The sequence below is a fragment of the Phacochoerus africanus genome, chromosome 7, assembly GCF_016906955.1.
Source record: "Phacochoerus africanus isolate WHEZ1 chromosome 7, ROS_Pafr_v1, whole genome shotgun sequence".
Taxonomy (NCBI): Eukaryota; Metazoa; Chordata; class Mammalia; order Artiodactyla; family Suidae; genus Phacochoerus; species Phacochoerus africanus.
The window spans coordinates 67,137,565-67,209,653 of record NC_062550.1 but is presented as its reverse complement, the minus strand read 5'-3'; the positions used below and the strand labels follow the sequence as shown (position 1 = coordinate 67,209,653).

Here is a 72,089-nt window from a genome sequence, read left to right as displayed (position 1 = left end):
TTCCTGTTGAGATAGGGAACAAGACAAGGATGTCCGCTCTTGCTGTTACTCTTCAACATAGTTTTGGCAGCCCCAGCCACAGCAATCAGAGAAGAAAAAGAGACAATTGGAATCCAAATTGGGAAGGAAGAAGTAAAACTATCACTATTTGCAGAGGACATGATACCATACCTAGAGAATCCTAAAGACTCTACCAGAAAACTGTTAGAGCTCCTCCATGAACTTGGCAAAGTCACAGGAAACAAAATTAATACAGAGAAATCGACTGTATTTCTACATACTAACAACGAAAGATCAGAATGAGAAATTAGGGAAACAACCCCATTTACCATCACATCAACAAGAATAAAATGCTTAGGAATAAACCTACCTAAAGAGACAAAAGACCTGTACGCTGAAGTCGGTAAGATACTGATGAAGTCAGTCAAAGATGACACAAACAGATGGAAAGATATACCATGCTCTTGGATTGGAAGAGTCAATATTATCAAAATGACTCTACTACCCAAGGCCATCTACAGATTCAATGCAATCCCTATCAAAGTACCAAGGACATATTTCACAGAACTAGGACAAAATATCTTAAAGTTTGTTTGAAAGCACGAAGGACCCAGAATAGCCACAGCCATCCTGAGAAAGAAAACTGGAGCTGGAGGAATCAGGCTCCCTGACTTCAGATTATACTACAAAGCTACAGTCATCAAAACCATGTGGTACTGGCACAAAGACAGAAATGTAGATCAGTGGAACAGGATAGAAAGCCCAGAATTAAACCCACGCACCTACAGTCAACTAATCTACCACAAAGGAGGCAGGAATATCCAATGGAGAAAGGACAGTCCCTTCAACAAGTGGTGCTTGGAAGACTGGACAGCCACATGGAAAAGAATGAAGTTAGAACCCTTCCTAACACCATGCCCAAAAATGAACTCAAAATGGCTTCAAGACCTAAATATAAAACGCTTAGTGGAAAACATAGGCAAAATGCTGTCCGACATAAACACAGCAATATTTTCTCAGAACTACCTCCTAGAGTAATGACAATAAAAGCAAAAATAAACAAATGGGACTTAATTAAATTTAAAAGTTTCTGCACAGAAAAGGAAACCCTCAACAAAACAAAAAGACAACTCACAGAATGGGAGAAAATCTTTGCAAATGAAGCAACTGACAAGGGATTAAACTCCAAAATTTGAAACACCTTCTGCAGCTCAATAAGAACAACAACAAAACAACCCAACCCCATCCAAAAATAGGCAGAAGATCTAAACAGACAATTTTCCAAAGAAGACATATAGATGGCCAAAAAACACATGAAAAGATGTTCAACATCACCCATAACTAGAGAAATGCAAATCCAACCCTCTATGAGGTACCACCGGCCAGAATGGCCATCATCAAAAAGTCTACAAACAATAAATGCTGCAGAGGGTGTGGAGAAAAGGAAACGCTATTACACTGTTGGTGGGAATGTAAACTGGTGTAACCAGTGTTGACAACAGTATGAAGATTCCTCAGAAAACTAAAAATAGAATTACCCTTTGATCCAGAGAAAACCATGACTTGAAAAGGTACATGTGCTGCAATGTTCATTGCAGCACTATATACAACAGCCAAGACATGGAAACAACCTAAATGTCCATTGACAGAGGAGTGGATAAAGAAGACATGGTACATATACACAATGAGATATTACTCAGCCATCAAATGGAGAGAAATAACAGCATTTGCAGCAACATGGATGGACCTAGAAATTATCATGCTAAGTGAAGTCAGTCAGACAATGAGACAGCACCATCAAATGCTATCACTTACATGTGGACTCTTCAAAAAAGGACACAATGAACCTTACTGCAGAACAGACGCTGACTCACAGTCTTTGAAAAACTTATGGTTTCCAAGGGAGACCGGTTGGGGGGAGTGGGGGGATGCGCTGGGGGTTTGGGATGGATATGCTATAAAATCAGGTTGTGATGATCATTGTACAACTATAAATGTAATAAAATTCATTGAGTAATTAAAAAAGTAAATCACAACAAGTTGAAGATACTTCACAGGAACTTAATTTAGGTAGAAGCTAGAGGAGACTCAGGACATAATGGTGTATGTTACAATGCCTAGAAAAACTGCTAAAAAATATGCTAGGGTATGCATCTAAAAGGCTAACAGAGGAATTAAAGCAGAATGTTGCATGTATTCAATTACTTAAAAGAAAGTAGAACAAGAGGACCAAAAGAAACAGGAGGGAAAGAGTAAAATGGTAGAACTCCATCCACTTATATTATCATTACATGAGGTGTAAGTGGACCAAACCCTCTAATTAAAAGGCATAGACTGAGTCAATGCACCCATTAGAGCTGCTTTACTAAACAGTAGTGGTCATACCAAATCCTGATGAAGATGCAGAGAAACTAGATCTCTCCTAGATTGCTGGTGGGACTAGAGCCACTCTGGAAAAGAGACGGTTCCTTCAAAACAAAACGTACTTACCTTATAGTGTGGCCATTACACTCTTGGAGTTCTTTCCAGGTGACTGACTAGTTATGTCTCTTGATTCAGATAATTGTTATAAATGGTTGATTTTGGTAAACTTGAGTCTGATAATGGTTTGGGGAAGGAGAATAGCACTGTTTGGCGTCTTCGTCCCTGGCTCCCCAGCTGTCTCTCAGCCTTGATACAACTCTAGGAAATATGTGAGGATAGTTTGGGGTGGGAAGAGTTCAAAGTAAGCACAACCACTTCAAATTTTTACACGAATGGGGGTTTAGAGGTGTTGAGTAGCTCCACAAAAAGAGCCAGAGAAGGGAATGGAAAATACATACTAATGGAAAAGGATGGGAAATGACGGAAGTTACAAAGAATAGAAGGTGCAATTTGATAGAAAGGGCAGAGATGTAGGATATTGTCGAAAAACTAGAAAAGACAGAAGGCAGTTAGAGTAAAAGATATTGTTAGGTAGCAGCAGGTTTTTGGTGTTATTATTATTATACAAAAATTTGATAAAATTAGAAGGGCAACGACCATTTCCCTCTATCTGATCAACCCAATTCACTTTGAACCTCACTCCCAGGTTTCAGTGGAGGATAGGTGTGATATGTTGAAATATTGTTAGGTTTTTTTTGCGTTTCTTGCTCTAAGAGTAAACACCTAGTTCAGGACCAGATTTCAGAGTTTAATGTTACTTTAGAAAGCACGAATTTCTCTGTACCTAAGGGAAGGCAAGACTGGAGTCTGTGGGGGAGGTGAATAACACTGATTCTCAACTGAGGTTTCACTTGGAGAAAGGGGTATATTTGAAGATGATTTTCCAAGGTCAGCGGTGGTGAATACCCCAAGATTCTTAAGAGAACAACTTTTGTCTGTGAAGCTCAAGAGTGTTCATTACGAACAACTTCTTTACTCAGTGCCGTATGTAAAAACTCTAGAGTCAGGACGAAAACAAAACTCTCATTTATTTGAGAAACAATATTGTGGACGTTTCTTCAAAGAGCTTCTTGCTTCAAAAAGTGGCACGACATGATGCTAAGATCAACATCATCATACCCAGGATCTTCTCGTCTCAGGACCAGTGAGGATTCTTTCTCTTCCATGCTAGAGTTGACAGCTTCTCCAGGAGACTGCAGAGAGATGCCTGAAACAATAAGGAGAATCCCAGTTTGAGTGGTGACAAGAAGACTGGATGTAGTCCTATGGTGGAAGGAGACTAGTCAAACTGACTACAGAATATCTGTGGAAACACAGCCCTTTTCTGAAAGGCTAGATGAAGCTACTTCATACACTCTCAGCTACTCATGCAAAGTCTTGTCTTGACCTTGCCAGTTGGAAAGGAGACAGGCATGCCTGTTCCACACCAGTCTGCTCTGATTTCATAAGGAATGGAGGCAGGAGATGACCAAATAGAGTGCCTCAGATGCCCCCTGCTCAGCACCTTGATAAAAGATCAAGCCTGACCTGTAAGTATTGATGAGAGCAACTTGCTTCCTGTGTCAGATGCCAAAAGGGGGACAGCTCAACCAAATTCCAAAACCCCTGCTCCCCAAGGACCACATGTTCACCCAGAAGCAGAAAGCCTTGTCCTGGGGGATGAGGGTCTTCTTTTGTCAATTGAAAGAGTGAGAGAAAATTGTGTCTTGGTTTCCCTGGAGGGCTGAGATTTTATGTCTCTTTCATTGCCAATTCTGCTCAAAGAGTGAGAAATATCATCATTAAACATTTGGTTTAATGTTTCCAAAACAAATTTTTACAGATCTTACATTTTACTTACACTTCTATTTACAAACTTTCCAGAGAAAGTATACTTCAATTAAAAAAATTGCCATCAAAACAAGAACTTTCCAGAGTACTTCTCACAATACGAAAGAACCGCAAAACTTGCTGTCAGAACATTCATCAATCTGGGGTATGAAAATAGGAGAAAAGCCTCTGCAACCATACAGACCTGTCCACATCCAACTGATGGTGGACACAGACACAGAGAACACACTTCTCAGAAGATGAGATGAGCTACAATGTAACAAGGGTGAGGCAGAGCTGATCTTATCTGGGAATAGGTGTGTACTGAGATCCTGACAGTAAGTAAAAACAGACTATTGATGAGCCAAAAGTAATCTCCTCCATGATAAGGAAGTCAGCCTACTGAGCTGTCCACTCACCTGTCTGGGAATACCTGTCACCACCTCCATCCTCTGTGGGAAAATAATTCTCACTCCTCCCAGGAGAGAAAGGAATTTCAGGAACAGGTAACTCTTCAACATCATCATAACCACTTCCTGTGGCATTGACATGCTCTCCCCGAGGCTCTAAAGACAGAGAAGGACTTAGGTGGAGTAGCAAAGTATGGGCTGGACTAAGGGATGTCCTAAGTCCCTTCTGATGCAGAGACTCTAATGGATGATAAATATAGCCACCATATTCCAGGGTTGTGCCAAAGGCATGTATTTGATCTCCATGTTCTCAGAAATCATTTAAATCTTCAAAATATTTCAATGTATCATGGCCAATCATAGTTTTCTAACATGGCATCTCATACTGTAAAGCATCAACAAAAGCTATTGTGCCATGAGTTTCAGGTACTGTTTTCAAGCATGTGATACTGAGCTGTCACATATATTATGCACATATCAGTGACTGGGGAGGATGAATCTGGACCAAGAGAAGGAGGGGTCCATGTGCCTTCTGAAGCTTTGGGAGTCACAGGGCTGGTAGGAAGAGGAAGCCTGGACATCAGTCACTCAGAGACAGGATATCCCGCCAGTCCCAATCTCTGGATGCCTGGGTTTCAAAGCCTTCTGGTCCTTGGTTGAATCTAATCTCCATGAGTTACCCATCTTTACACTCTGGAGAAGATCCAGGTGGGGACATTCTCTTTTCTCAGGTTCCTTGTGAGGAAGAGGTTCTAGTAGTGGATAACTACAGGCATCAATCACTCCATGTATTCCAGGTCTTATCAATATTAATAGTTTTGTCTCAAATAAGTGAGAATTATTTGGTTTGGCTTAAAAAATAGTTTTGTCTCAATATGCACAAACTCCATGAAATAATTCAGATCGCATAGTACTGCTCTGTCCAAGCGTAGCTCACAAATGTTCCCTTTAGCTAGAGAAATTTGAGCTTATCCATGTGGAGTGTTATTTTCAAAAAAACATGGACTTTGGATCTTTCATAATACATTAGATGATGGCTGTATCTGAGGAGAAGAAGTTGTGGCTGCAGAGAACTGAGGTCCCACAGTGGGCAATCCTGGACTGGTGAGAAGAGATCCTTCCTATTCTAATCACAGGAGGGTTCCCTCACATAAGATTACCCCTCCTCATCCCCTCCATCCAAGGGAAGGCCTATCTCTACTACCTGGAGCATATTCAGGGTCTCCATCCTCCTCAGTGTCCCCTGTGTAATATGGCAGCCGAGTCACTGAGTCATCAGACAGGTTTGCTGGTAGGGAGAAAAACATCACAGACAAACAGAAACATTGCCCATAGCAGGAAGCCCGGCGTCATCGGTTTAGAGGAAATACTGAGGCTTTGTACTTGTAGAGAAGGGCTTGCAACTTGTGTGAGTTTGAGCTAGTGTCTGGGTTCGTGCTTGCTACAGGTAACACACAGCTAGCTCATGGAGAGAGCAGAGGGCATGGGACACACCTGGGCTGTCCAGTAGGTCCTCCTTCTCTGGTTTTATGAGGTCATCAATCTCCTGGTACAAGCCTTCATCGACAGCATCTTCAAAAGCAGATAAGGCTGGGAAGCAGCAAGAGTTTAGAGGCTGTCCCTGGAGATGTTCCCTTCACCAACAGACCCAATGCACTTGGGGAAACTCTTCTGGGATGCCGGGGCTCTTTTATCAGCCTTCTAAAACAGAACTGGGTTTCCCGACCCTGACCTTCATCCCACACATTCCACACTCAATTTCTACTGAAATTTCTCCTTCCTGTTCACGCAGGAAGTTATAATTGTTGAGAGATTTGACATTCAGTCCAGGGCCAGGGCTGGATTCATCCTTTCAAAGCTTTTCTGTCTATTTTAGAAAAGTTGGAATTTTGAGAGATAATGAGGTTGGAGACCAATACTTGTGTATTTTCTTGATGTCACACCTGGATCAATACCCTTCCCACTACTTTCCAGATCATTTAGCATCCCTACAGCCTACCTTGGTGCTCTGCTCTCCATCTGTGTAGCTGAATCCCCAGGATAACGAGGACCAGGAAGAGAAGGGCCCCCAGTATGATACAGAGGATCCCAGGAAGGGAGAAGAGGCCAAGGACAGGAGCCGAGCCTGCAGTGGTGCCTGAGGACAGAGGGCCATGAGGTTTCAGGAGGATTATAAGACCAGAAGAACACCCAAATTCCTCCTTATCCCAGTCATCTTCTGAATCCTCAAGACCATGAAGTCACCATTCAGATACAATGGGTCTGTGTGATCCCCAAGGTGAGACTGATCCAGGTCCTTCCCTGAGCTGTGCCAACTGTCTTCTGGATCTGCTTCTGAAGGGTTTTTGCTCAATTAAAGCTGGTGAAGCTCTGGACATTACAGCTGCCACTACTTAGGAGGAGTATAAACTTCTGATCATTAGGCTTTTCTGACTGATACGGAAATTTGCTCAAAAATACATGTACAGTGGAGTTCCTTGAAAATATGGGAGTCTCCTCTAACACATGGCTCGGAGCCACAGAACCACTTACTTCCACGAGCCGGGGGAACTGTTGTCCTCTCGCCTGGAGAGAAGTGAAAAAGAATAGATCACTATATTGAGTTGGCCTGAGAAAGCCATAGGGTTACTCTTACCATCCCTGGCACATTGAACTGTTTCAGGTTCCAGGAGATCAGGCAGTAACCTCTCCTGGAGCCAGAGCGCCAAACAACTGATTATTCCAGAGAAGGTTTCGGGACACAAACTTTCATGTCCTTCAGTCCTAGCCCCTCACCTGGTCCTCCACTCACCAGAGCACCTCACTCCAGCGTCCTCCTCGTGCTTGCAGTCGCTCTGCCCCCAGGGCCCCGCAGCACAGTCCCACAGGGAGGACTCCCTGCCCCTGCACTGCACCTCGTCCAGCCAGATGCTCCCACTTCCGGGGCCAAATGCCGCATCCCGCAGGGCTTCCAGGGCATGGCCACAGCCCAGCTGCTGACACACCACCTCGGCCTCTGCCAGGCTCCAGGAGTCATCACACACTGTGCCCCAGGAGCCGCTGTGCCACACCTCCACTCGCCCTGAGCACACGCTGTCTCCTCCCCTGAGTCGCAGCTTCTCTTTGTCTGAAAAGGCAAAGCAGCCCCACCTGTGACTGCCCCTGGTGGGAAGGAGGGAGCCCCTGGGAGCCACAGGGGAGGCTGGAGGGCCTGACATACCTGTGCAGGGGGCAGCAGTTGGGCAGCTCTTGGGTCTCCTTCCTGCAGAAGCGAAGGAGAGGGACGTCCTGAGTCAGGGACAGCTGGGGTTGTCTTGTCCCCCAAACAAAGTTATCTGTGATCTTTGGCTCAGTGCAAATGACAAGTGAAAACACAGGCTTCATAATCTAATGGGCTCAGACTTTCACTTGATCCTTCATAAGCTGAAATATTTTTTTATTTACTCGTTTATCAGTCTCCATATCCCAGAACAAATGCACGTATAGACACCTACAAATATATCTACACACACACTTACACCCCCCATGAAAGCTCTAATAGTGGAAAGACTTTTCAAATCTTATTCACTTTGTTTTTCAAGGACTGTGCACATTGGATGCCCACATTCAATATGTGTGGAGAACTCCTTTAAATACAGTGGTGTGGGTTTGATAAATATTTATGTATTTTTCATTTATTTATTTATTTGCTTATTAGGACTGAACCTGCAGCATATGGAAGTTCCCAGGCTAGGGGTCAAATCAGAGCTACAGCTGCTAGCCTACACCACAGCTGACGGTAACGCCGGCTGCCTAACCAACAGAGCAAGTCCGGGGATCGAACCTGCATCCTCATGGATACTAGTCAGATTTGTTTCCACTGTGCCACAATGGGAACCCCGATAAATATTTACTGAATGAATGTATAGTAGTTGAACAAAATCCAGTGAATATAATTCCTTTAAATTCATCCTAATCTGGAGTTCCCGTCGTGGCACAGTGGAAACAAATCCGACTAGGAACAATGAAGTTGCGGGTTCAATCCCTGGCCTCGATCAGTGGGTTGTGGATCCGGCGTTGCTGTGAGCTGTGGTGTAGGTTGCAGATGTGGCTTGGATCTGGCCTTGCTGTGGCTCTGGTGTAGGCTAGCAGCTGTAACTCCGATTAGACCCCTAGCCTGGGAACCTCCATAAGCCGCTGCTGTGGCCCTAAAAAGACAAAATAAATAAAGAAAGAAAGAAAGAAAAGAAAATCTTATTTGCAACAACATGGAAGGAATTCAAGGGCAATACGCTAAGTGAAATAAGCCAGTCAGAGAAAGACAAATACCACATGAGCTCACTTGCATGGGCATTCTCAAAAACATAAACAAACAAATTCAGAGATGCAGAGAAAATTTTGGTGGTTGCCAAAGGTGGGTAGGTCCTGTGGGATAAATGGGTAAAGGCAGTCAAAAGATACACAGTTACAGCTATAAGATAAATAAGTTATGGGCATGTGATGTCTAGCATGGTGACTAAGCTAGTACTATATTGTGTGTTTCAAAGCGGGTAAGAAAATACATCTTAACGGTCTCATCTTAAAAAAATTGTAACTATGGTGATGGATATCATTTCCCAATACATCCAGATATACAAGTGTTAGGAAGTACAGCTGAAACCAATGTTATGTGAATTATATATTAATTATAATGAATTTGTGGATTAAACGAGCTCCATCCAAACTTCATTTTGTAGACTTGATTTATCACTTACATTTAAAAATATGAAATCTGGAGTTCCCGTTGTGGCGCAGTGGTTAGCGAATCCGACTAGGAACCATGAGGTTGCGGGTTCGGTCCCTGCCCTTGCTCAGTGGGTTGACAATCCGGCGTTGCTGTGAGTTGTGGTGTAGGTTGCAGACGCGGCTCGGATCCCACGTTGCTGTGGCTCTGGCGTAGGCCGGTGGCTACAGCTCCGATTCGACCCCTGGCCTGGGAACCTCCATATGCCGTGGGAGCGGCCCAAGAAATAGCAACAACAACAACAGTAACAACAACAACAACAACAACAAAAAGACAAAAAAAAATGAAATCTCACTAACAACATACTACAGGGTTCAGACGGACACACAGAAACGGACAGTAAGTCACCTGCACAGGAGACATAGGCTTCCTCCTTTGGATAGCACGAATTGGAATTCCAAGGGTCAGAAGGACACTCCCAGAGAGAGCGATCAGTTTTCCGACACTGGATTAAATCTACCCACCGGGGTCTAGAACCTTCCCTAAAAGCCACCGAAGAGTTGAGGGTTCCACTGTCCCCACAGCCAAGCTGCCTGCAGATCATGGACAAGGTGATGTCTTCCATGGGGCTGTGGCAGACACCGCCCCAGGTCCCGTTGTAGAAAACTTCCAGCCACCCTGCACACTCCTGGTCCTCGCTCACCACCCTGAGGGCCAGGGACTCTGCAACGGAAAGGGGGGACCACGACACAGTGAGCCCTCCACTCAAAGCTCTGGGGTTTCTTCTCTCCCAGAAATTGTGAACACTCATCCCCAACCAGCTGAGGAGATGCCCACTGGGAGACAAGACTGAAATCTGTCTCTCTTTTATGTGACTTTGTCCATATCTGTCTGTCTTTCTACTTCTACCACAGTGATGTAGTGAAAGATGAACCAAGAGGAAGACCAACATGGGCACCTGCAGGAGGGGGCAGTGAATCCTGCTTCCTGACAAAACCTCCAAAATCTATGTGAAAGGGTTGTGGATAGTGGTGCGATAGCTGGAATCATCCCTGGAACCTGTGAATGTATGACTTTACTTGGCAAAAGGGATTGTAACAATGTGACTAAAATAGAACCTTGAGATGTGAGATTAAGCTGGAATACTGTGGATTGACCACGTGAGCCCAGTCTAATCACATTCTCAGACCCACTGTCATAAAAGTGGATTACTCTTCCCAGCTGTGGTCAGAGGGAGCGGTGACTATGCATAATGATTAGAAACATGCAACATTTCTGGTGATGAATGAAGGAGGCAGTGAAGCAAGAATTTCAGGCAGTTTCTAGAGGCTTGAAAAGATAAGAAACAGAATTCTCCCCACAGCCTCAGAAGGGAAGCAGCTCTGTTGAAATCTGGATTTTAGCCCAGACCAAGTCTGTTGGAATCTAATCTACAGAACTGGAAGGCAATAAAAACCTGTTGTTCTAAACCACTGAGTAGTAATTTGTTACAGAAGCAAATGGAAACTAGTAAAGTGGGTGTAAGATTTTGTACCAGACATAACTGAAGAGGGAGCCCTGCTTTCAAGTGGAAACTGTAAGAAATGGCTCTGCCAGGAGATACTGCTGAGAGGAAAGCTCCAGAACCTCAGCTGCTACAGGAGCAAGCGAAACAGCTACTTCACATTTGCTACAAAGACCAGCTCCCTGTGAGGAAGCGTCCTTCTCTGGCCCTTTCAGCAACTCTCTCTCAGGGCTCAGATCCCACCTCCAGGGCCCCCACCCCTCCCCAACCTGTGGACAATGTTGAGCGGACCTGAGCAGATGACCCCTGCGTCCTCTTTGTGTCTGCAGTTGTGCTGCCCCCAGCCCCAGGAAGGGCACTGCCACACGTGGGACTCCTTTCCTGTACAGTTCACGTCATCCAGCCAGATGTGGCCTGAGCCCGCCCCGAAGTGAGCAGACCCCAGTGCACTGATGGCATCTCCACAGCCCAGCTTGCCTGCACACCACGTGCGCATCGTCCAGGTCCCAGCTGTCATCACAGACGGTGCCCCAGGAGCCCTGGTGAAGGATCTCCACTCTCCCTGAGCAGTAACTCCCTCCATCCACCAGGCGCAGCTGTCTGCTGTCTGAGGAGAGAGAGTCAGAAAAAGAGGTGGGAGATTTACACAGGGAAGGAGGAGGGTTTTCTGGTCCTATGCGACCCCTACCTGAGCAGTTGGCGGTGCTCTCCTCTGAGGCTGCAGAGCCTGCTGGTTCAGACAGGGAGTCATTGCACTGAGGCAGCCCCTGGGTCTGGTTTCCTACAGAAACAGCAATGAACAGAGGGTTGGTGGGGTTGGAGTACAGGACCCTGAATTAAACTAAGTAATAACTTGGGGATGGGGTCTGAGATGAAAGCAGTAACATAGCCATGAAATTATCATAATTTTAGAGTTCACTTTCTCCAAGGAGAGTTCTGCTTCTGACAACGTCACATGTTTTTTAAAAGCAGCTTTTGCACTAAGAATGAGTTGAATAAGGGACCAACACAGCTGGCATTGTTTCTACATTGTTTTCTGTGATTATACACAAATAATAATATTTTAAAAATACATTAAACTCAGAACACACCTTGGCCTGAACTTAAGAATAAATGAGCAATCAGAAGAACCATATATCACCATGAAATATCTTATTTTGAAGCCAGTTTTCCAGCACTCTTTGCCCTTAGGGACATTCCCCTCCAGGAGCAACCTGAGTACCAGTTAGCCCTTCCCTCTCTTACCTGAGCAGATCACAGAGGCTGTGTTTCCATGGGCACAGTCAGGAACACCCAGGGCAGTCACAGGGCAATTCCACAAGAAGGACTCAGCCCCAGAGCAGCGAAATCGGGCTTTCCACATCTGATCACCTCCCTCTGCTCCCTTCGGGGTGGAGAGGGCGACTCCACAGCCGAGCTGACGACAGACAACATTGGCATTGGCCGTGGTCCAGTGGGAGGCACAGAGTGTTCTCCATCCTCCAGAAATATTCATCTCCACTCGCCCCGCACACTGAGAGGTGTCATTTCTCATGAGCCGGACTTCCGTGTATGCTGGTGGGAGAGGACGGGATTTCAGCAACATCTTGATTTTCCTGAACTGGGTTGGCAGGGAGGTTGGGTCCTGATCTGCCTCTCACCTGAACAGACAACTTGAACAGCTCCACTGTGGTGACAAGTGCCTCCTGGACAGGGCACTCTGGGGCAGGACCAGAGCTCAGGCTCCTCCCCCTTACACCTGAACTCTTCAGGCCAGACCTGGTCATCTGACCCTCTGAGGGGCCTCTGACCCAGGACAGACACAGCCTTGCCGCATCCCAGCTCTGCACAGATGACCTGGGCGGTGGGGAATGTAAAGTTCCCATCAGACACTGGCGTCCAGTCTTCTCCAGAATGCACTTCTACTCGCCCTGAGCAGGGTCCATTCCCTTGAGCTAGACGCACAAATCCTAAGAGAAACAAGCAAACAGCAAAGCCAGGGAGGGTTCATGATCCTGGCTTGGCAGAGGAAAACAATGTGTTACAAGCAAGGGTGTGAAAGCTTTTCTTTTCCAGGGCTGGGGCCTGGAAAGAGAGTTTGTCAGTCATTGTCAGATTTGCATTTTCATAGGAAAGTTTCTAAAGAGAAATCCAGGATTTGCAGGGTCAGTGTGGAATGGCTGATTCCCAAGAATGTATCTTTTGAGGCTGGTGAGGAATGTGAATTCCTCACCCAATGGTCTGGAAACTACAGGGCCCCCTCCCCCAAAATGCCCTGTAGTGGGCATTCAAAATTGGGTGCATGGGTATGACTGATCTGAACTAACCCAGAGTGAAACAAGTCCATGGGATTCAAGAGGTTTGAGGTCTATGGGTCAGACAAGGTTCGCCAGCCATCCTGAGATTTCTGAGGCTAGAATTCTGGGCAGCTTTCTCTGGGGAGCCAATGCTTAAGTCACTGAGACTAAGGAACAACACGAGGGATGGATGTGCCAAAGTGTAGGCAGACTTCTGGCTCAAGGGAGGAAATACTGATTTTATAACAATCCACCCTCATGACATCACTTTTTTTCCTCATAATTTTTGATGGTAAAAAATTCCAAGAGTTTCTTAGGTGAGCTGATTTTGAAAGGAGTTCTCCTCAGATGAGTTTGGATATTAAGAAAGCTCAGAGAGTCATAGGAGAGAAGGGGGCTGGTCCTGGCCATCTTTCTTGAAAGCCTGGGATTTATCAATGAACCTGGGAGAGGGTGAGTTCTCAGTGGCAGTGTGCAAGAGAGCTGAGTTTCTTGTTTACTTCATTCTAGGGGGTTTTGCTTCCAAGAAATGGGTATCTTAGCAAATGCGATGGAGTGACAGTAACTTTGTGTATTTTCTTCCTACCTCTGTGCTAACTGCATGTTTCTTTCCTATTTAGGTTCTTGCGAAATAGCCAGCATGCTGCCAAAAAGGAGAGTGAGGAAGAAAGAACAGAAAGCAAACAAGCCAGACACAATTTGGAGTCTTCCAAATTGCAAAAGCCCTGGAATGGATGAAAGACAGAAATATTGGGGGAAAAAATACCCGTCCCACATATTTTTAGTACATTTTATCCCCTGTGTTGCTACCATTTGCCACCTAATCCTTCTAGCCTTTCCCATTTCTCCCACAGCAGACAAGAAAAAACAAACAAACAAACCAACCCTCTTAAGCGCTACAAATGGATCACAAGGGAACTCCAAGAGGGAAGCACTTCTATAGAAGTGGAGTGTGGATGGGGTGTGTGGTAGGTTGAACTGGGAGTGGGTGGAGTATGAACCTGAAGGAAGGAGACCAAGGAAAAGACTTGTGATCATGATTTGGTCTTTCGGGAGCCTTTTTTTTTTTTTTTTTTGTCTTTTTCTAGGGCTGCACCTTTGGCATGTGGAGATTCCCAGGCTAGGGATCTAATCAGAGCTGTAGCCGCTGGCTACACCAGGGCCACAGCAATGTGGGGTCCAAGCCATGTCTGTGACCCACATCACAGCTCACGGCAATGCCAGATCCTTAACCCACTGAGCAAGGCCAGGGATCGAACCCGCAACCTCATGGTTCCTAGTAGGATTCGTCAACCACTGAGCCATGACGGGAACTCCCGGGAGCCATATTCTGAATAGAGAAAAGGTAATTCAATTTGAAAAGAATTAAAACCTCGAATCATAAAGAACCATTTTAAAGGTACACTTGCCTGATTTCTGAGTGTGCTTATGATTATTATTTATGTGCATGGTGGAATTCTTTCCGATAAAGGACTCTGATTGAGGACTTGGAAAAAATATTCCAACAGAGAACAATCTGCCACAGACAGCAGGAGAAAACAGAAAAGACACCACAGAAACTGAAGAATGGAAGGATTAGCTTGAGCCTTTCTATGGGAATGAAGGGTGAGAGAGAAAACGCTGTGCTTGCCCTTGATTATTTATCCATTTCCATCTCCCCAGACAGGCTCAGGTTAGGACCCCTAGTCTGGTCTGGTTGGGAATTTGGTTATAGGCTACTCATTCTAATTAAAGCATTTCTTCTTTTTTCCTAAACAAGCTGTTAGTTTCTGCATTATCTCATGATATTATAAATTTAGAAAGAACAAGAACTATTCCTTGCACACTGTTTTATGTAGCCTGACACATGTCAGACATTCAAATATATGCTTGATAATCAATAAAGTCTTAGACACATTGGGAAAGAGCCTCCTGAGACAAATTATTATTTTTGATTTTCTACTTTATTTTAAAGTGTCATAGAAAATTTCATGTGTTAACATTGCAAGAAAATTTATGAAATAGGTTGATATGAGAGGATAAGCTATTATATACAATAAAACCAATCATGTTTCTTGTGTAACAGGAGACTAGAGTGAATGTAGTAGAATATAACTAATAGACTCAACGACACACATACAAACATAGAAATTTAGTATTTGAAAAAGGTAGTTTTTTTTTTTTTTTTTTGTCTTTTGTTGTTGTTATTGTTGTTGCTATTTCTTGGGCCGCTCCCGCGGCATACGGTAGTATTTTAAGTCACTACAAAAGGTAGATCATTCAATAAAGAGTGCTGAAAAGCGAGGGATCGATTTGAAAATAATAAAATAAATCTTTATTTGCTATCCATCTCAAAAATAAATTTTGTGATAGATAAATGTATATATATCAGATTGAGGCATGAGACTTTGAAAGAAAATGATGAATTATAGATGTTCTTTGAAAAACAGGGTTGACTGTGAAGAAGACACATTCTATGGCTTTCTCATGAAAGTAATTTTTTTCCTCATGTCATTTAACATGACCCCGTATTTCATGTTGACTGACATCGTTTGAGTCGGCGATGTAACAGAAATCTTGTCATTGGTCTATGATTTGGGAAGGACTTTCTAGTATCTGCCCAAGACTGGTATTGTTAGTGAGAAGCGAAGTTTTACTAATCCACTAGTTCCACAGATGTTGTCATCTGAGGTAAAGGAGAATCTGGGCTCACTGCGGATGTTACCCGCTTGTTGGGTGACATTTATACACTTATTTATAAGTTTCTGTGCAAATGAGGGCCAAGGAAGTCCGTGACTGACATGGAGCTCTTCACTGAGCTCCTCACTGGTTCATCTGAAGAGAGTGAGTGAATTTTTTAGGGTGAAGACTAGGATAGCTCCGGACCAGTTTCTTGTCCTTTTAATGGAAATCAGTCTTGATCTGACCTCAAAGGTGTCAGGATACATTTCTGAATATCTGCCTAAGCAGAGAAAATGGCAGAGGAAAAGCAGTTTTATCCTGGACTACCGAATTTAGAATTAATATGTTTATGCAATGCCACAGAAACTCCAAAGGACCAAAATAGCAAACATTGAAGGTAACCAAAAGCCCCTAAAATTTGAACCCTGTGTCTTGTACCATGGAGAACTAGGGTCACATGTTGGGTCATAGATACGAAGAGATACAGACACACCATTACTTCAGTCAAAAGGAAGAAGAACTCAGCCATAAAAAAGAATGACATCATGCCATTTGCAGCAACATGGATGGAGCTAGAGAATCTCATACTGAGTGAAATGAGCCAGAAAGACAAAGACAAATACCATATGCTATCACTTATAACTGGAATCTAATATCCAGCACAAATGAACATCTCCTCAGAAAAGAAAATCATGGACTTGGAGAAGAGACTTGTGGCTGCCTGATGGGAGGGGGAGGGGGAGGGAGTGGGAGGGATCGGGAGCTTGGGCTTCTCCGACACAACTTAGAATAGATTTACAAGGAGATCCTGCTGAATAGCATTGAGAACTTTGTCTAGATACTCATGTTGCAACAGAAGAAAGGCTGGGGGAAAAATGTAATTGTAATGTACACATGTAAGGATAACCTGACCCCCTTGCTGTACAGTGGGAAAATTAAAAAAAAAAAAAAAAAAAAAGGAAGAAGATACCCAGGCCCGCACCAAGCAAAATATGGCCTCTTTCAGGGCTAAGGTCAATAAGTGTTCAGTCTGTAAATGATATTGGAAATGCTTGAGCACTATGCTCTTACTTTAGACCAGAGAAGATAGAGTCTAGGGAGGTTCTGTCACAAGAGCCATTTGTGCAAGGTCACAGAGTTAGAGACGGAAGCCCTTCTGTCTGCTTTGTGCTCTCAGGTCGGGGGTTACTGCCCAGCATCTCATCTTCCTCCAGGTTTGGTGTTCAGTGTGCACCATGGCCCATTCTCCTTGGAGCTTCACCTCTACTCACTCTTCTCTCACTTGCAAGAGAGACATCAAATTGAGTCATAAGAGGGATCTCAGGGGGCCAGTTCTTCAGGAAAGTACTCTTTCTGCACCTATGCCTGAACCTGGGAAGCCTCCAGTTTTCTATATGTCAGCTTCTGCTTAGGGCTCTCTGGGCCAGAAGAAATACTCCCTCTTACTGTTATAACTTTGGGGCTCTGTTTTGTCCAGGGACGCGGGAGAGCAAGGGTGACCAGTTTGGTTTTCATCACTTGTCCTCTAGATCACATCCCTATTCCTCTCCCTTTGACCAAGACCGCCTCTTCTGTCCTGCCTGTAGCTATGATGCATATCTGCATCCAGACCAACTCTCAGGGCCTCTGACCATCAGCCTCTCCTGCCCCTGTATCCTCTGGCTCTTCATCCATCTCTCCAGTTCCTACTAGTTTTGATTAGCGTAGAACACTGTGTTGCGTGAGTTATAGGAAGTGTCTGTTGCATGTGGTAGTTGGCCAATTTCATGTGGTTTTATTAAAGATAAAAACACCTTTTTAGAATTTGCCTTGTTCCAGGGACTTTGGTAGATGCTGGGAAATTAAATCCCAATAAATCAATATTCATGTCTTTGTGGGGCTTTACATCTAGTGGAGGAGGAGAACAAGTAGACAGTTTCAAGCCCTCTGAAAAGTTCATGAGAGACTTGGGTGGTTGCAGAAAGGGAAACTGTTCCATTAGAGGATTACTTATTTACGTAAATCAACCCCACTTAAGACAAAATGAAAATTGTGATTGGATATATCCTTGTCTTATCTCCTTTTGTATAAACATCCTGTGTCCCTAGGTACACACAGCATCCTCCACATCACACCTGGACCCACAGTGCTATTCAGAGAACCTCATGTCCCTTTGTCAGCTTCCATTGCCATCCCCTCCTTCCTGGATACTATCAGCTTCCTTCACTTTACTAAAAAAATTATGTTTGTCCTAATATTTTGTAATAACCTACAAAGAAAAAAATTGAGAAAAATATAAATATATGCATATGTAACTAAATCACTTTGCTATACTCCTGAAGCAAATACAGTACTGTAATTCAACTACACTTCAATAAATATATTCCTATTAAATGACCCCCAAATGCAATTCTCTCATACCACTGAAGTCATCAGATGTAAACTATATAATCCATTTCCGTACAACACAGGAATTAATATTTTTATTGCATCCACCATTGACTTGTCAGTGTATGGCTAAGTGTTCCTACAAAGCTTTAATCTATAAAGACGTTTTAAGAGAAAAAATGGAGAGATAATCTTTTTCTATTAATAATGTAATGAGAACCTATGAGTCAGAGCATTTCATCCACAGTTCTCTGGTCCTACCAACCAAAGCGCTATGAATATTTACATCTAAATTGTCAAGGAGACTTGCAATTTGGCACAAATCCATAAATTCCTTTCTGATTTGTTTAATGGTATCCTCTGTACCTCCACTCACACTAACCTAACCCAAAATAGAGTCTCACTACACAAACAGAAACAACTCCACCAAGGAAAGTACATCCTCGTTCTTGTCCCTCCCTTCCATAGGCTCACCATGCAAAGGGAATGCTTGTGTTATGATTTGAAAATGCTTCACTCTTTCAAAAAAGCAACTTATAGGAGTTCCCGTCATGGCGCAGCGGTTAACGAATCCGACTAGGAACCATGAGGTTGTGAGTTCGATCCCTGGCCTTGCTCAGTGGGTTAGAGATCCGGCGTTGCCGTGAGCTGTGGTGTAGGTTGCAGACGCGGCTCGGGTCCCGCGTTGCTGTGGCTCTGGCGTAGGCCGGTGGCTACAGCTCCGATTCAACCCCTAGCCTGGGAATCTCCATGTGCTGCAGTAGCAGCCCAAGAAATGGCAAAAAGACAAAAAAAAAAAAAGCAACTTATAAAAGAATTGTGAAGATTAATTTTTTTTTTGCCTTTTTTGCTATTTCTTGGGCCGCTCCCGCAGCATATGGAGGTTCCCAGGCTAGGGGTCTAATCGGAGCTGTAGTCACCGGCCTACGCCAGAGCCACAGCAACGCGGGACCGAGCCGCGTCTGCAACCTTCACCACAGCTCACAACAAGGCCGGAGCATTAACCCACTGAGCAAGGGCAGGGACCGAACCTGCAACCTCATGGTTCCTAGTCGGATTCGTTAACCACTGCGCCACGACAGCAACTCCTGAAGATTAATTTTAATTGGGATAATAGATTAAACTCTGTCAGGTAAGACCACTGGAGAAGAAAAGAATAGCAGAAATGCAGAAGAGGAAAGCAAATGAAGCCCATTACTCTGTGCACTCAGGGAGGATGGGTAGATGTCCTAGACCTCTCTAGCCCATCCATCTCCTATTGGCCCATGATCAGACACCAGCTTCCTTGGATCTTTCCAATCTCTCAATCAGTGATTAACGCACAGACCATACCTGAGCATATGACTCCTGCATCCTCTTCATGACCACAGTTGTGCTGCTCCCAGCCCGGGGAGGTGCACTTCCATAAGTGGGACTCCTTTCCCGTGCAGTTCACGTCATCCAGCCAGATGCGTCCTGATCCTGACCCGAAGTGAGCTAACACCTTGGCTTCTAGGCCTTCTCCACAACCCAGCTGCCGGCACACCACATTCGCATCGTTCAAGTCCCAGTAGTCATCACAGACGGTGCCCCAGGAGCCCTGGTGAAGGATCTCCACTCTGCCCACGCATCGACTGCCCCCATTCACCAGGCGGAGCGGATTGCTGTCTGAGGAGAGAGTCAGGAGAATGGACATTTACACAGGGAAGGAGAAGGGTTTTCTGGTCCCATGGGACCCCTACCTGAACAGGTGGCGGCGCTCTCCTCCGAGGCTGCAGAGCCTGCTGGTTCAGACAGGGAGTCATTGCACTGAGGCAGCACCTGGCTCTAGTTTCTTATGGCAGTGATAAGAGAATAATAGGGTTGAAAAATATGGGAAAAAAGGAAAATTTAAATTGAAAATACTCTAGCGAGTAGTGTGAGACAGGAGATATAGCCCAGGTCATATGAGTTAACCTCTGGTCTGTAGAGTTCTTCATAGCATTTGAGAAAGATACACAGGAAATATTAGCCTCTCTACCCCGAGCAGTTAAATCAGTTCAGAGTCATAGCAAAGGGCTGGCAGCTGGTTGGATTTTTTTTTTATACCCCCCACACACTTTGCTGCCATTGACCTGAGAGTTAAAAGGATTAGATTAAAAGGAATGGAGTGAGGAACTGGTCTCGTCAGAAGCCTCGGCTAGCAGCCGTGAATCCTCTACTACTTAGAATCGTTCTTGGTATAGTCATTCCAAACTAAGAAACATACCATGATATGCCATGGTTTGCCTCAGAATACTTCACTTACAGTTCACAGCTTCAGACTCCAGATCTGGATTCTTAGTTTCAAAAAATATAATCTCTCTAAGTAGATAGTGGAAACTTGCATGAGAGAGGAGGTAAAATATTGATTGGAATTGGCCAAATTCCACTGGAACTCCTAGAATGGCACTTCTTTTCCCAAATAAATCTCATCTCAACTTGGATTTTGTGTCAGGAGTCACTGTTGTTCAACATGTGGAGTGATTTAGTCTTTAGAGGGAAAACATCATGTATTTCTAACCCCACCACAGGGAAGAAATAGGTTATATTCCTGGTCTGAAAGCACATGAAGAAACAGTTCTGACAGACTCAGTGTATTATTCTCTCCTTTTGTATGTAAAAAGTGATGTAAAGAAAGATTGAATAATGTGTAATGATGTTGCACTTTAAGTAAATGATGAAGTAAAGAAGAAAACCTAACATTTTCTACCTCCATGAAGAATGGAGGGATTCACATCAGCCCAATGATCTTGCTGTCTACAGCTTAAAGCCTGGAAAATGTTTTTCAAAGAAGTAAATTTATTAGACACTTGTGAACATAACACAGACTAAATGTGCTGAAATTCTGAAGAGTGAGACCATGAAACATGTTTCAATGTTAGCCAAGGATCTACAACTACTTTTTCTCTGTGGGAATTTCACAATTTGGTACATGGCTTAGAATCTGGACTCAGGCAATCAGAGGACAGATAGGCCAGTGTAACTTTGAGGGTTACCTGGTGCTGAAGCGACAAAATAGGAGACTTGAAAGCCACTCTCACATAACAAGTTGTCTCCTCAAATATTTGCCCAGTATACAAGCTGTGAAGGGCAGGAGGACAAAGAACTATGTAAAAATTTTGGAAAGTAGAGTAGATATTCCCTCATTCTCTTGAGTGCTGAGCTACCTAAAACTTCCAAACTGTCAATTCAAAGCCCTGAAAGCCCATGGCGTAGAAACAGAAGAATGGAAGGTACACGGAGTGTTACCGAAACTGCAATCCAGACTGGTCACAAGCTCTGTTCTAGGTTGTATACAGATATTTGGGTGATCTGCAATCTTTCTCCCACCTGCCTAGCAGAACAAAAGGTGAATCCTTTCAGGTGTTAGAAAATATATGTGGAGGGCATTCCCTTGTGGTGCAACAGGTTAAGGATCCAGCATTGTCACTGTGGCAGCTCAGGTTGCTGCTGTGGCACATGTTCAATCCCTGTTCCAGGAACTTCCACATGCTGTTGGTGTGGCCAAAGGGAGGGGGATGGGAAGGGAAGGGGGAGGGGGAGGGGGGAGAGGGGGGAAATGTATCTGGAATTTCTTTTTTTTTTCATATATAATTTCTAGCATTCAATAAAAATTCCATGGCATATGAAGGGCTGATGGCATGGCAAATGAACAAAGTGAGAAAAAGTAGATAAGAGAAAGCAGAGGCACACATGATAGAGATGCTGGATTTGGCAGATAAAGATTTGAACTACGATCAATTTGTATTTAGGAAAAAAGAGGGAAGCAGAGAATAAACAGGTGAAAAGATGAAAAAAATTAACAAAGAATTGTAAATATATAAAATATATGAAAGGAACAATTGCCCACTGAAAATAAATGTCTAGAATGAAGGATCAAATGAATAGAATTGAGAATTGAATTGAAGAATTGAATGAATATCCTTTTACATAAGTCAATACAGCAATGAATGACTTAGAGGTATCCTACAAATGAGAGGTGAGAAAGAGAAGAAAGATAAGGAAGAGGAGAAGATAAACAGAGACAGGAGTTCCCACCATGGCACACTGGGTTAAGGATCCAACTGCAGCAGCTCTGGTTGCTATGGAGGTGCAGCTTCAATCCCTGGCTAGGTACAGTGGGTTAAGGATCTAGTGTTGCCACAGCTGTGGTACAGGTCGGAGCTGTGGCTCAGATTTGACCCCTGGTCTGGGAACTACCATATGCCATGGGTGTGGAGGAAAAAAAAAAGGCTAAACAGAGACAGAGTAGCAGAAGTACTGTTTGAAGATAAAATGATTGAGAATTTTTAAAAATGGATGGAAGGGTGTGAAAAGTCCCACACCTAGTAAAGCTGATGAAAATCAAAGAAAAAAGGGAAAACCTGGAATAATAACAGCTTGTTTAATACAAAAGAATATGCAGAAGAAGAGAAAAAAAGAACATAATGCAGATGGGTCAATTAAAAGTAAAGTGTAGCTACTAGCCCAACAGTATCAGTATTGTATGTACAGGAAGTGGATTAGATACTTCAAATAAAAGCCCATGTAGATAAAGCAACAAAATTCACCTAAATACTCCTTGCAGGATACTCAGTGCCTATATGAGGATAAAGAAAGTTTGAAAGTAAAATGATGGAAGACAATGTATGTACTATGTAAACACTAATCTTTAGAAAACTGTGTCAATGTCACAGAAAGTATACTTTAAGGCAAGATACCCCAATTGAGTTAACGAGAGAATTTTCATGATTATAATGGGATAAATCCTTACTAAAAACATTATGGATATCAAAATCCAAGAAAGATATCAGAACATAGCTTTGAGGAGTTCCCGTTGTGGCTCAGTGGGTTAAGGACCTGAGGTTGTCTCCATGAGGATGAGGATGTGGATTCGGTCCCTGGCCTCACTCGCTGGGTTAAGGATCTGGCATTGGTGCAAGCTGTGGTGGAGGTCACAGATGCACCTCGGATCCCATGTTGCCATGACTGTGGTGTATGCCTGCAGCTGCAGCTCCAATTCAACCCCTAGCCTGGGACCTTTCCTATGCAGCGGGTGTGGCGGTAAAAAGAAGATAAGGAAAAACAAATCATAGCTTTGAAATATACTTGGAAAAGTGAAAAGAAATAGACAAAAATCACTATTAAAATGGGGAACGTTAACACATCCGATAGCATGCTGACAAAGCATACAGAAAAGAAGGAAGAATGAAGGAGATATAAAACAACAGAGCATATATAGCACAGTGCACCCAACAACGAAAGAATTCACATTACTGTAAATGCACTAGGAACACCTAGCAAAATGACCATATGCAGCTCCCGTCGTGGCTCACTGGTTAACGAACCTGACTAGGATCCATGAGGATGCGGGTTTGATCCCTGGCTTCGCTCAGTGGGTTAAGGATCCAGCATTGTTGTGAGCTGTGGTGTAGGTCACAGATGCAGCTCAGATCTGGCATTGCTGTGGCTGTGGCATAGGCTCGCGGCTATAGCTCCAATTCGACCCCAAGCCTGGGAACCTGCATATGCCGTGGTTGTGGCCCTAAAAAGACAAAAGACCAAAAAAAAAAATAATGAGCATATGACAAGACAAAAACTTTCATAGAAATGAATTCATACAGAGTGTTTACTCTGATCACAGTGGAATAAAAAAAATAATAATTAATAAATAAATATAGGTAGCCATCCCTATGTGGAAAAGTTAAGAAACATCCTTCCAAAACAGTACCTCGATCTGGAATAAATTTAAAAATTAGAAAATATTGTAAAGAATGATAATAAAGATGTGGTATATAACTAAATTCTTCTAGTGAAGCTAAAGTAGTGCCTAAGGGAAATTTATACCCTAGACTTAGAAAAGAGGAAAGACTGAAAACAAAAAATTGTAAGCTTCCGTTTAAGAAACTAGGAGATGAGAAAATAAAGCCTAGAGGACATAGAGAGTTGAGGATTAATGAAGAAAACACAAATTAGTGAAAAATAAAGTAAGCATAAGATAGGGAAAATAGAGGAAAAACTTTCAAATGTGGCTCATTGAAAATTGATAAACACTGAGCAATACGGAACAGAGAGAAAAATGAAGTTAACATATCAAGAATGAAGAGAGACAGCACTGTAAGTCATACAGGTCTTTGGTAATAATTTTACTGAGATGCAATTTACACACTTAATGGGGATAAATAGTCAGAAGAGTGCCAATTTCTCCATGACCTTGCCAATACTGGCTTTGAATCTAAGCCATTCTGATAGGCGTGAGGTAAGAGCTCACTGTGGTTTTGATTCACATTTCCCTGATGATTAGCAATGTCAAACATCTTTTCTTTTTTTATTATTTAAAAAAATTTTTTATTGTCATTTCCGCAACACGATTTTTTTTCTACTCTACCGCATGGTGACCCAGTTACACATACATGTATACATTCCTTTTTCTCACATTATCATGCTCCATCATAAGTGACTAGACATAGTTCCCAGTGCTACGCAGCAGGATCTCATTGCTAATCCATTCCAAAAGCAATGGTTTGCATATACCTGTTGGCCACTTGTATGTGTTCTTTGGAGAAATGTCTGTTCAAGTCCTTGGCCAAAATTTTAATTGGGTTATCAAAGTGTTTTGTTTTTTTCTTTTTTAATCTTGGGTTGAAGGATCTCCTTATATATTTTGGAAATAAACTGTTTACATGACTTGTTGCAGGTTGCCTTTTCACTCTATTGATGTGTCCTTTGCTCTGCAGAAGCTTTTTAGTTCGATATATTTGCATGTGTCTATTTTTGCTTTGTTGCCTGTTCTTTTGGTGTCATACCCATGAAATCATGAAACAATGCATTTTCGTTTTGTGATGGAACTGAGGTATCACATATCTAAAATGTAATTTCTATCTGGTAATGTATCACGCCACCACACAGGGTAAGATAAATTCAGGTACAGTAATGTTTTACATAGTCTTTAGTGGAACTATAAAATTATTTGCAGAAAATAAAACAGGATTAAAAGTTATTTGGGGATGAATAATGGCATTTGCAACATTGCATTAAAAGCCGAAATCATAAAAGTAAACATTGTAGATTTGATCATATGAGCCCCCTTCAGATGCATAACCCTAAAAACATTAAAAAATGAGGGACTTATTTTAAAAAATCATGTAAGAAAAACACTAATGATATTCTTTTATAGAGACTTCCTACAACAAATAAGAAAATTTAAAACATTCCAGGAGTTCCCGTGGTGGCGCAGTGGTTAACGAATCCGACTAGGAACCAGGAGGTTGCGGGTTCGATCCCTGCCCTTGCTCAGTGGGTTAACGATCCGGCGTTGCCGTGAGCTGTGGTGTAGGTCACAGACGCGGCTCGGATGCCACGTTGCTGTGGCTCTGGCGTAGGCTGGTGGCTACGGCTCCGATTCAACCCCTAGCCTGAGAGCCTCCATATGCCGCGAGAGCGGCCCAAGAAATGGCAAAAAGACAAAAAAAAAAAATTCCAGAGGAAAAAATAAAAGTGGTTATGAAAGCTATCTTGAGATTGCAATATAAGAAATAAGGTAACATTTTTTATAATGGTCTATTAGAATAAAAACATGATATCATGCACTTAAGACAAGATTATAAAGAAAATAATAATACTTTTTAAATTCAGTTAATGTTGCTGAGAATGAAAGCTATTGAAACTATTCTGATGGACAACTAGGGAATATATGTAAAGAGAGTCCTTTTAGAATGGTTAACTTGAAAAAATAATAGTGGCTTTTCTATTAGATTAATGCTGATGTTCATAAAATTTTTATCACAGCATTGTAATTGAAAACATTAATGTAAGGAAATAGGATTAGATAAATTATGATTCAATAACAGTATGGCTGAAATAGGGGCAACCATACAAATGACATAGAAGATATCTTAACAGGGCAAAAAGAAATTTTGAATACATTTTTAATTTTGAAAGTGGATATAAAATGGTGTACAGGAACTTTATGATTCAACTGAGAGAGAGAGAATGAGTGAGTGTGTGCGTGCAGACTCTGAGATTTAAAGCAAATTCTTTAGAAGAAATCTAAAGGGAGCTGGCCGATCCTGACCTACTGTAGAGACTCTATAACATGTGCCAGGCTCAGGAAATATTTAATGCTCTTTGGAACCATCATACCAAGGTTGAAATTGCCAAGTTGATAAGGCAAACTCATGTGAACTGAATACCTTAGTATGTAAATTAGTGCTTTGATGATAGGATCCTACAAAAAGTTCTCTCTGAGGAAACATTATGCTTGAGGGAGGTGAGCTTTATTCTCAGCCTAAGGAGAAATTTATTCACTTCTCCCATGGCTAGAGAGCCCCAAATTTAATCAGAGCACCAATGTTATATTTCATCTTGAGAGTCCACCTCTATCCATAAGAGCCTGCACAGCCTGAAAAAGGATAACCATCATTATAATATGGCCCACACCCAAGGAATTGGAAGTTTGAAGAAATTTAACACGGGAGTGAGGAGTAGAACTTCTTGCTCCTGTTGGGAGGAACAGAATTTCCTGAAGAAGAGAGACAGAGATTTCTGACTGGGGAGGCTTGAGATAAGGAGGGAACAATGGGATAAGGAAGGGATGGAGAGGTGAGGAGCTCTGCTAAAGCAGTCAGGCTTAGACTGCAGGGGCAAGGTTATCCAGGGGGTGTGATTATAGATTATGCAGGGAGGGCTTTCCTTGCAGAAAGGAAAGTTTCCATATCTGCCCTCATCATACGTACATTCACACATATCGTCATTCTCATTACCACCACCAACACCAAATCCAGCAGTGTGGCTTAAGCTACCAGTCTGAGGGTGTCAGTTCTATGGACTCCTATCTAAAAGATTGACGTCCTGCCGGACAGATATATTTTTTTACACTTTTAGCCTTCATACATTCTCCCCCCACACACCAGTCTTGAAATAATACATGCACATGCACGCACACACACGATCCATAAGCTAAGACCAGAAATAACTAAAATACCCACGGAGAGCACACAATATGGAGTGCAGGAAGGGTAAATCAGAAACCCAGGCTGAACAGGTCCCTCAGCCACAATCCATGATAGGAAAACCGGGAAGTGATCATTTTCTGAGCTGTTAGGTGTTGACCCAAAGGGCTAAAAGACTGACACCAGTCAATCAGAGAATAAAATTTATCTCTCTGCAACATCTTACTGCTTAACTTGAAAAACAAAGCCCCATGAGGGGAAAAATCAACATTCACTCTATCTAAGGATCACATTTGGTGAAAACCTATGGTCCATAGAGAGGTGTGGTCTTTACAACACAGGGATCCTTCCCTCCAGAATCGTATGGCTAATCCAGTATCTCAGCTGATCTTGAGGATGCTTACCTTGAGCACTCGACAAGACACCGAGGAGGAGAAAAACAAGTCCCTGGAGAAAGCACTGCATGTTCATGGTCGTGCCGACCCTCTTGTCTTTGGGCAAGAGCCTCAGTTTCCTCAAACCATGCAAGGAATCCTCCAGGCCCTTAATGGAGTCTCCTACGCAGGAAGGGGATTATATAGACCCATCCTCTGACATTGCCACCTTCCGAGCCAATAGAAACCCTCTTTAACATCTTCCGTGCCATCAGATACTATAGAAAAGGAAACTTTCTGAAGTTCAAACACCAATTAGATGCTGAATCTTAAATTTATCTCCTTATATGAGATACAAGGGTTTCTGACGTCAGGTTTCATTCTACCCCTAAAACTGATACAGAAAAGCCATATTGAAAAAAAAAAAAATACATGACTTTCTTTTCTCCACCCCAGCAATAATTGGACTGAATGGCTGGTTCAGCTCAGCTGGTGGGATCAGCCAAACTTGCTGTTTCTAGGTTAGTTCTACCTCCCCACGGGCCCAAGCAAAGATGAATTTTTAAAAACCGGAGACATAGGTCTTCAGTGTCAAGTAGCCAACAGGTTGTGCCTGCAAAGAAACAAAGACGTCTCTAACAGAGAACAAAACTCAGGCAGGTACAGAATTGGGATTATAAAGATGATGCATTCTCAGGTAAATGAAAAAGGGGTTAGGTGAGCAGCAGGGGACAAGATATTTGGCTTTGTAGGGTGGCTTTCCTCTCCTTCCTTTTCTCCTTGGTGAGTGAAAGCCTCGTAAAGGTCTTGGGCTCCTGATGGTCCTGAACAGGCCTGAAGTCTGTCTTTCCTTCCCTCTCATCGCAGAGAACTTGTTGCCCTCAAGACCACCATGACCGATACAGACCGAATGTTTTCACCTGGGAAGAAATTATGGTTCCCTGGGACATGGCGGGACGAAAGTTTACAAGTTAATGACCCGGTTAGTCCCGTTTTAGGACGTGGCAGTGTGCACCTGATACTCCGGGCTTCAGTGGTTAGAAAGTGTAAGCCCTCCTGTGCCTGGGTTCTCTTTTTCAGCATTAGTGTCCCTGTGTCTCCTCTTCCTCCATTTATTTTCATATAAACCAGTTGGTCTACTTTCACATTCTTTTACAGGCCTCTTTGAAAAAACAAGATGGCTGTCATCACAGTGCTTGGAATAGGAATCAATTTTACACAAATTGCTTATCTCATCCTTGCTATCAACAAGACAAGTCCTGATCATTTTATCACTATTTTTTTTAATTTTTATTGAAATGTAAAGGACATGTAACATTACTGTAACAGTTTTTCTTTTGGCAGTGCCCCACAGATCACATAGGTTTTTTTTTTATCCTCTTTTTCATCTTTTATTTTTTTTCTTGTTTATTTCAAAATTCTTGACCTCTAGATCACTCATTCTGTCTTCCATTGGTAGAGTCCTGCTGTGCATGCTCTTCATTGCATTTTTCTTTTCTTTTAACAGCTGCACCCATGGCATATGGAAGGTCCCTGGCCAGAGACTGAATCCAAGTCACAGCTGTGACCTACACCACAGATACTGCAATGGTCTGAGGATTGAACCCATGCCTCTGAGGTGACCTGTGCTGCTCTCAGACTCTTATCCCACCGGGCCACTGTGGGAACTCCCTATTGCATTTTTTCATTTCATTAATCTAATTTCCATTTGGTCTTTTTTTATGATTTCAATCTCTTCAGTAAATATGTCTATTTGTTCCTGTATTATTTTCATTGTTTTTGTGTGTTATCTTTCATCAAAAGGTAAGTTATATTTGACTAGTATTTTACAGGACAAATTCTTAGAACTGACTACTAGATCACTCATTCTGCCTTCTGTTTGTAGAGTACTGCTGCATATGCAATTTATCGCATTTTCCTTTCCTTTTCTTTCTTTTGTAATGGCTGCACCCATAGCACATGCAAGTTCCTGGGCCAGAGACTGAATCCAAGCCACAGCTCTGACCTATACCACAGCTCTGGCAGTGCTTTAAGCCACTGTACTGGTTTGGGGATTGAACCTGTGATTAAATTAAGGATTTTGAGATGGAAAGAATCTGTGAAGTAGAAGACAGGACCATTGAAATTATGTAGTCAGAGGACAGAAAAAGAAAAAAAGAATGAAAAAGAGTCAAGGAAGCCTGTGTGAACTCTGGGAGACAATTCACAGAAACAACCTATACATTATTGGAGTCCCAGAAAGGGAAGAGAGCGAGAAAGGGGCTGAGATTGAATTTAAAGAAATTATGGCTGATAATTCCCACATCTGATGGGAGATTTGGACATCCACGTTCACAGAGCTAATAGGTCAGGTTACCCCCAAAGTTTAACTGAAAGTGATCTTCTCCAAGACGTGTTGTCTAAAACCAAGACAAAGAGAGAATTTTAAAAGCAGCAAGAGAAAAGTAAATTCTCACATTAAAGGAGATTGCCTTAAGACTAGCAGTGGGTTTCTTAGAAGATACTTTGAAGTCCAGGAGGGAATGGGATGATATATTCAAAATGCTAAAAGAAAACAATTGCCAACCAGGAATACTTTACCCTGAAAAGTTGTGTTTCAGAAATGAAGTCAAGACAAAAGACTTCCACAAACAGGAGTTCCTGTTGTGGCTCAGCAGGTTAAGAAACAACATAGTCTCCCTGAGGACTGCAATTGGATCCCTGGCCTTGCTCAGTGGGTTAAGGATCCAGTGTGGCTGCAAATTGTGGCCACAGTCGCAGATGCGGCTCGGATCCTGAGTTGCTGTGGCTGTGGTGTGTGTTGGCAGCTGTAGCTCCAATTTGACCCCTACCCCAGGAACTTCCATATGCCCTTAAAAAAAGAACCCCCCAAAGACTTTCCAAAACAAACAACAGTTAAGGGAGTTCATCAATATTAGACTTGCCTATAAGATCACTGATGGGAGCTCTTCAAGCTTAATGAAGAGGTGCTGATGAGTTACACTGAAAAAATGAAAATGCACTACAGGCTTGTAAATATAAGTATTTAATCCAATTCAGAACACTCTAACACTGCAAGATGTTAATGTGTTAACCTCTTAACCCTGGCATAGAGGTGAGAAGACAAAAGCACTAAAAATAACTATTGATACGCATCCATGTATAGATTCTTTTTTCTCACATTATCATGTTCCATCATAAGTGACCATATATAGTTCCCAGTGCTACACAGCAGGATCTCATTGCTTATCCATTCCAAAGGCCATAGTCTGTATCTATTAACCCCAAGTTCCCAATCCATCCCACTCCCTTCCTCTCCCCCTTGGCAACCACGTGTCTATTCTCCAGGTCCATGATTTTCTTTTCTGTGGAAAGGTTCATTTGTGCCATATATTAGATTCCAGATATAAGTGATATATCGTATTTGTCTTTCTCTTTCTGACTTACTGTACAGTAGAAAATTGACAGAACACTATAAACAAGCTATAATGAAAAAAATCATTATATATATATATATAAATACGTATAAGTATAGAGACAGTATATTGTTAGTGGATACAGAATATAAAAAAGAGGTAAATTCTGGCATTGAAAACCCAAAGCGTAAGAGTGGGAGTAACCAAAAAGTAAAAATCTGTAGTATTTCAAAAAAGATAGACAAGGAAGTCAAAGAACACCATTATCCAAATGTCAGTTCACAATTCTTTTTTTTTTTTTTTTCTGCTTTTTAGGGCTGCACCCGAGGCTGTGGAATTTCCCAGATTAGGGGTTGAATCGGATCTACAGTTGCTGGCCTACACCACAGCCACAGTAACGTGGGATCCTAGCTGCTCCTGTGACCTACACCACAGCTCACAGCAATGCCAGATCCGAGACTTACTGAGGGAAGCCAGGGACCAAACCTGCATCCTCTTGGATACTAGTTGGATTCATTTCTGCTGAGCCACAATGGAAACTCCTCAATTCACAGTTCTAACTATTGTGCTGAACTAACTAAAGCAGATCAGCTCGAGAGGACTCCTACAAAGTCAAAGACTAATTAAGCTGTTTTTTTTTTTCTCCAAAGCAAAAGAACTCTTTCTGCACCTCCTCTCCCTCCTTATGTCATATTCACAAGGTTACACTACTTTTTTAATAGCAAGTTTTTCTTCCTCTTATAATCTTGTGTGGTTTTACTTGGAAAGCAGCCAAATGATAAGTCATGTATCAATATCCTGTCTCCACTGTCAGTATGATCAAGACTGAAAAAGAGGTCTCACCGTTTCCACCTGTTAGTATGTTATGGTTTGTCTCCTGCATCTTTTGAGAAAGAGATTTGCAGTGTTCGTTGTTAAATATTTGTTGGTGATAAGCTGCTTGTTTTTGAAACTCAAATTTGCCTTTTGAATCGCTGAGATTTTGTGCCTTTGAAATGAAAATATCAGTGAAATAATATCCTCAAAAATATTCCTTCTTACTTGAGATAATTTCTTTTAAATGACTACAACAGTGCCATTCAGTCATTCGCTGGACATTTGCCTTGTGGAAACACAGAGCCATTCTCCTCAAAATCTAGTTTAGGAGAATAACGGCCACAAAAGAAATGAGCTAAAAATTTCAGGCACTCTGGTTGCGGTAACTGGGAGGTAAAGAGGAGGCATGAACGAGATTCTGTTCACAGACTTTGTGTGTGTGTGGCCACAGCCACGGCATATAGAAGTTCCTGGAGCCAGGGATGGAATCTGAGCCACAGCTGTGGCAATGCCAGATCTTTTAACCCACCGCAGCAGGCTGGGCATCGAACCCACGCCTCTGCAGAGACTTGAGCCCCTCCAGTCAGGTTCTTAACTGACTGTGCCACAGCGGGAACTCCTATTCACAAATTTTTGATGTTAAAGGGAAGAACACACTTCGTTGTGTTTCCAGTGAGCTTAGGCTGGTCTGCAGGCACCAAAGCTCATGCACACTGATGCACCACTGTGGGAGCATCAGGCTTCAAACTGTGGGTGCACTAACCTTGGATTTCAGTGGTTTAAGAGCCCCCACCCACAAGAAATCAATTGCTCTGGAGTAGCTGAGGATATCGAATCTGAGCAGAAGTGAGTTAATCATGGAGTTAATGAAGCTTCATCTTCACAGCCTCTCATTGCACCAGTTCCTTCCAAAGCCTAAGAGGGGCCCTAGCCCTGTGCTCCCAGGGGTATATGTTTTGGAGGCACCATTTTTGGGGGTGGGGGGATGATGAAAAGAAGCAATTCCGTAAAATTACTTGTTTTTAAAAATCACATTGGAATATAGCTGACTTTCAAAGTTGTATTAGTTTCAGGCATACAGCAACGTGACTCAGTTATACATATACATATATCCATTCTTTTTTCCAAGTAGCTTATTACAGAATATTGGGTAGATGTTCCTGTTCTATACAGTAGGCCTTAATTAGTTATCTATTTTATATATAATAGTTTTTATATTTATTTTATATATATGGTGTGTTTCTATTTTATATGTAATAGTTATATATTTTGTGTATAATAGCATGTATTTTACATACAACAGTTATCTATTACCTCCCCCACTCATAGTATCTCCTGTGGCAACCATGAGTTTGATTTTGAAATCTGTGAGTTTTTCCCTGTTTTATAAGTAAGTTCTGGATTTCCAGTGGTGGCACAGCAGTAACAAACCTGACTAGGCTCCACGAGGACACAGGTTCAATCCCTGGCCTTGCTCAGTGGGTTAAGGATCCAGCGTTACCACGAGCTGTGCTGTAGGTCGCAGACTTGGCTTGGATCTGGCAATGCTGTTACTGTGGTGTAGGCTGGCAGCCGTAGCTCCAACTTGACCCCTAGCCTGGGAACTTCCATATGCCAAGGGTGTGGCCCTAAAAAGACATAAACAAACAAACAAACAAATAGTTTTTTGTATCATTTAAAAATTACATTTCACATTTAAGTGATATAAGTAAAATATTTCTTACCCAAAGGCCAAGAATGTCATTAAAGGGGCCCAAGCGTGGGGCACTATATCCAAGAATCAAAGTTGTTCAGGAGGTCAAGAAGAAATTAATGAGGTTTAGAAAGCACAGTCTGCCTTTTCATTAGCTGAGGACTGGTGGAAGGATAAGACTAAAAAAGCAGTGGGGAAGGGGCCTTAGTCTGCACACTCTCCGCTTACTACCTGCTTGGCTTTGATGTAGGAGTTTTGATTAGGTGCGGTATCTGGGCGTCATGTGCGTGAATTGTGGAGAAATGAGTGAGGCCAACTCAGTGCTCAGCTCTTTGCTGGATGTTGCTAGATGTTCAGCAAAGTGCTGAACAAGGATGATGGGCTGGGCCGTGGTGAGCTCATGACCTTGCTCTTTTTTCATGGCCTTGTGATGAAGTGGTCTCTGGTAAAGGAGCCTTTCCTAACCCTTGTACTGCCATGCAAGGAACACAGATTGGTAAAGTGACTCTCTAATGCCTTGGTGAAAACAACTGAATTAATAATTTCCTTTTAATGTTGCTCTAGATCTTTTTCATTCATGAGGACTATTTTGTATCTTAGTCACTCTGTTTCTGATAGCTCCTAAGGAAACATCCTTTAAACAAGGATGTTTGATTATTAACAATCCTAGAAAAGAGATTACTTAACCTCTTACCTCACCACTTTCTCATAGGTAAATTGGGAATGATAATGGGACATTGCAATATTGCTTTAAAATATTGTGTTGTTTTATAATCCACAAGGCCAATTAAAGAGTTTCCCTAAGTTAAAGGACAGTATTCTTTGTGCTTTTTACTTCTGCACTGTCTTCCTCAACATAGAGCCTGCTGAACTAAAAATTTTAAAACAAAATCATCTTCCTGTTACAGTCGAGTGTGGTTTTTAATTGAACCTGTGCCGAGTGATAAATATATAAACATCCTGCCCACTTAGCCGTATCTGATTTGAACCAGAGCACAAGGCTTCATGGCCTTCACCTGCCAGTATGTTGTGGTTTGTCATCTGTATCTTTGGATACAGAAAGAAACTGGCAGCATCTGTATATTTTTAGAACTGGCTGTCTCAGCCCTGCTCTGGGAATGAGGCGGTGGTTATTCTTATTGCTGGAAATTGGAATTTACTGCAAAAATGTGTTGCAGTGAACCCCACCTTGCTCTTACCATTTAATAGCATCATATCATTACTACAAATGATGCAACTTGCATTGTGCTGTTAAGTCCTCATCACAGGTGAAATATTGTTCTCTAATCAGTTTTTTTGTTTGTTTGTTTGTTTTGCTCTTTAGGACCGATACCTGCAGCATATGGAATTTCTCAGGCTAGGGGTGGAATCAGAGCGACAGCTGCCTGGCCTACACCTTTGCCATAGCAACCTGGGATCCAAGATGCATCTGCGAGCTGCACCACAGCTCCTGGCAATGTTGGATCCCTGACCCACTGAGAGAAGCCAGGAATCGAATCCTCATCCTCATGGATGCTAGTTGGATTTGTTTGCGCTGCATCACAACAGGAACTCCTCCAGTCAGTTCTTTTTGATCAGGATGATTTGTGTTAACACCTAGCAGAGTGCTATTCATTTATTCATTCACTCATTCATTCATTCAACAGACATAATTTGGGATTGTTAATTAGCCAAGCATTGGGGATATCCTGACTGTGATGCTGACACAGACAAAAACATTCCAGCTTATAAAGTAAACTGACAAGTGAAAACTGAGTTCATGGAAGGGTTACAGATGGTAAGGTAGAGTTTCATGATCAGTAGAATGAGGCACAAAGGAGAGAGGGGTCATTTGTGGAACACAGCCCTGAGGGGCACCAATTGTCATCACAGCACTGTGGTTCTCTGGTAGAGTTTTGATGGGCTCCAGTCAAGGCTTGAGGTAATAGAATTTAATTTCACGTTCTAGAGTCCTGTGATTCCTGGGGTGGGATGGAGAAAGATACTCTAATGCTACTTCTCTGCTACTACTAAGTACGACTAATAGCTAGCAGTTATAATATTACTAATGCCAACTTATCTAATCTTTACAAAAACTCTGTCATTAAGGCATAGCCATAACCTTCATTTTATAACAAGGCAACCAAAGTCCAGAGAATTTAAGGAACCTGTTCAAGGCCATACGCATGGTATGCGGCTGAGGTGCAAGTCAAAACAAGGCAATCTGGCTCCTGAGCCTCTTCTCTTGACCACTGCATTGTGGGACCAGCTGGGTTGGTGCCCTCTTTATTTTTGTTTTCTTTATATTTCTTTTAAATATTTTACCTTTTTAATGATTTTTATTTTTCCATTATAGTTGGTTTATAGAGTTCTGTCAGTTTTCTACTATACAGCAGAGTGACCCAGTCACACATACATATGTACACATTCCTTTTTTCACATTATCCTCCACCATGCTCCATCACAAGGGATTAGATATAGTTCCCAGTGCTATACAGCAGGATCTCATTGCTGATCTATTCCAAATGCAATAGTTTGCATTTGCTAACCCCGGATTCCCAGTCCATCCCACTCCCTTCCCCTCCCCCTTAGCAACCGTAAGTCTGTTCTCCAAGTCCATGAGTTTCTTTCTGTGGAAAAATTCATTTGTGCCATATATTGAATTACAGATATAAGTCAAATCATATGGTATTTGTTTTTCTCCTTCTGACTTACTTTCACTTAGTATGAGAGTCTCTAGTTCCATTCATATTGCTGTAAATGGCATTCTTCCGTTCTTCTTTATGGCTGAGTCATATTCCGTTGTGTATGTATACACCACATCTTTTTTTTTTAATAATTTTTTTAATTTTCCCACTGTACAGCAAGGGGGTCAGGTTACCCTTACATGTATACATTACAATTACATTTTTTCCCCCATCCTTTCTTCTGTTGCAACATGAGTATCTAGACAAAGTTCTCAATGCTATTCAGCAGGATCTCCTTGTAAATCTATTCTAAGTTGTGTCGGAGAAGCCCAAGCTCCCGATCCCTCCCACTCCCTCCCCCTCCCCCTCCCCCTCCCATCAGGCAGCCACAAGTCTCTTCTCCAAGTCCATGATTTTCTTTTCTGAGGAGATGTTCATTTGTGCTGGATATTAGATTCCAGTTATAAGTGATAGCATATGGTATTTGTCTTTGTCTTTCTGGCTCATTTCACTCAGTATGAGATTCTCTAGCTCCATCCATGTTGCTGCAAATGGCATGATGTCATTCTTTTTTATGGCTGAGTAGTATTCCATTGTGTATATATACCACATCTTCTGAATCCAATCATCTGTCGATGGACATTTGGGTTGTTTCCATGTCCTGGCTATTGTATACACCACATCTTAATCCATTCATCTGTCAATGGACATTTTGGTTGTTTCCATGTCTTGGCTATTGTGAATAGTGTGCAATAAACATACAAGTGCATGTGTCATTTTCAAGGAAAGTTTTGTCCTGTATATACGCCCAAGAGTGGGATTGCTGGGTCATATGGTAGTTCTATATTTAGTTTTCTGAGGTACCTCCATACTGTTTTCCATAGGGGTTGTACCAATTTACATTCCCACAAGCAGTGTAGGAGGGTTCCCTTTTCTCCTCAGCCTCTCCAGCATTAAAACTTGACTCCTTTTCTAATGTTTAATGAGATTGTATTGTGGTATTTCCTTATGTATCAAAGTAGTCTTACCTATCCCTTATCAGGGATTGAGTTGGTCCGTGCTGACCCTGCATCCCAAGCCCTGAGGTACAGGGTGCTGCTTGGGGGCAGCCTGCCAGCCCGGAGTTAGCCCTTCCTTTCCAGCCCAACCTTCCCTGACACAGGATCTAGAGCTCATAACAGTGTCTTATGGGTGAGAGCTCAGTCCCAAGGTAAGTGAGACCATGTCTAGATGGCTGCACTGAATGCATCCCCATGTCCTCCTGTGGGGAGGCAGGATGGACTCCAGCAAGGACATCTTATGTTCTAGGTGTCTGGCTGAATGGTTTCTGGTGATGCTGTGGAGTCTAAAATGGGGTCAGCAATGATAAATTCAGGTCAGAGGGAATATAGCACCTACTCCAAGTGACCAAGTGAATCCTGGTCCTACTCTAGCACCTGAGTTTAAATTCCAGTTCTGGGAGTTCCCGTCGTGGCACAGTGGTTAATGAATCCAACTAGGAACCATGAGGTTTCGGGTTCGATCCCTGCCCTTGCTCAGTGGGTTAAGGATCTGGCATTGCCGTGAGCTGTGGTGTAGGTGCCAGACGCGGCTCGGATCCCACATTGCTCTGGCTCTGGCATAGGCTGGCAGCTACAGCTCCGATTAGACCCCTAGCCTGGGAACCTCCATATGCTGTGGGAGCAGTCCAAGAAATGGCAAAAAGATAAAATAAATAAATAAATAAGTAAATAAATAAATAAATTCCAGTTCTGATGTGTATAATCGGTCATTGTCATCGGTGTTTTAAGCCTACAGATACAGAAAGCGATAGGGCTCATATCTAGCCATGGGGCTTAGGAGTGAGAAGAGCAGATGACAAGTGAGTGATCCTTGGAAAATGATTGGGTAAATATTAGAATATTTAGGGGGGAGAAATGCATGTGTTCCATTGTCTTTTCTTCCTTTCCATTTACCTGAGTCTCAAGGAGAAAGGACGGGCATGGCAGAAAGGAGAAGCTGTGTCTGCTGACCAGATGAAGTGTGTTATCCTTATGATGAATGTGACAAGGCTGGGGACTGACCTGCAGCTGCCCTCAGTATTTGTCACATGGAGAACTTCAGGTGTGGAATGAAGAGGGTGTGAAGCTGGCTCTGAGCTCTGGTGGGGGCTCTGGGGAGTGTGAGTCCCACATAGAATGCTTCCTTCCCACATCTAGGTGCTGAAATGTTGAGAGCTAGGGTGAGGGGGCCACAGGGTGGGCTGAGTGGACTGCAGGGGTACATCCTGTGAACCCTGAGCCTGAGGGGGTGTGAAGGATGTGGCAGCATGTTGGTGACCTTAAATTTTGAGGTTGAGGCTCTATCTTGCCTCCCCTTACTGCCCTCGCAGTCTCTCTGTTCATTCCAGGGTTACTTTCTGGGAGCATCAGGGAGCTTCTCTGATCAATGGACACCGTGACAAGGCAGCAATGGCTAAAATGGGCTGAAGTCCCTCTGCCTTTATCTTTCTCCTCAACCCACATGAGCTTCCAGTCTTGCCAAAACCTTGACCTCAGAAGGAAGTGGGGGTCACTGATGGTTTCAGGCTGCATGTTCCTTCCCCTCTGATTCACATGCCTCTTCTTTGCCCCCTAGCCTGCAGCCACCCTCCAGCAAAAGACCTTCTATTTCCCCTTTCTGTCTAGGCCTATTTTGCATGTCCTTTAACTATGGTTTATACTACAATTTGTGGTCTGAGTCCTACTAAATCAAACTCTCAGTATATAAAGGGGATGAAGGTTCGATGTTTAGAAAGCCTTAGTCTTTTCAAAAATTCCGATTGTGGATCTAGCATAAGCAAACCCAACTAGTATCCATGAGGATGTGGGTTCGATCCCTGGCTGCACCCAGTGGGTTAAATATCTGGCATTGCTGAGAGGTCCGGTGTAGGTTGGAGACATAGCTTGGATCTGGTGTTGCTGTGGCTGGGGTGTAGGCTGGCAGCTGTAGCTCCAGTTCGATCCACAGCCTGGGAACTTCCATATGCCGCACATGCAGCACTAAAGAAAAAGAAAAAGAACAAAAAACTTTAGTCTTTCAAAACTATTTATTTTCTTCTCGGTGGACCCCCAAATCCTATTTTGCAGAGCTAGTTGAATGATGACTACTTTTTTCCCTTTGTTTTCTGTATTAACGATCTCTTTCTTTCCCAAAGTTTCATTTGGTAGCTGCCTGAAAGGGATGTTTCCCATGTAATGAAATATGTCTATGTGATGAAGGACTGGGTTCAGAGAGCTTCCGTGTTGGTGAACATGTGGAGGTGCTGGGAGAGTGGTGTGCAGGGAGAGGCCATGGGAGCTCCATGTTCCTTCCCACATACCTTGTCCTATGCATCTCTTCCATTTGGTTCTTCCGGAATTATAGCCTTTTTAATGAACCAGTGATCTAATAAGCAAAATATCTCTCAGAGTTCTGACAGTGAATTACCCTTCATTTATTTCACGTCTGCCCAAGTGGATGAAGGGAAAGCTTCTCCTAATAGTGCAGCTATTAACAAAATACGATTTCAGTGAATCAGCTTGACGAAGTTCATTCCACTGTGAGTTTGCAAGCTGCAGAGAGGTAGTGTTCACAATTACTCTTTTTTTTAATTGTTATTTCCCCGATACAGTTTTTTTTTTCCTACTGTACAGCATGGTGACCCAGTTACACATACATGTACACATTCTATTTTCTCACATTATCATGCTCCATCATAAATGACTAGACATAGCTCCCAGTGCTATACAGCAGGATCTCATTGCTAATCCATTCCAAAGGCAATAGTCTGTATCTATTAACCCCAAGTTCCCCATCCACCCCACTCCCTCCCCCTCCCCCTGGGCAACCACAAGTCTATTCTCCAAGTCCATGATTTTCTTTTCTGTGGAAAGGTTCATTTGTGCCATATGTTAGATTCCAGATATAAGTGATATCATATGGTATTTGTCTTTGTTTTTCTGACTTACTTCACTTAGTATGAGAGCCTCTAGTTCCATCCATGTTGCACAATTATTCTTCTATCAGATAGATTTCCACCGGTTATCTACTTTTTTTTTTTTCTGGACAGAATGTACAGATTCTACAGCTGTCCTTGTTCTCTGTCATAGTTTCTGTGTTAAGCTCAGAGTTTCATTGGCTTTGTCCCTAATTGAGGCTCCTATTGGCTGGAACTTCCTGAGTCCGCCCCCCCTTTAATGCACCAAAGCTTTGGTTTGCGAGAAGTCATGAAACCCAATGAAACATGAAATAGTAGGGCCAAAGTAGCTTCACTCTTGTGGCCTTTTATACCTGAACCATGAAGAAGACGGTAGTCTCACTGTCCCTCTTGCTCTTGCTCTCTTCTCCCAACAAGTTCAACAGTATTAGCTTAGTTCTTCAAACTCTAGACCCCATGAGGACTGGCTCTGGATGCTTATTCCTCAGTCAACCCAATTACATCTCTTGGTAATCTGGTTTTCAATTCTTTCTCCAATTCCTAGTGCATTCTATTTTCAGTCAAACAAAGATTTCAAGGGGAGTAGAGGTACTGATGCCTTGAAGGATGGGTATGGTCAGAATAAGAGCAAGAAGTAGTAGAATAGAATTTCAATATGTACGCATTTAGAAAGGGCATGTTTTTCAGAAATTACCGGGTTGAGGGAGGGACCATGGGTGTGGTTGATGGTCTTGATTTCCCTGGTGTACCCACCTCACTATCAGGTAAATATCCCTTTCCAAAAGATGCTTCTCCTGGGAGTTCCCATTTTGGCTCATTGGTAACAAAACCAACTAGTATCCATGAGGATGCGGGTTCAATTCCTGGCCTTGCTCAGTGGGTTAAGGATCCGGCATTGCTGTGAACTGTGGTGTAGGTTGCAGAGGCAGCTCGGATTTTGCATTGCTGAGGCCATGGCTTAGGCCGGCAGCTGTAGCTCTGATTCAACCTCTAGCCTGGAAACTTCTGTATGCCACAGGGGCAGCCCTAAAAAGCAAAAAAAAAAAAAAAAAAAAAAGAAGCTTCCCATTCACCCTCCTCTTATTACTCACTATCTTTTTTCTTCATAGTTTTTCACGTATGTTGTTAAATAATTATTTACACACATATATAATTTGTATATACTTATATTGGTATAAGTAAATATTTGTATAATATTTCACCACCAGCTGGATGTGAATTCCATGAGATCAAGGATAGTGTCTCTCTTGCTCACTGCTTTATTCCCAGCCCACAGCATGCTTATGTGCAGTGCTGTGGAGCAGCACCTTAGCAAGTGCTAGCTGATGGTGTGCTGGGCGCTATGCCCAGTAACTGGCAACTTTCACCTGAGCATTTATATCTTATGAAGCCTTGTTATTTCTATCTCCCCTTGTTTCTTTCTCTGGGGTGACTAACAGTGAAGGCAGTGAAAATGAAAGAATGAGTACATATGTCAGGGATAGCAAAGCTAATATGTATTTGGAATTAAACCTCATGTTACCTCAGGCATTGAATTAAGAGAGATACCAGAAGTTCCCTTTGTGGCTCAGCGGTAACGAACCTGACTAGTATCCATGAGGACTTGGGTTTGATCTCTGGCCTCACTGGTTAAGTGTCCAGCATTGCTTTGGCTGTGGTGTAGGCTGGCAGCAGCAGCTCTGATTTGACCCCTGGCATAGGAACTGCCCTATGATGCATGTGTGGCCCTAAAAAGCATGACAGAGGGAGAAGGCAGGAGAGATAGAGAGAGATTCCAAAAGAGTAGGAGGGTGGATGCAGAAAAAATTGTGCAGGTGCATCAGCTGATTGGCTCTGACCCCTGAACCCCAGCCCAGCTCCTAGGGCAGGACTGCTGGCCCTGGGCAGTTGTACAAGAGGAGGAGGTTGGGTCTGTCTGTAAATACCCTGTAGGTTACCTCCCCCTTTCATCCTGGAGAAGGAGAATTCGACCTCTACTGGCATGTATGTACAGGACACAGGGGATAAGAAAGGTCCTGGAGGGGAAAAGCTAGGTTCTGTCAAAGCCCCATGATATTATGAGCCCCCTATGTGCTCCAGGACCCAGTAAATAGCTTACTCTGAGCAGCAGGGAAAGACTGACAATCACACCTCCCAACTGGTGGCTCCCACCTCACCCCTTCTACGTTCACCTGTGTAGTCCTCTGCTCCTGGTCCTCGTTTTCTGTTCCTCTGATAATTATTCTCACATTTCAAGCCTTCCTTGTTTCTCTGCTTCAGCTTGGGCTCAGTCACAGGGAAGATCAATGTTGATTACACCAAAGATGTTCTCCACAGGCCAACTGGTCCCAGCACCCTGACCCTGTGAGATCTCACAGTCTGTGGGGATCAGCCAGAATGATCTGAGAGGGAGAGAGATGTATTCATGTTTTTTGATATAATTTTTCTACCCCTGCCCTGGTCACGGGGACCTTATTCCTCGGGGATGAGGTCAAAGGACCGTGTTGCTCATATAAGGAGATGTTGAAGACTCAGAAGCTAATTGGTGTCTAAGCTTCAGAAAGTGGAGATGAAGCCTCCAATAGCATCTGAAATGGTAGAAAGTGTCTCTATTGGCTCTCGGTAGGGAGGATGTCAGGGGATGGGTCTATATAGACCTTTGTCGGTCCCCTGACACCCTCTCTGGTTATTTTGCGGCAGGGACTTCAACCTTGATGACCTGGGAGTCAGGATGGCTCTAAACAGACACCTCTCTCTTCAGAGACTCTGCTTCCTCCTGGTCATCATGGTGGGGGGTCAAGGTAAGAGTTTCGTCTCTTTCCTGGGATCAACAACCAATGTATGGACACCTCAGTGCAGGGAAGTGTCCCTGGAGTTATGGAGCCGAAGCCTCTGTGGAGACCCTATGTTTTTGACCAAAAGGGAACCACGCTGATTGTGAATATTGGTTCCTCTCCTGCTGAGGGTGGACTGGTCGTAGCAGCAGGTTTTACAGAGGAATGCTATTTGGTGTGGACTGAGGTGAGTGTGTTTCAGTCCTGTCCACCAGTCTCCCTTGCTCTCAGGGAGCTTCTGTGGAGTCCCAGTGGCTCCCCGGGTGTGGCAGGTCCAGAGACTGACCTCAGCTGGGTCTCTGGGCTGTTCCCCACACACGCCATTTGCTGCTTTGTAGAGGACTCTCCATGGGATTCCCATGTTTTACGCATTTAGGCTCCTTTAGGCTCTGTGCTTGTGTGTGTGTGTAAGGTGTGTAGGGTGTGCGAGGGTGTGTGAAGCCTGTCTGTGTGAGAGGAACAGGGCTGCCGAGAAGGGACTGAGTCAGTTGGTTTGTGAAACACAGTGGGTGCCCACATGGTTGCGGGGTCATGTCAGCTGCATGTAACCAGATCATAGATAAACTTGCACCTGCCTGCTTCTCTCCTTCAACCCCACGATGCCTCCTCTCTGCTTGTTGTGAGGTTTGCCCAGCACTGGGCTGTATGAGTCTTTAGTTCCTGGCCTCACTTGTTCCTTCCAGGTGGTCATTTTAGAGCAGAGAAACCTGCAGCCAGGAAAGCGGCCCCTTGTTTATAGAGATTAATTGATGTTCATCACCAGATGTAGAAAGTTTCCTGAGTCCCTACAAATTGTTTGCTGATATGCTGGGGTCCTGCAAGGGTTCTTTCAATTCTCTAGGATCTCTTGTGAATTCTGTAGGTGCATTTTCTCTCTCAGGCCCTTTTTTTCCCTCCCTATGAGCAGGTTTCCTCTGAGGGAGAGGACTGCAGGCTTCAGAGCTAGTGCTGCTGAAAACCTAGTCTTCAGCCTGGAGGAGGTGGATCTTTCAGATCTGGGGATGGGTCCAGCCAAGCCTCTCAGTACAGTGCCGTCTCATCTCAGCACTCATTGTTGTCCCCTTAGACCTCAGTCTCTAGTGCTATAACTCTCCTTGGGAAAACCTCCCTCTCCAGTCTCTGCTCCTGGAGTGCTGATCTGATGCTAGTGAAGATTGTCCTCCTGAGGGCTCTGAAGGGCAGAGGTGGGTTTTGGTCCCATGAAGGGGGGCAAATAATAGATGCTCTGATACAAGGCCTGCTCCCTTATGAGGAAAACTATAGGGGGTTTCCTCGGTAGTTCCTTAGCAGCAAGAATATTTCACCAAAGCAAGTATTCTTTTCATTTTCCCTGAAACAACACCATTCAGTGTTATTCTACTAAAATTATATTCTACCTCATATGACATTGGGCCTGCTCCTTATTAAACAATAGTCCTGGCCTTTTGAGCATTTCATGAATTCCCTGGGCTAAGGGTTGAATCGGAGCTGCGGCTGCCAGCTTACAACACAGCCATAGCAATGCCAGATCCAAGCTGCATTCAGTGACTTACATCAGAGCTCAAGGCAACACCAGATCCTTAATCCACTGAACAAGGCCAGGGATGGAACCCACATCCTCATGGATACTGGTAGGGTCGGTATCCTGCTGAGTGACAACAGGAACTCCAGCATTTGATGATTTCTGAGCTGGGCACACACTACAGGAGTCTCCATCATGAAATCCATGATGAGCACGGGCATAACATTATCCCTCAAATGCAATCGTTGGTCTACTTTTTATGCTCAAAAACGTAGACCCAAGATTAGATGTTAGTATATATTATTTTTAACATCTTTTTAAAATCAATCACATATTTCAGACATTTCTCTGTATCATTAACTATTCCTTTACACACTAAACTGGTGCTATTACAGGGCTCTGGAAGAAGTGGACGGGAAGGGAGCAGGCAAGGACTGGTGTCCAGTGTGAAGCAGCATGTGTACACTGGGCTAAATCTGACAATAACTTCAGCATCATCTGTGCAAGCTATTTGTTTCTCAGGGGTAAAATCTGCGGCAGTTTTCTGCAGAGCAGGTCACTGTGAACTGTCATTGCTTCATAGTATGGCTTCTATTGGTCTTTGCTTTTCTTGTTTATTCCTAGTCATCTCTATAAGGCTAGCTCAGCTTTGTAGGTCTGGGTGAGGCAAAACTGAAGCAGGACTCTCATGAGGTGCCCCCAAAGACTAGGGACACTGCTCAGCCTGTTCTTACTGTCCTCGTGAGAGGAACTCTCTTGGCGCACCTGGCATTGAGCAATCCTGGCTTGGAGGATGGAAAGTTGTGGTCAAAAGGACAGTGTCTTGATGTAGTAAAATTTCTTGGAGGACTCCAGATCTTTTCAAAGATTGTTTTTTTCCTGATAGCTGTTGAATTTTTGAACTTTTTGGAGGGGATAGAGGTCATCATCTTTTATATCAGCATTCTGATTATGTCATGTTTAAGGAAGTTATTCTTTGAGAGAATGGTTTTGAATATAGAATTTTAGATTGGCATTTTTTTTCTTTTGGCACATCTAAGGCTTCAATCTACTCTATGTTGGCATATCTTTTTATTCATGGGGACTTATACGTTAGTATAGATGTTTCTTAATTTATATACCTAGTTTCTGTCTTAATTTCTTTTGTCAATTTTCTGCTGTTTCTTACCATTTTGGTAAGAATAAGGTAGGTTATGTTGTAGTAACACGTAACCAAAATTTATTCTTACATGACATGTTCCACTCAATTTGGCAGGATTTCTGCTTCGTAATTATTCAACTGCTCAGGTTGTTGAAATCTCCACCATCTCATGCCACCACTGCAACCCAAGGATGCAGTATTTGCTGTGGTAGAAAAGTATATTGGTTCTTACCTCTTTCTGTGTGGTAGTGACTCACATCATTTGTTCATACTTCATTGGATAAGTCAGATCACATAGTGATGCTTAACTTCAAACAGACTAGGAAGTGTTAATAGTCCCATGTGCTCAGTACATGAGAAGTTTTTTTTAGGGCTGCACCTGCAGCATATGGAGGTCCCCAGGCTAGGGGTCTAATCAGAGCTACAGCTGCCGGCCTATGCTACAGCCACAGCAACACCAGATCTGCGACCTACACCACAGCTCACGGCAACACCAGATCCTTAACCCACTGAGAGAGGCCAGGGATCAAACACGCAACCTCAAGGTTCGCAGTCAGACTCCTTTCCTCTGTGCCACTATGGGAACTCCAAAGAGAATTTTAAGTATCACTGAACACTAGCTGCTTTTCCATCTATGACGATTCTACAAATGAATTCCTTTTTATATATCTTGCCTAAGTTTTCTTGGGCTTATTCACTCTAAGGATTGGTGTCTTCCATCAATTCTGGAAAACTCTCAGTCAATATCTGTCAAATATTACTTCTGCTCAATTCTCTCTCTTTCTGGGACTCTGTCCTGCGTGTCTCTCTCTCTCATCTCCCTCTCTTCCTTTCTATGTTTTATTACACCCTTCTATTTCCATTTTCTGTCTCTTCTGTAATTTCTCTTCTGTAATTTTCATCGTTTTGTTTCTCTGTGCAGCATTCCAGGCAATTCATTCTGATTTATCATTTGCTTCATTAATTCTCTCTTTACCTGAGTTTAATGTTACGTAAAAATTTTAATTTCAGCAAATATATCTTCTCCTTCCTCCCTTCCTCACTCCCCCTCCCTCCTTTTTTCTTGCTTTCTCCCTTCTTTCCTTCCTTCCTCCCTCCCTTTCTTTCTCTCTTTGCTTTTTAGGGCCGCACTTGGATTTTCCCAGGCTAGGGGTCAAATCCGAGCTGCATCTGCTGGCCTATTCCACAGCCACAGCAACGTGGGATCCAAGCCGCAACTGTGATCTTCGGTGCAGCTCATGGCAAGGCCAGATCCTTAATCCACTGTGTGAGGCCAGGGATCGAACCCACATCCTCATGGATACTAGTTGGGCTCGTTACCACAATGGGAACTTCCAACAAACATATTTTCATTCCTAGAAGTTAGCTTTAGGTTTTTAAGTTTTGTCCATGCATTTTCTGGTCCCTTGAAGATGCTTTAAGAGTATATTTTTCCTTCTTTAAATATTGTATGTGTGGTAGTGGTATAGCTTAGTATGTGATGTATTCACTATGAGAAGTCTCTGTGTCTGCTTCAGGAGGTTCTCTTGGTTCTTGTTAATGGAACTTTGTTTCTTTGTGTGCTTGCTTTTTTTAATTGACAATATACTGGTCACTATATTTATAAATATCATGCATAGAAATAATTCGAAGCCTAGGAACAAGGCAATTTACTCTAGAAATGCTTTTATTTTTATTAGCTTTTTATTTCATTTTATTATTAGTAGTGGATCACCTTAATACAAGTTCAAAAACTGACACAAACCAGATAGTCTAGAGATTGAAATTTTGAATATAACTTTACGCAAGAGCACCTCTGTTTCAACTGGTGTCCTGGCTGATTGTGGAGAATGTCTTCTGTTGGATGTTTCATCTACTTGTATGTGGGTTTGGATTTTGATTTATGCCTCTTCACCAAAAAAGCCCATAAAAACACACTTGGAGTTCATGCTGCAGTACAATGGGATCTGTCGTGTCTCTGGAGTGCTGGGACACAGGTTCAATCCCAGGCCTCTTACAGTGGGTTAAGGATCTGGCATTGCCACATCAGGTCACAACTGCAACTCGGATATGATCCCTGGCCCGGGAACTCCATATCCTGTGGGGTAGCCAAAAAAGAAAAAGTGCTAAAAATTTTCTATTATTAAAAATAAACAAGCAAACGAACAAAAATGAAGCACATTCCACCCCCCTTCCCAACTATGCACAGGCCAATGTCATCAGGACAAATACACAAGCACACTCCATTCTCCTGTATCTCAGCAAATTTCCATTTTCCCCTCCAGATTTGGCCTGGCTTTTTTTTTTCTTCTTCTTCCTCTTCAATCAGGACTTTAATGCCTTCAAGATAACTTTTAGTAATTTTTTCTACTTTATTTATTTTCAGCAGAATATATAGCCTCAATAACCAAACCTACCATTATTGAGAAGATCTCCTAGAACTGTTCATAGCAATAAAATAATCTACTTTGTTTGTGTCATCAGCTAGGTAAAAGCTACATGAAGACAAGAATATCATGTTATTTTCTGCATTTACAGCACCCGAGTATAGGACCTGATTTTGAAACGGATAATTTTAGTATTAATAAAAGCTGGATTCTTATGTAATTTTAGGGTCTCATTTCAATCGTTTACTCCCACCTCACGGTCAGACTTCTAAAACAAATCATTGAGTAAGCTTCACAGGATATCTCCCTGCTTCTACTAGCTCATATGCCTCCTTCCCATTTATCTTTATTTCCTTCCTAGCCCTGGGCCCCCCAGGCCTCTAGACTGAACTGTGTCCCTCCAAAATTCATATATTAAAGGCCTAGCCTCCAGGGTGACTTAATTTGGAGATAGGGCCTTTAGGAGGTAATCAAGGTTAAAATAAGGTCATAAGTGTGGGGCCCTGATCCCGTAGGTGGCATTATAAGGGAAGGAAGGGAGGGAGATATCTCTCTCCTTCTATCTCTGTGCGCACGTCTTGAGGAAACGCCACGTAAGCATATAGAGAGATGGCAATGCCTGCAAACCAAGGGAAGAGGTCTCAGAATGAAATCTGCCCCACTAGGACGTTGATCACCCTGCTATTTTCTGACTCTGGAGAGAAGCTCTACATTAGTCATGTATTGCTGTGCAACAAATTAATACCAAACTTGGCAGCTTAAAATAATCAACGTCTAGCATCACCTAACTTCTGTAGGTCAGGAATCGGCACGACTTACCTGGGTCCTCTGACTCAGGATCCCTTAGGAGGCTGCAGTCATCTGAAGGTTTAGCCAGGGTGGGTACAACCCACATGACCTTGGTGGGCTGTTAAATCAAGAGCCGCAGTCCCTTGCTGGCTGTTGGCTGAGGCCTCCCTCAGGTCCTTGTCACAGGGGTCCCTCCATATGCAGCTCAGACGTGGCAGTGGCTTCATCAGAGCAAGAGAGAACAAGATAGATGAACACAGGAAAAACCAGAGTCATCTTGAAACCTAACCTCCTATTCGACATCACTTTTGCCAGATCCCATTTGTTAGATGCGTGTTGTTAGCTACAGTCAAGTGTGGGGTTTACACAAGGATGAGTACCAGGTGGCAGGAATCGTCAGGACATTGGAGAGGCTGCTCACCATAGTCCTCTGTTCCCAAGTGAGACGAGAGTGCTCTCTATGGAACATAGAAGGAGAGGGAAGATTTCTCCCCGGGATCATGGTCCTCACTGTAGCTGAGACAGGGAAGCTGGGCCCCTAGTGGCCTTGGGCACATCTGCTGGGAAGGCAGCCCCCAGAGTCTCTGAAGTGCTATCCTCAGGGGTGTTGGTTCACCACGCTTGTTAGAATTTTTGGGTGATATTTTCCCAGTTCTGTGATGCCACACTCGTAGCTTAGAATTGATCACCATGGGAAAATTTACAAACAAAAATTAACCAATGCAATACACAGGGATTTTTCCCCTGAGAATGCATTTTTTAATACCTACCAGCATACAACTGCATGGTCTTCTAAAATCTGTCCTGTATCCTGTGTTCTGTGTCTGTATCTCTCTTACAGCTCTGGAGCTGAGGTTGAAGGATGGACGCCACCGCTGTGAGGGGAGAGTGGAAGTGAAGCACCAAGGAATATGGGCTTCAGTATATACTCAGTACTGGTTCATGGAGGCTGCAGAAGTGGTGTGCAAAGAGCTGGGATGTGGATCTGCTATTGATGCTCCCAGAGGGTCTTATTTTGGACCAAGGCTTGGTCCTATTTGGGTTTTCACTCTTTACTGCAACAATACCGAGCCAGGTTCACCTCTCAGTATTGATGGTTGTGTTCATCTCGACTTTAAAAACTATAATCATACCTTTTCTCACGACCAGGATGTTGGAGCAGTCTGCTCAGGTAAGGCCTGTCTGGTCTGGAAGGGGATCCCCAGCAGGAAAAGCCTCAGTCTCATTCCCAGAAAAACTCTGGATAAACGAGATCACAGCCTTTAGAACACACTTGCATGAAGACTCTGGTCACACAGTGATCCTAGAGCATTAGGTGCTCAAGGGAGCATGAGGGCTTGCCTGTCCCTGGACAATAAAGGCTCCAGACCTGTGGACCACTGGGCCCTTCAGATCTCTGTGGTGTGTCCTAAGAGGCAGGAAGGTGAGGTCAAATATTTCCGACAGGTACCACTGCTGGGCTGTACTTTTATGAATTAGTTTCATTACGGTACCTGCTTTTTATCCTTTCATGGGATGGTCAGTCAGGCTGGGCCGCAAGAAAAGACATAAGAGAGGGTCAGGCAAACATAGTTTATTTTACTTACTGGCCAAAGAGAGAAAACTCACCACAGGCAAAAGGAGTCCACACGGTGGAGTGGTCTCCAAGGGGGCTGGCTCATTGAAGCATGAAGAACCAAGAGGGAGTAGACAAGTGATTATTTTGGGGATCAGGGTAGAGTTATACAAGGAAAAGGCATGAGAGGATTTCATTGAGGAATCCCCTCATGGCCTATCACTTAGGATTTGGCATTGTCCCTGCTGTGGCTTGGGTTTGATCCCTGGCCTGGGAACTTCCGCCTGCCTTGGGCATGTCCAAAAAAAGTAAAAGCGTTAAACATAGAATTAGCGTATGATCCAGCAACTCCACTTTTGGATATGGGCCCAGAAGAACTCTAAGGAGGGATTCAAACAGATATTTCTACACCAGTATTCACAGCATTGGTACATTTGCATGTTACTAGGTTGCATTCAGTTAGGGCAAGAAGAGATATTTGTGGCAGGGGCTAGTCTTATCACATTGGTGCACCTGGTCACCTGGGGTCCGTTGCTTACATCCTGTTTGTGGGGATGTTGAGGTCGTGGGGAAAATGTGAAGTTTTAGAATTTACAATACAGTAGCTAGAGCGAAGTAAGTACAAAGAGCAGTGAGGCTGAGAAAACCTGAAGTGACTCACAAACTCTGGTCAGTACTGTCTAAGTGCATTTGACCTGTGCCAAGGTGAACCCAGTAAAGACGCAGTGAAACTAGAGTGTGAGTGGGTGGTTGCAGTGTCTGCCAGACATGTTTCCAGCTGTTATCACAACGGTGGATGAAATGTCCAAGGCATTAATCCAGTCAGAACAGCTGGATTGGAGGAAGATATTATCAGATATGACGGTGAATTCCTAATATAGGTGGTTGGGTCTTAGGAAAGGGTTAACACAGGTGGAACAGGGGGAGACCTGAGACCATTCGCAGTAGGTCCTTAGCAGCCATAGCCAATCATATCTTTGGTGTTATGTTGGGGAAGAGATTGTTCTAGTCTTATGTTTAGCAGGTTTTGATTATACTGGCTGAGGTCCCTAAGAAAATAATTACGTTATGCTGCTATATTGAGGTATGACATACAAAAGCTGTATGTATGTATTGTACACAACTTGACTGTTTTAGGAGGTAAGTATACATCTGTGAAACCATTACCCCAATCTATGCTACAAATCTGTTCATCACTGTAAAAGTTTTCTTCCATTATTATTGTTATTATTATTATTAAAGATAGTTATTTTCAAGGGGCATTTGAGTTTCAATTAGGCATTTTTTTCAAGAAAACCTCTTTTGTGGCATTCTGAGTAACATTCTCAATTGTTACAAAGTCCTCATCATGGTTTAAACTGCAGATAAGCTTGCAGAAACCCTAAAGGAGACCCTGACTTATTTTGATAAAAATGGAGTGGGTGATGTTGGAAATTTCTGTGATATTGGAGATTTTTTTTATATTAGAGCTTTTAATGTTATTGTTTCAAGAAAATCAATGTCTTGATATTATTTCCAGTTGAGACACCCTTAAAAATAAGAAGAGTTTGAAAGTGCAATGGCATTTAAACATTGTATTCCATGAAGACCACTGCTCTAGTATAGGCTCCCATTTTTTAATGAAGTTACTGTTTGTTCTGCTAATTTATATTTTCAAAACGTATTTAGCGATGTGAAGGTAAGTCAAAGCGGTGATGATATAGCAGAGATGAGAGTAGAAAACATGCCTTTCAAATTTTCTACTTAATATTGAACTCTTGGAGTTTCTTCCTCTTACTTTTAGAAATAGGGTGTGGGAGAAAAATTTCTGTCTCTTTAGTGGATTGTTGGAAGTAATGAGCTATGTTTAGGAGAAATCCAGAGATAGAAACGATGGCCTGAGAAGAATGTAGAGGAGCTTGTATGAAATGAGAGGGGACTTCAGGGGGTTCAGGAGCAAGTTTGGGGACAGGTTTCACAACTTTAGAAGGACTGGGTCCTGAGGTATGAAGTGGTGAGGAGATAAAGGAGGGGGGCTTGGGATCAAGGTCCTTCTTAACTGGTGTATTGACCACAGCTTCTGCTTTGATTTCCTTCCTGCTCTCCTTTCTTCCCTCCCTTCTTTCTTTACCTTGATGTAGCAGTAGTTTCTGAGCTCTGTGGAAGAACTAGTCTTTGAAGGTTGCCATTTTCTTATTGGGAAGTTTTGACAATATGGGTTCTATTTCTTTAACAAACTTAGGAACTCTCAGATCTTCCATTTTTATAGTATCAGATTTTGGTGAGTTATATTTTTCAAGCAGTTTTTATGGACTCAGCTATTTTTCAGGCTAGGATAAAATTTGTTCATATCTCACATCTAAATATTGGTAAGCTCTATAGCGATAACCCCCCTTCATTCCTGGTGTCATTAAATTTGTGTATTCTCTTATTTTTGCTAGAGGAATATCAGTTTTATTATCCTTTTAAAAAGAATTAGAGTTCCCTGGTGGCCTAGTGGGTTACGGGTTTGTTGTTGTCACTGCTGTGGTGCAGGTTTGATCCCTGATCTGGGAACTTCCACATGTCTTGGGCACAGCCAGAATGAAAGGAAGAAGGAAAGGAAGGAAGGAAGGAAGGAAGGAAGGAAGGAAGGAAGGAAGGAAGGAAGGAAGGAAGGAAAATAAAGAATTACCAATTGACTGTGTTGATCTTCCTTCCTCCCCCCCCCTCCCTCCCGTCCTTCCTTTCTCTTTTTTCTTTTCAGGGCTGCACCTGGGGCATATGGAATTTCCCAGTCTAGGGGTCTAATCAGAGCTGTATCTGTTGGCATACACCACAGCCACAGCAACTCCAGATGCGAGTTGCGCCCTCGACCTACACCACAGCTCATGGTTATGCCAGATCCTTAACCCTCTGAGTGAGGCTGTGGATCGAACCCCTGTCCTCATGGATACTAGTTGGGTTGTTACCGCTGAGCCACAGCAGGAATTCCTGATTTTCTTTTCTATCTTTCTTTCTTTCTTTCTTTCTTTTTAATTTCCCCAGTACATCATTCCCCAATACTGTACGGTGACCCAGTTATACATACATGTATACATTCTGTTTCTCACATTATCATGCTCCATCACAAGTGACTAGACATAGTTCCCAGTGCTACACAGCATGATCTCATTGCTAATTCATTGCAAAGACAATAGTCTTCATTTTTAACCCCAAACTCCCAATCCATCCAACTCTCTCCCTCTCCGCCTGGGCAACTACAAGTCTATTCTCCAAGTCCATGATTTTTTTTCATTGTGTATTTGTTTCTTATTTCATTGATTTCTGCTATTTTTTCTTTATTTTTGGTTATGATTGGCTGTTATTTTTGTAAATTCTTGAGATGGAATTTGGATCATTTGTACTTAGTTTTATTTTCTGTCTTATTGTAATCATGAGGAAGCAACAATGCTCTAAATTTTTTTCTTTAGCACAGTTTTAGATGTAGCACACTGATTTTAAAACTGCAAACTTTTTTTGGATTATCGTGAAATGTTTCTTTTTTTCTCTCTAAATATATTCTTTGTCCTATTGTCTGACTTTGTATTATATTAACATAGATAGTACATACAGCTTTCTCTGATTAGCATTTGCATGGTATATCTTTTTTTGACCCCATCTGTATTTACATTTAATTATGTATGTTTTTGTATACAGAATATGGTTTTGTCTTTCTTTCTTTTTTCTTTTTTTTGATCTTTTTTTTTGCCATTTCTTGGGCAGCTCCCATGGCATATGGAGGTTCCTAGGCTAGGGGTCTAATCGGAGCTGTAGCCGCCGGCCTATGCCAGAGCCACAGCAACGCGGGATCCGAGCCAGTGTCTGCAACCTACACCACAGCTCACGGCAACGCCGGATCATTAACCCACTGAGCAAGGGCAGGGACCGAACCCGCAACCTCATAGTTCCTAGTCGGATTTGTTAACCACTGCGCCATGACGGGAACTCCGGTTTTGTCTTCCTTTTATCCAATGTGATCATCTTGATTTTAGTTGGAGTGTTTAAATTATTTAAGTTTAATGCAATTATCATTATGGTTAGGTTTAAGTTTTCTAGCTTGCTGTTTATTTTATGTTTTCTTTGTTCCATTTTAGTCTTTAATTGAATATTTTAAGAGTCTGTTTTTGTGTTCTGTTTGTTTATGGGCTATATCTTCCCTTTTAAGGAGCTTACCATAATGTTAAAGAAGAAAAACCTCTAGTAGGAATAATTTGGTAAATCAGTCCCCTGAATTTCCACTTGGAGCTCACTCTTTCCCATGTTCATTGACAAATCCTAGGTTTTCAAGAGAAATGGCTGGGACCAACTGATCTCTCACCTAGGACTCTCTGAACTTTCCTTACATAACTTAACAGACTCATCTTTTCACCTAAGAAATTCTTGGAAATTTTGCAATCAAAAACTATTAGAAAAACAAAATTTGGTACCATAAAAGTAGATTATTTATTATGTCTATATTTCTTTTCTTGAGCCCTCATCTGTATACAGGGCAGCATACCCTCATGGATCCAGCCCTCATGATTTTCTCTACTCCAAGTCCCTTGAGGATTGGATCCTGGCGGAGAAAATTTATCAGATGCTTAGCCCCACAATGCTCAGGATGGCTTTCTAACTTTTGTCTACGTGCCAGGTCTCTGCCCTCTCATAATCACGTCACTCTGGGTTGGTTCTGTTCTTCACATCTCTATACTCAAGCTGAAGTGCCCACACATTGTGCATTATTTCCTTGGGCTCTTTAGGTCCCATGTGCCTAAATTTGAAAGTCACTTTTCCAACCAATGCTAAAGTATGTGTTCCTAATATTCGATCATTGCAAATGACCAGTCTTGAGCCCTGTAATTTCCAGGCCCCTTGATAAGGAATTCTCATTTCTAACCAACTTCAAAGTATATATTCTTGGGATTCAGCCATTCCAAACTGACCCCGCAAATCTTCCTGCATTTCTCTTCAGAAACTTGTTCATGAAAATGCAACTCTGACACTGTCAAATTCTCTCTCCATGCCCCACACCTGGAAGAGAGAAGCTTTCACACCATTGCCTGTGACATGTTTTTTCCAGCTGTCAAGCCAGGATCATGAACACTAATTGGGTTTTTTGTTTGTTTGTTTCTCTTAGGATTCGTGCGTCTAGCTCAAGGGAATGGACCCTGTTCAGGGCGAGTAGAAGTGCATTCTGAAGAAGACTGGACGCCAGTGTCTGATGGGAACTTTACATTCCCCACTGCCCAGGTCATCTGTGCAGAGCTGGGATGTGGCAAGGCTGTGTCTGTCCTGGGTCAGAGGCCCCTCAGAGGGTCAGATGACCAGGTCTGGCCTGAAGAGTTCAGGTGTAAGGGGGAGGAGTCCGTGCTCTGGTCCTGCCCCAGAGTGCCCTGTCCAGGAGGCACTTGTCACCACAGTGGAGCTGTTCAAGTTGTCTGTTCAGGTGAGAGTCAGATCAGGACCCAACCTCCCTGTCTATCCAGTTCAGGTAAGAAAACTGAGATGTTGCTGAAATCCCGTCTTCTCCCACCAGTGTACTCAGAAGTCCGGCTCATGAGAAATGGCACCTCTCAGTGTGCGGGGCGAGTGGAGATGAATATTTCTGGAGGATGGAGAACACTCTGTGCCTCCCACTGGACCACGGCCAATGCCAATGTTGTCTGTCGTCAGCTCGGCTGTGGAGTCGCCCTCTCCACCCCGAAGGGAGCAGAGGGAGGTGATCAGATGTGGAAAGCCCGATTTCACTGCTCTGGGGCTGAGTCCTTCTTGTGGAATTGCCCTGTGACTGCCCTGGGTGTTCCTGACTGTGCCCATGGAAACACAGCCTCTGTGATCTGCTCAGGTAAGAGGGAGAAGGGCCAACATTACTCACGGGTTAAATGTTCATAAAAACAGAGAGCTGGAAAATTGGCTTCAAAAGTAAGATATTTAATGGTGAAATGTTTTTTCTCATTGCTTATCCATTTTTCAAATCAGGGCAAGAAGCATTAAGTGGAAATTTTAGAAAATAAACTTAAGTAGTTGAGTATAATCACGGAGAATAATGTAGAAGCAATAAGTGTCTATATCAGTCAGGGTTTTTTTTTTTAATTGATTTTATTTTTTTTAATTTATTTTTATTTTTCCCGCTGTACAGCATGGGGACCAAGTTATTCTTACATGTATACATTTTGTTTCCCACGCTTTGTTCTGTTGCAATGTAAGTATCTAGACATAGTTCTCAATGCTACTCAGCAGGATCTCTATGTAAATGCATTCCAAGTTGTATCTGATAACCCCAAGCTCCCAATTCCTCCCACTCCCTCCCTCTCCCGTTGGGCAGCCACAAGTCTCTTCTCCAAGTCCATGATTTTCTTTTCTGTGGAAAGGTTCATTTGTGCTGTATGTTAGATTCCAGTTATAAGTGATATTATATGGTATTTGTCTTTGTCTTTCTGGCTCATTTCACTCAGTATGAGAGTCTCTAGTTCCATCCATGTTGCTGCAAATGGCATGATGTCATTCTTTTTTATGGCTGAGTAGTATTCCATTGTGTATATATACCACCTCTTCCGAATCCAATCATCTGTTGATGGACGTTTCAGTTGTTTCCATGTCTTGACTATTGTGAATAGTGCTGCAATGAACATGCAGGTGCATGTGTCTCTTTTAAGAAGAGTTTTGTCCGGATATATGCCCAAGAGTTGGATTGCAGGGTCATATGGAAGTTCTATGTATAGATTTCTAAGGTATCTCCAAACTGTTCTCCATAGTGGCTGTACCAGTTTACATTCCCACCAGCAGTGCAGGAGGGTTCCCTTTTCTCCCCAACCCCTCCAGCACTTGTTATTTGTGGACTTATTAATGATGGCCATTCTGACTGGTGTGAGGTGGTATCTCATGGTAGTTTTGCTTTGCATTTCTCTTATAATCAGCGATGTTGAGCATTTTTTCATGTGCTTGTCAGCCATCTGTATATCTTCTTTGGAGAAATGTCTATTCAGGTCTTTTGCCCATTTTTCAATTGGGTTGTTGGCTTTTTTGCTGTTGAGTTGTATAAGTTGTTTGTAAATTTCAGAGATTAAGCCCTTGTCTGTTGCATCATTTGAAACTATTTTCTCCCATTCTGAAAGTTGTCTTTTTGTTTTCTTTTTGGTTTCCTTTGCTGTGAGGGTTTTTTTTCTAACCATCCAAACTATTGGGAATTACTTTACGCATCAGATTCCATTACTAGGATCTCAGCCATGTATTTATTAAGTACAAAGATTCATTCAAATTCAGGAAATTTTTGTTTCACATGATATTTTTTTTTAATTTTTTGCGTCTTTTTTTTTTTTTTTTGCCATTTCTTGGGCCACTCCCTTGGCATATGGAGGTTCCCAGGCTAGGGGTTGAATCGGAGCTGTAGCCACCGGCCTACGCCAGAGCCACAGCAACGCGGGATCCGAGCCGAGTCTGCAACCTACACCACAGCTCACGGCAATGCTGGATTCTTAACCCACTGAGCAAGGGCAGGGACCGAACCCACAACTTCATGGTTCCTAGTCGGATTCGTTAACCACTGCGCCACGACGGGAACTCCTCACATGATATTTTTAACTTAACAAAATACATCTGAACTTGAAGTAGTTTTCATAGAAAAATTTAATTACAAACCCAATATTTTTAATAAATCAGCATTATTCACATTTCCTATTGATTCTTGTGTCATTTCAAGTGGTGCTTTTCAAAGAATTTCTCCAAAAATAGCTAAATATTTTAAAGTCACAGCAAAGGGGGAGTGACATTGGCATCGTGGTGGTTAAGATCTCTCCTTTCTGCCTCTGTTTTTAGCAATTAAGTAACCATTCATCCATGATCAAAAAGCACCTCTGTGAAAGTTGTGGGATACAATATCTTATACCAGGGACCAGGAGAATGGTCACCCACCTGGGCATCCAGTAATAGACAGATAAACACTGGTACAGACTGCAGACCTAGCGAGAGCCAGTGAACTTGTCCCTGTCCCTGGACCCTGGTCAGGGACAGCCTGGTGAAACCTGGAGAATGCTGACCTTGTCAAACACCTATGAATAAAATTAGGTAAAATCCAGGATTCCGGAAGAGAAGTTTTGTTACTCTTTTGGATCCCAAAACAAAACAAAACAAAACACCCACACACAAAAAAGGAAAACATGCTGAACGATTGGAGAGGATTATAGAATTTTGCCAGTGCTGCCCCTTACCCTAAGGTGACACAGCATACATTTGAATTAGTCAGTGGGGCCTCTTGCATGGAGAAATATATATGTGTGTGAGTGTGACTGGGTCACTTTGCTGTATAGTAGAAAATTGACAGAACACTGTTAATCAACTGTAATAGAAAAAATAAAATCATTAAAAAGAAAAGAATCCCTAAGTCCATCCATGTTGCTGCACCTGGAATTAGTTTTTCTTTTTCGTGGCTGAGTAGTATTCCATTGTATATATGTACCACATCTTCTTAAACCATTCATCTGTTGTTAGACTTTATAAGCAATATTTCATTTCTACTTGAAAAACTCATTTCAGTATTTCTTATGAGGCAAGTCTAGTTGTGATGAACTCTCTCAGCTTTTGTTTGTTGGTAGAAATATTTTATTTTCTTTTATGTGTGAAAGATAACATGCTTGATAGAGTATTTATGGCTGGTAACTTTTTCCTCTCAACACTTTGTTGTTGCTATTTTCATTGAAGTATAGTTGATTTACAATATTATATTGGTTTCAGGTATACAGCACAGTAACTCAGTATTTTTACAGACTGTATTGTCAGTTATTAAAGATAATGGCTTTGCTATGCATTATTTCCTTGTTATCTCATTTATACATAGTAGATTATATCTCTTAATTCCTTATCCCTGATTTGCCCCTCACCCCTTCCCTCTCCACTGTGTTCCTCACTAGTTCATTTTCTATATCTGTGAATCGATTTCTCTTTTGCATGGAATTTTATTTGTATTATTTTTTAGATTCTACATATAAATGACATCATACAGAATCTCAAATTCTGTAATAGGATGGTGGTTTCACCATATAACTATAGCATAAAGTTAAATGAAAAGAGTATTAAAATCGGAGTTCCCGTCGTGGCTCAGTGGTTAACGAATCGACTAAGGAAGCATGAGGTTTGGGGTTTGATCCCTGGCCTTGCTCAGTGGGTTAGGGATCTGGTGTTGCCATGAGCTGTGGTGTGGGTTGCAGACGTGGCTGGGATCCCGTGTTGCTGTGGCTCTGGCGTAGGTTGGCGGCTACAACTCCGATTAGACCCCTAGCCTGGGAACCTCCATATGCCGTGGTAGCGGCCCAAGAATTGGCAAAAAGACAAAAAAAAAGAGTATTAAAATAACTATAGCTATAATAACTTCGTTAATCAAACACACAATATAAAAAGAGGTAAGTTGTGACAACAAGAATATTAAAAGGGGTGAGTTTGAGGGTTAGAAAAAGTCTAAGTTCAGTTGCTCTCAGCATGAAATGAACTGAATTGTATGTGATATATTTTACATAAGACTCATTGTAAATGCAAAGCAAAAACCTAGACAATATAAACAAGAGATAAAGAAAGGTAAATCACAGCATACCACCAAGGGAAATCACCAACTTCAAATGTAGGCAGAAACAGGAAAAAAAAAGAAATAGTGGGACTTCAAAGCAATAAGAAAGCAGTAAGATGATACTATTTCTTACAAATCAAAAATCACTCTAAATATAAATGCACTGAATTTACCAAAGGCACAGAGTTGCTGGATGGATAAAAAATTAAGACCTAACTATATGCTGCCTAAAAGAGGCTCATTTCAGTTTTAAGAATATATAGACTCAAAGTGAAAAGATTGAAAAAGATATTCCATGCAATAGACACCAAAAGAGCACGGGGAGAGCTGTATTATATCTGACAAAATAGACTTTGAGCCAAAAAGTGAGACGAGACAAAGAAGGTCATTTTACAATAATAAAGTTGTCAACTCATCAAGAAGATTTAAAGTCATAAATTTATACTCACCAAACGTTGGAGCACCGACATACTTTTACTTTTGTTAATTGCGGCTTTGTATGTCTAGGTGTATGTATGTGTGAATGCTAGAATTTTTCAAGATCTTTATTATTTTTTTCATATTTTCCAGTTTTGTATTTCTGTTCTCTGTTCTGTGTACTTTTTTTCTTTTTTACTTTTTAGGGCACCTACATACTTTTATTCCATTTATTTTTTTTTTTTTAGGGTCACACCTGTGGCATATGGAAGTTTCCAGGCTAGGGGCAGAAATGGAGCTGCAGCCCACAGCCACAGTGACACAGGATCTGAGTCGCGCCTTCTACCTACCCTACAGCCCACAGCAGCAAAGGATCCTTAACCCAATTAGCGAGGCCAGGGATCGAACTTGCATCTTCATGGATACTAGTTGGGTTTGTAACTTGATGAACCACAACAGGAACTCCCTCTACTGTGTACTTTCTTCTAAGCTTGCATTTAACAACTTTTACCTTCTGCTGATCTAATGGGCTGTTATTCTCATCCTTTGAGGTCTTATTTCAAATATTGACTTTTTCAGTCCTAGAATATTTTATTAGATTCTTTGTTATCATTTCTCTACCAAAATACTGCCTTGTTTCGTTCCTTAAACATTATATTCCTGGTCATTTAAATTCCCTGTCAGGTAACTCCAATAGATGGATGTGTGGTAAATTTCTTTTTAATACTTTCTTCCTCATAAAATCTCCTCAAATTTCTTCTCCTTTATGCCCAAGTGGTTTTAATAGACAGACACTGTAGATAAAAAATTGTAGAGATCCTCCAAAAGGAATCTTATTTTGCTTCCTCCAGGCACCTGCTTTAGGGGGTGATCACCTTATTTAAAAGGAAGCAAAGTAGTTATAAGCTGGGCATCCATCCTTGTGAAGAATAGTCTAATTTTAGTTCACTCTTCCTTCAGTGATCCAAGGGTTCTGGTTAACAGGGCTCCTCTCCCTTGGCCAGCCTGAATTATGCTTTGTGTTCCCTGAGCCCTGTGAGTCTGGCAAAATCTCAGATGAGCTTTTCAGAGACTTAGGGCATGGATCTAGAAATTCTCACAGCCTTGGTAGCTCTGCAACACTATCAACAGTATTAATATTTTCTCCCTTTTGTAAACTCATTCTTAGTGAAATTCTTGGCTTAAAACAGAAATTTTGGCATTGTCAGAAGCACAACCTTCATGGAGAAGAAGGTGAACTCTAAGGTTATGGTAACTGCTAAGTTACAGTTTTCATTTTAGACCCCATCACTAGGTTATTATTTAGCGTAATTCAATTTCTCATTCTTCGACCACACCAACCCTCTGTTCATTGCTGTTTCTGTAGGAAACCAGACCCAGGGGCTGCCTCAGTGCAATGACTCCCTGTCTGAACCAGCAGGCTCTGCAGCCTCAGAGGAGAGCGCCGCCAACTGCTCAGGTAGGGGTCGCACAGGACCAGAAAACCCTTCCCCTTCCCTGTGTAAATGCCCCACCTTTTTTTCTGACTCTCTCTCCTCAGACAGCAGACAGCTGCGCCTGGTGGATGGCGAGAGTTACTGCTCAGGGAGAGTGGAGATCCTTCACCAGGGCTCCTGGGGCACCGTCTGTGATGACAGCTGGGACCTGGACGATGCGCACGTGGTGTGCAGGCAGCTGGGCTGTGGAGATGCCATCAGTGCCCCAGGGTCTGCTCACTTCGGGGCGGGCTCAGGCCACATCTGGCTGGATGACGTGAACTGCACAGGAAAGGAGTCCCACGTGTGGCAGTGCCCTTTCGGGGGCTGGGGGCGGCACGACTGCAGACACAAGGAGGACGCAGGGGTCATCTGCTCAGGTCCTTGCTGCAAATTGTCCACTGGCGGGAGAGGGGGGCAGGTTCTGGAGGTGGGAGTCTGAGCCCTGAAGGATAGTGCTGAAAGGGCCAGAGGAGGATGCTTCCTCCCAGGGAGCCAGTTTTTGTAGCAGATGTGAAGTAGATGTTTTCACTTGATCCTGTCTGGAGCTCCCTCTCTTTTTTCTTCAGACAGAGAATATTCCCTCCTCTACCATTCTTCCAAGTCTTACCTCCCTCTTATCACAGTCAGGAATAATATTCCCATTTAAAGGATAGTAGGATAGTAGGTCTAAGGATGTGATTAGATTGGGTTTACTTGGTTAATTCATGATATTCCAGGTTAATTTCACCACCCCAAAGTCCTGATCTTAATGATATCTATAAAGTCCTTTTTGAAAAGTAAGGGAACATATTCACAGGTTCCAGGGATTGGGATGCGGGCATCTCTGGGGGTCAATCATTCTATCTGCCTCTCCACTGTCTCTACCCCTTTCACATAGATTTTAGAGGTTTTGTCAGAAAGCAGGATTCAGTGCCCACTCCTGCAGGTGCCCAGGATGGTCTTCTTCTCAGTTCATATTTCACTACATCACTGTGGTAGAAATAGAAGGACAGACAGATGTGGATAAAGTCACATAAAAGAGGGACAGATTTCAGTCGTGTCTCCCAGAGGGCATCTCCTCAGCTGGTTGGGGATGAGAGTTCACAATTTCTGGGAGAGAAGAAAACCCAGAGCTTTGAGTGGAGGGCTCACTGTGTCGTGGTCCCCCCTTTCCGTTGCAGAGTCCCTGGCCCTCAGGGTGGTGAGCGAGGACCAGGAGTGTGCGGGGTGGCTGGAAGTTTTCTACAACGGGACCTGGGGCGGTGTCTGCCGCAGCCCCATGGAAGACATCACCTTGTCCATGATCTGCAGGCAGCTTGGCTGTGGGGACCGTGGAACCCTCAACTCTTCGGTGGCTTTTAGGGAAGGTTCTAGACCCTGGTGGGTGGATAGAATCCAGTGTCGGAAAACCGATCGCTCTCTCTGGGAGTGTCATTCTGACCCTTGGAAGTACATTTCATGTTCTCCAAAGGAGGAAGCCTATGTCTCTTGTGCAGGTGACTTACTGTCCGTTTCTGTGTGTCCGTCTGAACCCTGTAGTATGTTGTTAGTGAGATTTTATATTTTCAAACATAAGTGATGAGTTTAAGGCAAGTCTACAAAAGGAATTTTTAAAATTTAATTTATTTTTTTAATTTCCCCAATACGTTTTTTTTCCTACTGTACAAATGGTGACCCAGTTACACATACATGTATACATTATTTTTTCTCACATTATCATGCTCCACCATAAATGACTAGACATGGTTCCGAGGGCTACACAGCAGGATCTCATTGCTAATCCATTCCAAAGGCAATAGTCAGCATCTATTAACCCCAAGCTCCCAATCCATCCAACTCCCTCCCCCTCCCCCTTGGGAACCACAAATCTGTTCTCCAAGTCCATGATTTTCTTTTCTGTGGAAAGGTTCATTTGTGCCATATATTAGACTCCAGATATAAGTGATATCATATGGTATTTGTCTTTCTCTTTCTGACTTACTTCACTCAGAATGAGAGCCTCTAGTTCCATCCATGTTGCTGCAAATGGCATTATTTTGTTCTTTTTTATGGCTGTGTAGTATTCCATTGTGTATATACCACATCTTCCGAATCCAATCATCTGTCAATGGACATTTGGGTTGTTTCCATGTCTTGGCTTTTGTGACTATTGCTGCAATGAACATACAGGTGCATGTGTCTATTTTAAGGAAAGTTTACAAAAGGAATTTTGGATCATGATTCTTTAATCCACATGTTCCAATACTGTTTCAAAAAAAAAATAAGTAAAGAAACCTGGACTGACAACAGTTTATGTGAAAAATACCAAGGAGGTGGGTTGACTGTGTATCCAGTGCAAAAATAATTGGAAACCACATCACAGGGAGTCTGTAATCAGGTGAATCATCAGAAATGCCACAGTCAATGTACCCTAATTGTTGACCCCAAGACTTTCCCAACAAAGAGGGAGGAGACTCAGCAGAGCTGCTCTGGGGACAGGACCCTGATAAAGGATGGAGATTCCAAGGAGACAGGTTCATGTTCACCCTCAGTACAGTAGTGTAAGGGAACCTCACCCTTGTGGTGATCTCCCAGGGAAAGAACAATACTGCCAAGTAAAGGAACACTGAAACCATGAAAGGATGGCCAGCCCTCCTTCCCTTAAGTTCCCACCTGTCTGTCTGTCTTTTCCCTGAATCTGCCACAATTCCTCCTGCTGGTTTGTACCATGCTTGGCACTAGGGAAATTGTGTCCTTTCCACTGCCCTGTTTTATGCTTAGAGACACTAGTTCCTTTCTCTTTCATCTAAATGGCAAAGACTTTATACTCACTGTAAACAGTGAGGACATAGAAAATGTAATAAGAAATGAAGCCCATCCCATGACCTCTTGTCCGTTCATATCCTCCTGATGTAAACCAGATTAATGGACTGATATTGTCATTTTTCAAATTCCTCCGTTTTCACATAAACATATCCAAACACGTGTACCCATAAAAGAGCTTATGTTGATGGTGCAGCTTTTTTATATTTACAAGATTGGGATTATGTCATACACATTATTGTCAAATTCACTTTTCATCACTTAACAAAATATCATGGACATTCCTCCAGAGAGATCTAACTCACTTGTAAAACAATGGCATAATAGTTTATTCATGACAGGTTGGCACTCCAGTTCGTGTTGTGATTTGCCTACTTATTGGTAGTTTAATTGTTTTTAATTTTTTTCCCCTCCACAAACAATTTTGTAGTAAGCCTTTGATACATGTATCTCTCTATGTTGCTGAGTTTATTACTTAGGATTACTCCCAATGTTTATATTATTAGATCAAAGGGTACATACATACACATGTACATAGACACACAGGCTTTAATATATATTGTCAAATTACTTTCTAGGACTAATGGCTAACTTTTTCCAATCATTTTCATGTCTAGATAGAAAATTCTGGATTTTTCAAATAACCTAACTGTTAACTAAAGCGAACTCATATAGCAACTGCAGGGTCAGTAAGTTTACAAAGCCCACATTTAAAGTCTGAAATAAGGATGGCAGTTGTTTTGCTCTTGGTTTCTTTCTCTTTCCTTCCTTTCCTCCATCATTTCCTTCCTTCCTTCTTTTGAAGTTTCACAGTATTTTCCCTTTGTTCAGTTTTTTCCCTGCCCCTTTCTCCTTTCCCTCTCTCTCTCTCTTTCTCTCTCTCAGACACACACACACACACACACACACACACACACACACACACACACCATTCAGGTATACCTTTGACAATATGTGATATGCTAGGTGTTGCCTGAAATCCACAGCAGAGGGAGAGGGTGGGAAAAGATATTTCAAAGGCAGAAGCTCACTCCCTTCCTTGCCTCTCTCCCTCAATCCCTTTTCCTTGTTCCTGTGGAAAGTTGAAGGGATATTAAATGAAAGACCTGTTACTGATGAAGATTTTCTAAAATCAAATACAATGAATTGAAAAGTAGTGAGGTCTCCAATTCTGAACATGAGCAAGCACCCAAAAGAGTTCCTAACATCGTTTTTAGGGATGTCTTGCTGCTTATGGTAGGAGTTTGATAGGATGATATGGAAAGGATATGCCAATTCTGATATTTTTATGACAAATACTGTGTATATATCTGTTTTCTCTCATTGCTTTGAATTTATATCTATTTTCTTTCCTTCGATACTTTTATATGGGTTCATTTTCGGCCATACTTTTTAAAAAAATCTATGTCTTTTTTAAAAAAAATTATTATAGTTGATTTACAATGTTCTGTCAATTTCTGCTGCCCAACAAAGTGACCCAGTTTTTTACATATATATATATATATATATATATATATATATATATATATTCTTTTTTTCACATTATTCTCCATCATGTTCCATCACAAGAGATTGGGTATAGTTCCCTGTGTTACAGCAGGATCTCTTTGCTTATCCACTCCAAATGCAATCTTTTGCAACTAGTAACCCTAAATTCCCAGTCCCTCCCTCTCCCTCCCCCTGCCCCTTGGTAACCACAAGTCTGTTCTCCATGTCCATGAGTTTGTTTCCTTTCTGTAGGTAGGGTCATTTGTGTCATATATTCAATTCCAGATTTAAGTGATATCATTTGGTATTTGTCTTTCTCATTCTGACAATGTATTGAATGGGAGGAAAACACTTGCAAATGATGCAACTGACAAGGGCTTGATCTCCAGAATATACAAACAACTCATAAAACTCAACAGCAAAAACAAACAAACAAACAAACAATCCAGTTGAAAAGTGGGCTGAAATCCTAAATAGCCATTTCTTCAAAGAAGACATAGCGAGGGCCACCAGGCACATGAAAAAATGCTCAATGTCACTAATTATTAGAAAAGTGCAGATCAGAACTCCAGTAAGTTACCAGCTCACACCGGTCAGAATGTCTATAATTAATAATTAATAAGTTTACAAATAGCTAATGCCAGAGAGGGTGTGCCGAAAAGGGAACCCTCCTACACTGTTGGTGGGAATGTAAAGTGCTATAACCACTATGGAAAACAGAATGAAACTACCTCAGAAAACTAAATATAGAACTACCACATGATCCAGCAATCCCACTCCTGGACATACACCTGTACAGATCTTTCATTGAAAAAGACACATGAGTCCTCCTAATACAGCGTTTTCAATATATTTATTTGAGTCTTGTGGATACTTACAACCTAGCTTTTTGTCCTCTTATCTGTCTTTCTCTAAATTCTACTAGTTCCATTCCTTAAAAAAAAAAAAAAAGGATCCCCATTTTTATTGCTGTTTTTGTTTTTGGCTATGCCTGTGGCATATGTAAGTGACAAGGCATCATTTGCTTCTGCAGAAAGGAGACCCAAGAGCTGTCCAGCTGCTGCGCCCTGCACAGGTATGTCAGGCCCTCCAGCCTCCTCTGTGCCTCCAAGGGGCTCCCTCCTTCCCACCAGGGGCAGTCACAGGTGGGGCTGCTGCCTTTTCAGACAAAGAGAAGCTGCGACTCAGGGGAGGAGACACCTCAGAGAACAACTGCTCAGGGCGAGTGGAGGTGTGGCACAGCGGCTCCTGGGGCACAGTGTGTGATGATTCCTGGAGCCTGGCAGAGGCCGAGGTGGTGTGTCAGCAGCTGGGCTGTGGCCATGCCCTGGAAGCCCTGCGGGATGCGGCATTTGGTCCTGGAAGTGGGAGCATCTGGCTGGACGAGGTGCAGTGCAGGGGCAGGGAGTCCTCCCTGTGGGACTGTGCTGCGGGGCCCTGGGGGCAGAGCGACTGCAAGCACGAGGAGGACGCTGGAGTGAGGTGCTCTGGTGAGTGTGGGGGGCTAGGGATCCAGTTTGGGTGAGTTGGGGCAATGATGGGTCCATGGGCATGGCAGGGGTTTGATGGGGAGATTGTTCAGAAAGCATCTTGGTGCTGTAGCTCTGGACCTGGGAGAGGGGGAGCTGGGAGGACTCAGCAGGTTTTGGTAACTGAGGGGTGACTTCAGGACTCAGGGAGGGAAAACGGGTTACCCTGCGTTCTGTGCTCCAAACTCCTATTTTTCTTTTTCTCTAGGTTAAAGAATTATATTTCTCCCCACTAGAGTAGGCACACAGCAACACCCATGGATAGAGGAGGATATTCAGGTTCTTAGGACCTATTCTGTAGACTCTCTGGCAAAATTAATCAGCTCATAAGAGAAAAGATACTGAGGAGCCACTGGCTGGTGGGGAGGGAGCAGGACATTTTCCTTGGGGAATTTCCATGGGGGAAATTTCCGTGAGGCCAGAAATTTCTCATGCACCTGGTCAAGGAGGGCTGGTTGCTGAGCTGTGGGTTCTAAGGCTTTCCTACCTGCCCATGAGTGTTCCTCCTCAACAGCAAGGTGCCAGTCTGAGGACTTGTTTGATGCTCTGGACTCGTGAAGCCCAAGGGGAAGGGATGAAATCATGAGCCTGGTACTCAGAGGCTGTCTCAGCAGGGAAGCTCCAGGATAATCACAGCCAATTATCTCAGGATAGGACACTGATGGAGCCCAGTCACAGTGGGTTTAGTTGTGTCAGAGGCTGGGACTTCATTGTCCAGAGCTCTGTGGAAATGCTAGCAGGGAGTTTCCCTGTGCCCATGACCTTGTCCAAACCCTCTTGCCTTGTTCTTCTTAGGGACCAGACCAGACTTAAATCCTGGCATCTTCTTCCTGCCTGAGATCCTCTGCTTCATCCTGGGGGCCCTTCTCTTCCTGGTCCTCATCATCCTGGTGGCTCAGCTGCTCAGATGGAGGGCAAAGCACAGAGGTGGGCTGTTGAGAGAACTGGGTAACAGGGAGAGTATGTGGAGGCGGTAAATGGGGCTGAGTGTGAAGAGGGGAAAAATTGGTGAGTTCTCTGTTTTTACCCCATTAGTCTGCAAAACTCCATCTGCTCCATGCTAAACTCTAAGGGCTGAATAGACAGAGGTTCCTAGGATTGGGGCATGAGCACACACAAGTCATGGTCTCTTGTGTGAGAGAAGAGAGAGTCAGGACTGAGATGTGGATTTAGGGTCAGGCAAGGGCAGAGGTGCCGACATGTTTCATGAGGTGTGAACTATACAGAATTCACAACAGCCCTAAGGTGTTTCCATGTGTGAGCATCGGGGAGATGGAGAAGTAGCCTGCTGGTTGAGGGTGTCAAGTGTAGTAATGTCTGATCTCCTGGTAATGTTCTCAGTCTTATCTGATTACAAAGGTGCTGTCGATGAGGCCGTGTATGAGGAGATTGATAACCTTGGAATACCGAAGGAAGATCTGCTGGGAAGCACAGGTGTGTGTCTCTGTCTTGCCCTCCTGGGACCCCTGGTGGTCAGCCTAGGCTTCTCATCAACCGCAGACCCCACATCTGCCCCAGGCTCACGGGGGCGGCCCTGTGCCTCAAAGGCAGCAAGATGGGGCTCTCCAGAGCACCTGTGTGTTCTTAGCTCCCTTCACATTCCAGGAACCAAGCCTGTCCCAGCATTTCCTCTCAGCCTTGAGGCTCCTATGGGAGTGGGAAGGTCTGTTCTGTTCCTTTGTGATGATTTTCTCCACCTTAGGGTTCCTGCCAGATGACTCAGTGACGAAACTGCCGTATTACACTGGGGAAGGTGAAGAGAACAGAGACTCCAAATCTGCTCCAGATGGTAGAGGAGGTTGTGCCTGGGCTGGGTGTTGGGGGCAGGGAAATTCCCCCTTAAGGATGGGCCCCAAGGGGAACAGTCCTCCTTTGACTGGGATTAGGGGACCTCTTGTCTCCAGATGGGGTCCAGCCTCCCCTTCTCTGGCTGTTTTGTGAAGTCTCCTGTGGGGGCTGAGCGCTCTGTGTCCAGAAACCGTCCTCATTCAGTCACAACAAGCACACATTGTTTGCTTTTGGCTGTACCCTTGACATGTGTAAGTTCCTGGGATCAAACTTGCACCACGGGAGTGATCCAAACCACTGCAGCAACGATGCTGGATCCTTAACCTGCTGTGCTACAGGAGAACTCCCAGGCAGCCATTATCTTACATAACAACATCAGGAAAACATAATTTGACAAAACATTTTAGTAGAGCTCATTCATGTACTAGCTACTTTGAAACAGGCGGTTTTAATCAAGAAAAAAAACCAACAGATTTTTCTGCTTTATGGGCACATTACAATAAAAGTCATGGCCTTGAAAAGAAACCTGTTGAAAGAAGAAGTGAATGGTGGGTGTTTCCATTGGAATACATCATATAACGAACCCTACTAGTACTCATGAGGATGCAGGTTTGATCCCTGGCCTCACCTGGTGGGTTAAGGAAGGGGTGTTGCTATGGCTTTGGTTTAGGCCAGCAGCTGCCACTCCTATTCAACCCCTAGCCTGGGAACTTCCATATGCCACAAGTGTGGCCCTAAAAGAAAAAAAAAAGGAAAAATAGAAATAAAAAGAAGAAGTGAATGAGTGGATGGTGCTTGTATTTATCAGGTCAGAGACGCTAGGTCAGAATGGACTTTCAGTATTTCCCAGGCAAACCCACTTACTGTGCTCTCATCTGACCCCCCTGTCTGCCCTTAGAACCCTCAGCCCAGGGGGTTGATGCCCCCAGTGAGGGTTATGATGATGCTGAAGAGGTACCCGTGCCTGGGGCTCCTGCTGCCTCTCCGATGGGCACCAGGGAAGTGCCTCCAGAAGAGGAGAGTGGGATGCGGGCCTCTCAGACAGGTGAGTGGGGTTGAGTGATCTCCTGTCATCTTTGGTCTCTGTCTTGTAAGGATGAATGTGAGCTCCTCACTACCAATCCATCCTGGAGAATCAAAATTTGGATGACCTCCTCTGCTTGATAGCATCACCTCCACCACATTCCTTTCTGTAATGCTGTCAGACTTGTTGGGAGGGAGGAATCACTTTGTATACTGGGCATCAATATCTTCATAGCTTTATCCTCGATGTTCTTGCATTAAGACTTATAGATTAATTGACTATGTTTACCAAATCCAAACATGGAACACATGTTCAGGTAACATTTTTTTTTGGGGGGGGTTGTCTCATGAATGAAATGCAGTTAGAGGTTTAAGAAGATCTTTTAATATTGAAATTTGGGAAGCATTTTTATACTTTAAGATGCACTGTGACCACATGTCAGCCCAAGTAGGTATAAAGTCTATGCTGTATTGTGTCCTTAGAAAATAAAGCCCATGGGAGTTCCTGTCGTGGCGCAGTGGTTAACGAAGCCGACTAGGAACCACGAGTTTGCGGGTTCGATCTCTGGCCTTGCTCAGTGGGTTGTGGATCCCACATTGCCATGAGCTGTCGTGTCGGTTGCAGACACAACTCGGAACCCGAGTTGCTGTGGCTCTGGTTTAGGCCAGAGGCCACAGCTCTGATTAGACCCCTAGCCTGGGAATGTCCATATGTTGCGAGAGCAGCCTAGAAAAGACAAAAAAGAGCAAAAAAACAAAAAACAAACAAACAAACAATCAAAAAAAATAAAGCCCATGGTGGTGAATATTAGACTCAGATTTGTGGGCGGGTTAGGGCTATTTTGCTCCGGAGACTGTAATGTCCAAGTGAATCCACTCCTTCTCTAGAGAAGGGTATTTCTCCCTCTGAGGTCCATACAATTCCCGGGGAAGGGGCAGCTATGAAAGCAGCCTGTGGTTGTTTTGGTGGGCAGCTGGGAACACAAGTCAAGACCACCAAGGGCAGAGTTGGATCGTCAGTGAGGAGCTGAGATTTCTCCAGATGTGGTTTCCTGTCTTCCTGTCCTCGTCAGGGTAGACCTGTCAATTGTGAGAAAAGTTTTCAAGTCCTTCTAGAGATTTTTCCCTTCATGGGCCATCTCCTTGCTGATTGTCTAAGCCAGGAAACAGGTCTTCACAGAGCTCCTGGGCACAGATGTCCTGTCCTGTGGGGCCAAGTTTCACGGCAAACTGAGGCCCCAGAGACCCAGATGAGTTGGATCCCCATAGGACAGCCCTGATGCATCCGTCCTGTAACTCATACGAATTAGTCTGAGCCTCTCTGAGCATTACTGGGTCCCCAAGGATGCTTTGTCATCACCACCTGCTAGACTTGCTTCCACCACAGGACACTGCCCTGTCCCTGAGTGTCGGTTCTAAGCAAACTTCTCTGGACTATTTCAGGCTCTTCTCTGAACTTCCCTAGAGAGGCGGCTGATCCTGGGAAAGGAGAAGATAACCCCTTGCTTCTCCAGAGGGAAAAGGGGGACCCCGAGTATGATGACGTTGAACTAAGTCCCCCTGGCGCCTCCACGGTGGCTTTCCCATGATGTTGTAATGATATGAGACGAAGACTCAGATACTCTAATGGCTTGTATTTCAACAGTGTTTTGCTGACGTATAATTGTATTAGAATGAAACTGCTCAAAGTAAAATGTTCTGAGTAAAGTACTTTTCCCTTTGTTGGTGATTTAATGTATCATGTCAAATGCATTCAGTGACTTGATCCCCAATTACTACGTTCTCTCAAAGGAAATGGCCAGGTGAGTGAACTGCCCTGTTTTCTCATCTCCCCCAAATGCTGTTCAAGTCATGTCTGTGCCCAGGCTCTCAGATGCTCCAGGTCACTCTTACTTAGACAAGAGACTCTAAACTTGGTCCAAACTCACACCCTCATTCCTGC

The 72,089-nt window shown here is 43.0% G+C and overlaps 1 protein-coding gene and 1 pseudogene across 2 annotated transcripts; one reads left to right on the top strand and one right to left on the bottom strand.

The window, feature by feature from the left end:
* Positions 1–3,434: 3,434 nt before the first annotated feature.
* On the bottom strand, positions 3,435–27,596 carry LOC125131270 (antigen WC1.1-like; annotated as a pseudogene).
* Positions 27,597–42,620: 15,024 nt separating this feature from the next.
* LOC125131271 (antigen WC1.1-like) lies at positions 42,621–71,857 on the top strand. 2 transcript variants are annotated; one of them, XM_047787629.1, is made up of 14 exons: positions 42,621–42,723; positions 49,395–49,724; positions 55,225–55,533; positions 55,624–55,932; positions 61,427–61,519; positions 61,601–61,915; positions 62,699–63,013; positions 66,841–66,882; positions 66,974–67,297; positions 68,132–68,263; positions 68,696–68,770; positions 69,039–69,125; positions 70,023–70,169; positions 71,591–71,857. In XM_047787629.1, the coding sequence occupies exons 1-14, from the start codon at positions 42,654–42,656 to the stop codon at positions 71,734–71,736; spliced, it is 2,694 nt and encodes an 897-aa protein (XP_047643585.1). In that variant the 5' UTR covers positions 42,621–42,653; the 3' UTR covers positions 71,737–71,857. The 2 variants fall into 2 exon arrangements, with proteins under 2 accessions (XP_047643585.1, XP_047643584.1); XM_047787628.1 differs by having other exon boundaries at positions 69,039–69,134.
* Positions 71,858–72,089: the final 232 nt, after the last annotated feature.

Coding starts and splice junctions, on each gene's coding strand:
- LOC125131271 (XM_047787628.1), top strand. CDS start 42,654: ATGGCTCTAAACAGACACCTCTCTCTTCAGAGACTCTGCTTCCTCCTG. Junction 42,724..49,394: donor CATCATGGTGGGGGGTCAAG/GTAAGAGTTTCG, acceptor TCTCTCTTACAG/CTCTGGAGCTGAGGTTGAAG. Junction 49,725..55,224: donor TGTTGGAGCAGTCTGCTCAG/GTAAGGCCTGTC, acceptor TGTTTCTCTTAG/GATTCGTGCGTCTAGCTCAA.